The sequence below is a fragment of the Lissotriton helveticus genome, chromosome 2_1, assembly GCF_964261635.1.
Source record: "Lissotriton helveticus chromosome 2_1, aLisHel1.1, whole genome shotgun sequence".
Classification (NCBI taxonomy): Eukaryota; Metazoa; Chordata; class Amphibia; order Caudata; family Salamandridae; genus Lissotriton; species Lissotriton helveticus.
In genome coordinates, this window is record NC_136059.1 from 1,182,900,421 (window position 1) to 1,182,972,509 (window position 72,089).

Below are 72,089 nucleotides of genomic sequence, written 5' to 3' on the forward strand. Positions count from 1 at the left end.
CTGCTAGTTAAGTATTAACCAGAACAGGGCCGGGAATAGGGGAATCGATACAGAACCTATAGGAATACATCACAGCACCTGAGATTGACAAGAAAACCATCCAATCTTGAGCAAGGATTGGCTCTGTGGTGTATTGTATACAATGCCACCTGTTGCACACAGCTGGAGCTCTGTGTAGCAAGACCATAAAAAGGGGTTAAGAGAAAGTTAAGCATGCTATAGACCAATCCCTTTGTTTGACACTGATGCAAGCTGTTTAGGAAAGTACCGTTAGAGTGGCTTTAAGCCTGGAAACAAAACAATGTCATGCCAGTTGAAATACACTTTGGATTTATAGAAGGAATGGTAGGTCAATCAATCAATCCGGATTTGTATAGTGCGACTACTCACCGATGTGGGTCTCAAGGCACTGGGGGGATGGGGGCTGCTGGTCCATCTGGGAGCTGGGATTCAGTCGAAGAGCCAGGTCTTGAGATCCTTCCTTAATTGGGTCAGCAACTGGGCTTGCTTAAGGTGGAGAGGCAGGGTGTTCCAGGTCGTGGCGACAAGGTATGATAGAGACACAGATCAGCCAGAATAAAAAGTTTGCACACAGCATGGAAGGTAGAATGAGGAGCTGGGACGGGAGTAACAAGTTAGAGTTAAAGGCGCAGAACCACTTCAGTTTTCTCCCAAATACTGCACGGAGGCAGGATCTGAATCTACGGTCGAGTTTCTATTTCTCTATGAGGTTTTTAACAGGCACGTACAGGCAACAAGCTTGCCTACAGCTGTTGTTACACATTTCAGGTAGAAGCACTGGAAGAATACAGTTTTGCCTAGGCCTTCAGTAAGTATATCCTTACACCCAGGGCTTTAAGTGGGCCGGGCCGCACCGGGTCTGAGCACCGGCTGTTTTTTAAAGGGGGCCTCGAAACGGGTCTCTATTGGGCTCTGTTTTGTGCCCTGGCACAGCCGGTCCGGTTTTTCAAGCGTTATAGAGGAAGGGAAATCCTTTAAAGAGAGTCATTTTCTCTCTGGATTTCCCTTCTCTTTTTGAAACTCAGGACCAGCAACATTGTCGTGGTGTCACCAGGGCTTTAAGTGGAACCCTTTTCAATATTATATACAAGCCATAGTTGCTGCTTATTTATCTAAGCAAATAACAGCCATTGACAAAGCAAATAGTCCTGACTTGTTGTATGTATGATTTTACTTGTTGTAGCAAATATCTGGATAGAGTGACAGAAACAGCAAAATACCAGTCGGGCGGTACACTATGCTAAGCACAGATTTTAACTTGGGTGTTTTAAGCCATGCCCGTAATTACATTGGCCACGCCCCTTTGAAAAACCACCCAGTTCTTTCATCCTACTTAAAGCCCTGCTTACACCTTCTTGGTGAATGTAATCTTCTTTGCAATTGTAGATTTCTTTGGATTTTTTTGTGGGGGGAGCAAAACCGGCCCCCTCCGAAAAAAACGGCCTCCACACCATGCGGCCTACAAGAGGATTGCCTGGTGCCCGGAATCACCAGTCTGGCCCTGCCTACAAGTGTAGCTGTTCAAAATATTCCAGTGCCGCAAAACTATAATAATGACTTGGGTGGCATGAATTGGTCATTTGTAATGTAGATTGAATTAATATACAACTGCTCTCATCATCTCTAAATTAGACAAATAGTGCCACCATGTGGAAAGCTGCGATAAGTGCTAGTGTTGACAGTTAAGTGCTGGTGACTAGCACAGGTAATCACTGGCTCAAATTAAGCACAGGGGTGCTCAGCCTGATTGCAATTCATTACTGTCTGGAGATCCTGATTCCCATTACATCCTGGGGACACTAATGTACATAACTGTTGGGTGGCATTGATAGTTAGTTCTGCTATTGGTCATTGATGATAATTTTTGCATTTTACCATTGGACTCATTGTTGCTTGGGATCGTTGATGATCTTTAGTACTACAGGAAATTGGTGCTTGGAGCTAATACAGATACTCACTACTGTCTGAGCTATTAATGCTTATTAGTGACTAGAGCAATTGATTCTCATTCATGCCAAGGCCATTGATGTTCATTTCTACCTGGAGCAATTCATAATCATTACTACATGAGGCCATTGATGCTCATTTCTGCCTGGAGCAATTCATAATCATAACTACTTGAGGCCATTGATGTTCATTGTTAGTCAAGGAAATCGAACTCCATTGCTGCCTGAGATCATTGATATTCATTACTGCCTGGGGCCATTGACACTAACAACTGCCAGGATCTATTGATGCTCATTACTGTCTAGGTCTAGTGATGTTAATTACTACAATGGCTCATTAATAATTACTGCTGTCTTGTGTCATTGAGCTCTTTACTGCCTGGAACCATTGAAGCCCATTACTATATGCTGCCATTGATGTATATACCACCTGAAATCAATAATGTCCACCCCTGCCTGGGTCCATTGAGTACCTGAATGCTTAAATAGGTCCATATTTGAAAGGATATTGTTAGCACTAAAAAAATCAAATCTACTAGCTATGTCAATGCTCCTGTGCTATTTCGCCATTCTGTGAATGATTTAAAGAAACGTTTATTTCAGCTATACTGTGTTAAGGTTAGTGTTTAAGTAATTTAGTTGAAACAATATTTCAATTCAGCTATTTGTTATTTTTTATTATTGTATTATTTATTCATTTCAGTTAGATTACTCTACATCTTACCACAGTCCCTCACTATGTTACGTTATATTATGCTTTATCTGCTAAGCGCACACACATGTTGCCGTCTTGGCTCTAAAGAGACAACAACATACATGAGACAAAAAAAGGTAGAGACAAAGTTACAAAGTAATTAGCTAAATTTCAATTTACTTTCAGAAATTTCAGAAATATGGGTTCTATGTGGAAACTAAGAGTGAGGGCATCCCATGGATTTGTGGCTACCATTGAAAAAGTTCTATCAAGCATGTGGACTGCATTAGTGACAGGCACAAGAAGAAGAACCAAGGTGGGCAACCTATGCTGATGCCAGGGTTAATCCAGCTGAACTTAATCTACATGAAACTGAGAGTTTGTGAAAATACTGCATGGTGGACAATAATAAGTATCTTGAAATCCAGATGGGCAACTAATGAGGTAACACGTTGAAAGAGATCTGATCCCACTTCCTCAAAACAGTAAATGGTCTTGGAGTTGCATTTTTGTAGCATTTGAAGGCACTAAAGAATGGTTTCAGACACCTCCTGGTAAATGCTGCATAGTTAATCATTGATTATATCAAGGTGTTCACGATGGTCATGCAGAGACTACATAAAATCCAGCCCTAGAAGCAACAAATAGCAGAATGTGGGGAATAGCCCTCAACTGATTAATACAGGAATGTGCCATCACCGCCACCACAAAGGCAAGAGAGAGAACTGTTGTGTGCAGCAGGTGCAAAAAGTTCACACACTTTTTACAGATTTGGGTCAAAAGAGGCAGGCCTAAAGAGGGGTGACTAAATGGAGGAGAACATCAGTTTTGATTAATTGAGCTTTAATAAATTGACCCACACCCACCATCTGACTACTTCCTGGCTGGTTGTAAAGTGGGCGGTCTGTCTCATAGTCAAAGGAAGCTTCCTTTTGATTAATACATTTAACATCAGTTGAGTGTCATATCTCATATGTGTACATGTAACACATTCAGAAAGAGCACAGAGGACATAATAGAGGCCATTGAACAAAAAGGGAAGAAAATCCTCCTTTGAAATTCATCTTACTATGAATTTATGTGACGGAGTAGCAAAGGGGGTAAAGCAATTCTATAAGTTTGATCTGCAAGAAAAGTTTTAAGTCAATCTTGTACATCAGAGCATTACTGTCAAGGAGCCCTTCGGCCAGGACAGACTAGTTAGTTGTGCTGAAAGATGCTGATAAATTCATAAGAAACAAGGTAGTGGTAACATCTCCATCCACCTCTTGCCACTGGTCTTTCAAGGCTGAGAAGACCAATAATACAGAGACACTTTTGATCTGAATCCATTCTCAAAGGGGTTTAAAAAAACAATTTCTCAGCAAAATCCTGTTTTTTTAGCCTTACTACATTTTCCAAGATCTTGATAAAAGGCAGTAAATTGTCGAAAATTACCAAGATCTTTAGGGTTCCAATTGTTAATTTTGAAGACTAGCGATACAGTAGCTGTTTTACAGGGTGAGAGGACAATTCCTGGGGCCCAAGATGGGTTGACTAGTATAGCAAAGTGCAATGGCACATGCAATGTTCACTCTAAATGTTCTGGGTAGAGATTAATAGGAGATCCTAAGGGATGACTAGAATTAAATATGTTTCTTTATATTTTTTTGTGCCTATCAATTGGCATTGTGCCTTTAGAAAGTTTAATTTTAGTCATATTCCTAGTTACACTACTTATGAGAATGTTCAGTACTCTTCAACAGGCAGTGTCTTTTCGAACCGTGGTCATTGCCTGAATATCCAGCACTCTTGATCCTCAGTCAATGGCTTGATCTCATGGCCCAGTCAGAGCTCTGTGTGTTTTAAGCTCAGCCATCTATATCTATGTTTCTCACTCAAGTGTTGCATGGCAGCTTGCCTAGTGAATGATGGATTACTTATCTATATCAATATGTTTGCTTGAAGGGAATATTCAGAACCCGGAGTTGTCATGTTTCTCCATACTGAATATGGATCACACTCCCTCCCGACGACATTGACCTCCCAAGCAGGATTCTGTGAAAGACTAAGAGGAGAGACAGACAGCTAGGAGATGGAACTCAGTAATCTTAAGGATTTCATTGGCACCCAATAGAACCTCTGGGTTCTGGGGTAGGTAACAGGATGGGTTGTGACTATGCCCCAGCTACCAGGATCCAGCTGGAGAACTGAAAAGCATTGAGCTAATTTCATCTTCAAACCTTGCCAGTGAACATGGCTTGCTGCTGAAAGAAGTGTTTGAACCAAGTATCTGAAGCCACTGATGGTAACTGCAGGAACACAGAGCAAGAAGGTAAAACAACTAAAGTACTTCTTAATGGGACCCAATTCCTGGGCTGGGGGAGCCAGGGAAAGGAAAAACACCTTCTTATTGTAAATCATTCCACGTGTGTGGAAGATGCCTTAGACCACAAGGTAGTGACTTGTGTCTCTTATGATTGTAAGCGAACCATAGCACTAGTATTCTTGACAATAGAGAACTCTTGAACAGAAGTTGGTATAGACCCCTCTGGTAATGATTTTGGAGCAATCACGACTGAAAGAGCCAAGAAAGCCAGGTTGCAAATGGTAATTTTGACTCAAATGTGATTCTAATATTGGCCCCTTTCTGCCATCAGAATTGCAAAAGGCCATTATGCAGTACTTAAGATGGCTGAAGAGAGGAGTGCACAAGGTTTGGACAGTTCATTATGTAGTCTAAAAGTACTTTGGCAACATTATTCTCAAAACGTGGATCTTAGCTTTGAAACATGGTTTTCATTGTTGACTGGCTGGGTCCTCCATCGTCACACAAATTGATTTCTGAACTAGTGTTAATAGAGAACTCATAGGCTTTGTAGCAGTGCAGGGTTCCAACCATTTGGCTCAAACACTGCAATTACAATTACTGCACCTCAATGGCCCAAACATCTAGTATTCTTAAGACATTGCTGTCTCTAGGACATTCATCTGATGAAACCTGAGAGTTCTGTTCCAAGGAGAGACCTGTGGGGACAGTAGGTATGAACAGCTCATTGTCATAGTGGGTGTCCACTGGGATGCTCCCTTCATAAATTGGGGAGAGAGTGGGTTAGAATGGAGGGAGGTAGTCTGCTCCTTTATCAGCTGTGTCCATGGGATTCATGGTTCTCACCCATTCTCTGATATGTTTAATACTTAATCAGCCATGGATTAACCTCTTCGCTGCGGGGTGTTTCCCCCCCCGCTGTGCGGGGGGCCACGCGCGGTGCCGCTGTGCTTGTGACGAGCTCAGCTCGTCATGAGGCACAGTGCAGCTGCACTCATCCGTCACAACCACACCCATTTTTCGAACGTTCAGCACAGCGGAGTAATTGTACCCGCGTGCAAGTTCCAACGGCCGTGACGAGCTCAGCTCGTCATGAGTGAAGCTGCACTGTGCCTCATGACGAGCTGAGCTCGTCATGAGCATAGAAGAGGTTAAGCATCACTACTAGATGTTCTTATGGTAGTATATCATACTCTGTGCATATTCATTTACTAAAAGAGATCAGGGGGGCATAGCAAAGGGTGTGTGTCTGCTTTCTGCGCCCTAGGGTACTTTAGTAATAGAGAAGGGGCAGTAAATGCCTGTGCAAGGCCTTCTGTAATACAGATCGTACTGGTGCATGTATAGCACAGCTTGATCTTAAAGGGGCATTTCTTCAAATGACATGGGTTTATGGCCCCATGCAAAGGAAGGGGCATGTTTCCCCTGAAAGTGCACCATGCCATATTATAGACGTGGGCCCAGAGGCAAAGGAGCTGTTAGTAAGTGCACCCGCCAGTCGCCCTTTGAAGAGAGAAACTGCAGTTCACTTTGTATTCTTAGTGTTCTAGTACTGTTTTACTGTCAAAGATGTCAAAGTGTCATCCTGTCTATTTGTAACCCTACTTAGGAGAACATGAACCATGCGTGGAAACTAATGTCCAGGTCTGGTGGGTTAGTTGAATAATGTGTCGACTGTAGGGGCCTGTGTTTGACCTCATGATCACAGGTCCAAATCCCAGCTGGTACATTCAGCCTTTAATCCTTCTGAGGCTAATAAAATGAGCAGCATTGAGTTGGGTAACATCTATTATTCAGCACAAGATACCTACGAGTGAACATGCGCTTTACAAATGCACATGGAATGTTATGATGTGTTCTTAGAATTCGGGGATCACTAGAGGGTTATTAATTAAACCTGATGTGTTCGGTACAATAGAAAGTGTTTATTTTGTAGAGCTTCATTACAAACTGTAAGGAGGAAGTGAGATGAGCGAGTGTAGATAGAGCCAGATGCAATTTTGAGAGGAGAAATAAAAGTAATCATACTGCTGAAGGAGCTCCCAGACTTGTATTAAAAAAGAAAACACAAGCATTTGTACAAGCATTTTATTGAAACACAATGCGCGGATTCACAAATGGACTGTATACAAAAAATGCCAAAAAAATGTATATTCCACTTATATTTTTTTTATCAATAAAAAGTTTTACTAAATCAAAAAAAAAGAAACACAATGTATTTTTTCCAGTGATTCTTTGTCAAAAGTGGACATTAAGTAACATTAACGTTTTCCTAATTAGGATCTTGTAAAACGTTCAACTAGGAACACGCAGCGCAGTAAATACCCTTTACTCCAGGCATCAACCAGACTGTAATGGACATATGAATTTAGCTGCCATCCATTTTACATATTCACAGAAATCTGCCCAGAACAGTGGTCCAGCACTAATATTAGCAATAATAGGATGCTCGTGAGAGGAGATAAAATGGATGACGTCGAGAAAGTACTTTTTGATCACTGCCGAGTACCCTTCGGTACCACTGTCAGATTGTGCGCTACACAAGTTTGCAATATAAGTGCTAAATAACAATCAATGACACTTACATATTGACACATTTTGTTACATGCCGTTTGAATCAGTGCTATTCGTAGTTAAACATTAGAACTGACAAACAAAGGTTGTTCCAAATGTGAGCATGACTACTAATAGAAAAATGTTTTGTGAATTGGGATCAGAGGGCTTGTTGCATAATAACGTTGCTATGGGCACGTGTAACTCACTTTCGTAACAGCGTTTATTTCTAGAATTTAGGAGTAAGCCATAAGAATCGCAAAAATAAGTTACATTAAAAATGACCAGATTCAGAATTATGTTGCTGTAACTTACTCTTGGAGTACTGTTGGCATACTCCTGAATTCCAGGAGTAAGCCTGTAGTAAGCCATGAGTATCCTTGGAATTCAATTATAAACCAGGTGTACTACTAGAGTAATATCTACTCGTAGCACAATCTTTGTAACTCGTTCCCAAAAGGTTTGTGAATCTTGTACCAAACTATACGGTTTGGTGCGTTTTATTACTTAAATGGAAAATCTATTGCCACCATTGTGGTCGGCATTAGCTTTAGAAGTCACCCAGCATCCTATGTATGCCATTCATGCAATGCATTGTGCCGCTAACATTTGAAGAAATAGTCCGTGGGACCCCCGCTCCCCAAAGTTCATGCATTGCAACACTGATGCATTTAGTTTTAGGTCTTGCAGAATGCAAGACAAGCGATTTATATTCCAAATGTTCACTTTTTTCTTGCACATGAGTAGTACTAGTACTCCTATGAAGATGTGCAATGGTCTAACCATGATCTGGGCAAATATCGGGGTTAAATTATGTGACTGGTAAATATTAATTGTTGAGGATGTGGTATTTGCTGAGACAGCTGCTTGCACTCGATTCCAAGCATCGGAACTGCGAATAGGGCTTACTTAACACATGTGTAGCTTTTTCTGTTATATTTCCGCATAATTAAGTTACATTTTACCTAAGAAAATTATGCAGGCAAAATCTCTGGAGTGTAAAAGCAGCACCAGAGTTGTATTCTTGTAAAGGAGGCAAATTTATGTGTGTGCTCGAAATTGGATTTTTGCTCAAATTGTGATCATGGCATTAGAATTTAGTTCACTGTTGATGAACATTAAGGTACCACAGTTCAATTGAACTTCCTCCTCATCTAGAACATGCGTATTTTAAGCCCGCCTCTTCTTTTGCTTCCTCAGAGGCTTGAGGTCAGGCACGGCCATTGCCAGGTTTTGGTCACCTCTCCCCAAGCTGTTGAACCCTTGGTTCTGTGGCCTGTATGAATGTGGATGTCTCTCATCTACTGCATCTGGTGACGTTTCGGTTACTACACCAGTGGGTTCCACGAACATGACCTCGGTTGCACTGTCAGTAGAAAATTGCCTCAAGCCGGCGGGTGGTGTGAAAGTTTGCAAGAGTCCAGCAGAGCCTGGTCCTGTCAGGCTACCTTCAGTTACTCCCTTCCTGACTCCTGCAGGTACTGTGACTGCAAGAACTTCTCCCGTGTCTTGGGCTGGTGTGACACCAGGCGCGGCGCTTGACGTCTCTCCCCGTTTGTTGAGGTTGGACCCTGCTTGGCCCATTGGAACAGCTGCTTGTTCATCTAGACTGATTTCAGCCTCAGCTGCAGGACGCGCTGCCCCTTGCAACAGTGGTGGTAATACTGATAATCCTGGAAATGCAGACATTCCTGGTAATACTGGGTATGCTGGTAAAACAGACCCATAGTGTGGCATAATCACTCCAGCGAAGACCTGTGGCACAAGTGGCTGAAAGGAAATGAGAAAAGTGTTAGTAATGATCGAACACAGTGATAAATTGAAAGCAATATAATAGCTTATATAGAGGACCGCTAGGATTATGCAGCAGTACAGGACTAAATTGTGCAGCAGGTAAATAAATTATGTGGCACAAAAGAGCTAATTGTGTGGCATTATTTTGTGGCTGAATTATCTTGATGTTCTTTCATTCTAATACCAAAGGGAGCCCAAATGAAATGCAAAACAACATAAGTTTCTTAAGAGCGAAAAGGAAAATCATTCATTAGATCTTTCTATCTATATTGGTTTTTCACCCACACTTAATGAGTTAATTTTGTATGGAAAACGAATATACTGTCACTAATATATTGACACTGCCCTTGTAATTCCAAGAGTCAAATATAGTGAGTTACAGGAAGTGTGCAAGTGAAGTCTTGCTTTCTGCTGAGCATAGCATGCTGCATTCAGCAAAATATATGTGTACATGCAGTTGCACTCAGCAGAAAATAGGCCCCACTGAGCTTTATGTGTAGCGGCCGTCCTGCCGCTGAACCAGCACCACCTCACGACAAGGGGGCAACGGAACTCGGAGGAATTTGAGCTCGCAATGTGGGGCGCAGGTAACGGATTGAGGATAATGACGCTTGGCAGAGATTACGAGAGCATCCATTTGTGGGAACATTCGGCACTGCAACATCCATAAGGCAACGCACAGCCTCATTCAGTGCGTCCAATCAATGGAGTGCGATAGACATTTAAGGAAGTTGCAGCCCTTAATGCTCTTTTGGACTGCTACGCCCCTGAGGAAGAGAAATGTCTTGAAACGCGTTGGGCTGCTGTCAACTGCTAATTATTTGTGAACTGAATTGTCCGTACCAATAAATGCATTGTTGGGGACAAGCATACCTGCGCTGGCGTGCAGTTTACTGTTGGACACTCCCCACTGAGCTTTATGTGTAGCGGCCGTCCTGCCGCTGAACCAGCACCATTTCACAACAAGGGGGCCACCGAACTCGGAGGAATTATTTGAGCTCGTAATGTGGGGCGCAGGTAACGGATTGAGGATAATGGCGCTCGGCAGAGATGACGTGCGCATCCATTTGTGGGAACATTCGGCACTGCAACATCCATAAGGCAACACACAGCCTCATTCAGAGCGTCCAACCAATGGAGTGCGATAGACATTTAAGGAAGTTGCAGCCCTTAATGCTCTTTTGGACTGCTACGCCCCTGAGGAAGAGAAATGTCTTGAAACGCGTTGGGCTGCTGTCAACTGCTAATTATTTGTGAGCTGAATTGTCCGTACAAATAAATGCATTGTTGGGGACAAGCATACCTGCGCTGGCGTGCGGTTTACTGTTGGACACTCCCCACTGAGCTTTATGTGTAGCGGCCGTCCTGCCGCTGAACCAGCACCATTTCACAACAAGGGGGCCACCGAACTCGGAGGAATTTGAGCTCGCAATGTGGGGCGCAGGTAACGGATTGAGGATAATGACGCTTGGCAGAGATGACAAGAGCAACCATTTGTGGGAACATTCGGCAATGCAACATCCATAAGGCAACGCACAGCCTCATTCAGAGCGTCCAATCAATGGAGTGCGATAGACATTTAAGGAAGTTTGCAGCCCTTAATGCTCTTTTGGACTGCTACTCCCCTGAGGAAGAGAAATGTCTTGAAACGCGTTGGGCTGCTGTCAACTGCTAATTATTTGTGAACTGAATTGTCCGTACCAATAAATGCATTGTTGGGGACAAGCATACCTGCGCTGGCGTGCGGTTTACTGTTGGACACTCCCCACTGAGCTTTATGTGTAGCGGCCGTCCTGCCACTGAACCAGCACCATTTCACAACAAGGGGGCCACCGAACTCGGAGGAATTATTTGAGCTCGCAATGTGGGGCGCAGGTAACGGATTGAGGATAATGACGCTCGGCAGAGATGTCGTGCGCATCCATTTGTGGGAACATTCGGCACTGCAACATTCATAAGGCAACGCACAGCCTCATTCAGAGCGTCCAACCAATGGAGTGCGATAGACATTTAAGGAAGTTGCAGCCCGTCATGCTCTTTTGGACTGCCACGCCCCTGAGGAAGAGAAATGTCTTGAAACGCGTTGGGCTGCTGTCAACTGCTAATTATTTGTGAGCTGAATTGTCCGTACCAATAAAGGCCTTGTTGGGGACAAGCATACCTGCGCTGGCGTGCGGTTTACTGTTGGACACTCCCCACTGAGCTATATATATAAATATATACACACACACACACATCCCTCAAGTGCTTAAATATGGTTTTATGGGAAAGTTGCTGTTTATCAAAGATAGTTACCATTTCCTCTGAGCTCAATAGCATCCCCTAAAAGAGAAACAAGAGAATAAATTAGTTGGTGGTAATCGCGTGTAAAGTGCAGGTGGTTAAAGCAGACTTCTGATTCCCTTCAGAACAACATATCCTTTTAGAATGTGCACTTTTGGCATACAAAAAAACTACACATGAATCACATTTGTTGTCACAATATGTTTAAACGTGATCTTCATAGACAATGAATGCCATGACATTGGCCATGGGTGAATATTTGGGGAACTGTGCTATAGATCCCTGGATTTGTTTTAACCAACCCCGCATCTATTCGCTGTGAAGAATGGATAATCATGTCATGTATTAGGGAGACACAAAAATATTGTCGGGTGTATCTATCACCTACGGCACATCTGTAACACCCTATAATTTGGGGGGTAAATATAAGTCAGGGGTGTAGCTACCATTGGTTCATCAGGGGCACCAGGGCCCAGAGTCCACTGAACCCTGATGATTGTTATATTTTATTATTCCAACAGAAGGTAAAATTGATATTTTCCTTGCTTGCACCAGGGCCCATGGCATTCTCACTACATTTTATATTTATTGCACGTGTGATTAGTTTTTTAACTACAACTTCTGAAGCAGGTATTGTACATGTATAGAATGCAGTGACTATCATACATAAGCAGGTATGGCATCAAAAGCGAACACGCGACAGATGAAGGTTAGAGTTCCACTGGCTGTGTTTGATTGTCTGATGAGACAGTTAAAAGTTTATGTGACATCAATTTTCAGAGGAGTGGGAGTAAGAAACTAGTGAGAAAGCAGAACATGTTCGCAAATTAACGATTTAATCAGCTGAGATTCTTGTTTTTAGGAATATACAGAGGAGTCTGCTAATAAAAACACATTTTAGCAAAGTCAATAGGTCTGAATTTTTGTTAACTAAAAGGTATGGTAATGGATGTGGGACTTAGTGTGTGTTGAACTAAAACTGTCATAAAAATCGTACAATGAAACCACATCATGGGCTACAAAACTATGGAAGCTAGTTGTAGGGCCCTCTGAACAGATTGCATTATCAGAGGTACCATGTATCTGCAAGGAACAGTATACAGAAATGGACTTGGACATTAAGGCCCAGACTTACTAAGGCTGTGTGCCAGATCTAGAATGACACAGATCGATGCAAAGTGGCACAAAATGGTAGAAGTGATTTATTTTCTTGCACTATAGGTGTTTCACACTGGTGAGATGACCTTTTCGCAGCACCAAATTCTCTTTGCGCAGCTTCGCATCAAGGGGTGTTACTGGTGGTGGATCAGCGCAAACTTCCATACGTTTTGATGCAGAGCCCCATCAACTAAAGCAGTCCACCATCTGCCGAATTACGACTTTCAAAGTTTTACCATGGTGGACTGCCGCCTGCACAAGGGAATAGTCCTTCTCAGGCAGTGGCGGAGCTGTGCCACAATGTAACATGCTCAGCGGGACTGATGCAGTAGCCCACCTAGCATATTACGAGTTCCTGCACCGCCAGCCATTTTATAGCAGTAGCCCACCATGAAAATGCTGGCGGTGCAGAAACAAATGGGTCCCCAAAGGACCCCTATACCCTCCGCCATGGGGATGCATTCAGGAGGGGCACAACATGTGCTCCCTGTATGCTTGCACCCCCAGTTCATGTCACCGCCCATGCAGTGGCGGAACATTTTTGCTGTTCCCATTGCGGTACCTGTTTTTCTTGCACCGACGTGGGAAAGGCAAAAGATTGTCCAACTTATGTGAGTTTAACTAATAAGGCAGGCGGTCCTTGTGCATCTTTGGTGTGCCAGCGCAACTGTGTCTCTTTGGAGAGCCGGTGCAGCTGTGCCAAAGACGTCATCAGCCTCTAAGATTATTTTTAACATTCCTAAGAATATTGGCAAATGTAATATCCTGAGGCAATGCCATTTACAAAAACTTTAACGTTTTGCCTACTCATTTCAGGTTCAGATGTTTTTATTTTTCTGAGGATTGTTGGAAAAAATAATATGCCTAGTCTATATAATGGCTCCTATTATGTCGAAGGGGAATAAGGACAATGTCAAGATGGCTGCCATCATAACAACAGAAACCTTTCTTCTGGTTTCATATTTGAAATGTCCAATCAGCTCAAACCACGTTCATTCAACATAAACCCCTCACATTACCTTTGAATTTCCTTAACGCCTGTACTCATAAGGACCAATATCTTATTTTCATAATGGCATCGGTTTGAACGCAAACCTGTTTTTTTACTTTTTGAATGCTTACAGTCAAATCACTCTCTGCATTACTCAAGGAACCAACAGCCAGATTCATCAAGCGAAATGCGCTCGCAAAAGGGCCAGATTCTGAGAATCTGTCCCTTTGCGAGTGCAATTTTTGCATTTGGAATTCATCATCCAAAATGCAAAAATCGCTAATAAAGAATTCGCAAATATGCGAGGATTAGCATTTAAGGAATCTCTATTAGAGATTCCTTAAATGCTATTTATGAAACATTTAAAAATAGCGAATTCCCAATTTAGGACCGCTATTTACCACGAAGTCAAACCTCGTGGTAAATAGCGAAAACTTAGAAAAATGCATTTTAATGCATTTTTCTAAGTTGCATGTTACACACACACATGTCCTTTGGACATGTGTGTGCACAACATCAGTGTAAATTCACATTTCAGGGGTGCTACAGGGTGTCCTTTGGACACCCCTGCACCCTTGAAATCGCATCCTTATTTGCCTTTAGGCCCATAGGAATGAATGGGGAGTTATTCCTTATTTGCGATTAGCAATTTGCTAATCGCAAATAAGGAATGTGTAGGAATCGCAATTTATTTAGCAATTCCTACATGAATCCCGTTTTGCAAGTCCTTAATAGCGATTCCTTATGAATCGCTATTAACGACTCGCAAAACGGCCCTTTCATGAATCTGGCCGCAAGACTCTTTACATCTCCTATCATAGTTTCGAGGATGGAAAATTCCAATAGGCTGGCTCATCACGTGCATTGACGCCCCACATTAAATTTTCTATCAAATATCTTACCTGTTGTCCCATTTGTGTTATTATCAGTGGGAAAAGCTGTAAAATAAATTATATATTAATGCATCATTGGGGTTGCACATTTGGAAGATATGAAAATGTAGCTATCGGTTATATATGAAATACAATTATACTTTTCATAAGCCAATGGTATATTTAAATCCTACAGTTATGAAACCATTTTGATAATTTTCATGTACCCATTGTGTCATTGCAAAGTGTAGGAAAATGCCTGTGTTTGCATGGTCACCTCCATTATGTTGCTACATTTTGTTCCTTTTTTGACTCTGTTCACAGGGGCACTGCTGTCCTATGCACAATGCATATGACCTGACTAGAAAAAAGATCATGTTGACTTTGATATACTCAAAATTGGCACATTTAATTTACTTACAAGGTCTCTAGTATATGGCACCAAGTGTACCCAGAGCCTGTGAGTTAAATGCCACTAGTGGACTGCAGCACTCATTGTGTCACCACTAAAGTGACAATGCAAATACTTGACTGTAAACCTGCTACCAGTAACTTGGTTGTGCAGTTTAAACTGCAAATTCAACCAGACAAAATAACGTCTTTTGACAGGCTTAGTCAATTTAAATATTAATAAATCACCCTAATGAGGCCATAAATGTCCATAATGCAGGATGCATAATATGTAAAAATTAAACACATACAAGTTTAATGCTAAATATTTCCTTACAGTGACAATGCCATAAAAGTTAATTTCACTGTACCCTGATTAGGTGTTCCATAGGGAAAGCATTGGGATACTTTATTAAAACTAATAAAGTTAGCTCTCCCTCAGAAGCAGATAAAGAGTTAATTCTTGGACTTTTTAAAATGTTTATTACAAATGCAATTCATTGGTAAAGTCGGATTTGTAACAAACATTCTACAAAAGATACTTTTGATAAATTACCCTTAGCATGCCTAAAACCTCTAGAAGTCTATTTGCCTGTGCTACTAACTGTCATCCAGGAGCTAATTAGCTCACACTGGAGCCCATCTCCCTTTCATCTAACTAGTCAGCCAGGCACTGATAGCACTGGGAGAGGAGCTGCCCCCAGAAGCAGTTTTGAGGTATCCCAGGTTGGGGGCTGGACGCTCATATTCTTGGCCAGACCTCTAGTATTGGCACAGGAGTTCTGAACAAGGGAAGAAAGGTTATGCCATGTTGGATTCAGGTAGAGATGGGCAATGTGGGATTGTTTGCAATAGGGCACTTGGGAACTGCTGCATAAGTGGGCAGGGTTACGTCTAGGAACTTTTTCCTTATTGGCAAGAAGGGGCTAGTAGTCACTCCCACCCACAGGTAAGTGCCAGGAATAAATGTGGCACCCCTGGACAGCCAACACTGAAAATACTGCACCTTTGAAAGGCAGAAGGCGGCTTGCATTTAATATTGTGACCAGTGCGAAGAAACCCAAGGGTTGGACCTGCTCCAACCTGTACTGCGGACTAAGAGGAAGACTCCAAGTATCATTTGGCTGAACTCCTGTTAAACGGCAGGAACACAAAAACTGCAAGAAGCCCACTTTCCAGGATGAGCCAGCTGAGCAGTTTCAACTGGACCTGCCCCATACCCTTTTTGTGGCTTCTGATGGAGTGAGTCCTGACCCCCAAGTTCTGTTCCCGAGGTCCTTGATAGCTTGGCTGGGGTTAGAGTGTATGCCCCTGCCCATACTGCAAAATCTGGGACTTAAATACATTTTGCCAACTTTACACTGAAGAAACTATAGAGATTGGCTTCACCGTTGCCTCCACAGCTCCCAAAGTTGAATTACCAGCCGGCCTCATTTTTCTGGTTTGTCCCACTGAAGGAAATAGGGACTTCAGTAAATGTTTTTAAGTCTGAATGTAGAGGACCTTGAGGGACCAATGTCACGGAGCCTCTGACATTGAGGCCTTCTTGGGAATGGACTTCAGACTTTGCCAGATAGAAGTTCTCCCACCTTTGTCAATGACTAGGACCTTGTGCTTCAGCAACCCGCCATTGTTGAGGTCTGCTTCAGATTCAGCTTGCCCCGCCGAGACTCGTCGACAACTAATTTTTCTTCATGAAAGTTTCTAAGTCAGAATGTAAATTTCCTACAGAGATGAACACTATCCCTGTATCTGACCAGCGATCCATCGTGTTCAGCCTTAACTTTTTATTTGACCTGGTCTGGCATGACCAGATGACCCCAGCTGTGCTTTATGGTGCTCTTTTTTTATTTAAAACTTTGAATATTCATCTCTCCGATACTCTTTATTTTTGTGTCATTTTGTTCATCAAGTTATTCTCTACTTTTATAAATTTCAGTGGGTTTTTATTATGTTGTGCTATCAACTTTATAACTGTTTTGCTACTTCCAAGAGGTTTACATATTTTTTAAAGTTAAGCCTGTTTGATGTGTGCCATACCTACGACGAGTTAAACTCAGGTGTGAATTACTGAAAACTTCAATAGACTGAACATAAATAGTGACATATTGCTTGTGGTGGACCAGCAACCATTCCAACTAAAAATCCAGCCTCTCACTCAGTTGTTTTGGACACAGAGGAATATTGTAAATACTTCTGAACACAACAAAAGCATATGCACTACTTAAATTAAAATTGTGCAGGATTACCAGGTACTCAATACGCACCCTCATTCTTCATTGCACACCTTGGAATGGGGAATAACATACTAATAGCATATGTTACTCCCTAATCCTAGATGTGGAAGCAGCACTTGATCTGACCGAAGTTTTAGGTTATGCAATTTTTGCTCAGGCTGTAAAGTCGAGTTTGGACACTTCGGTATTAAAGCACCAATGTGAATCTTGTACAAAGTGGCAAATAAGTGGTCTGTTTATGACTGACATAAATTACAAAAAGAAAAGAGGGACTTGCTTACATGATGGGGGTGGGGAAACATTGGATGGTGGACTGTCATTTCTCCCACATTCATCGGAAGGGCTTGTGGGTATGGCATGACTCCTGGTTGTTGGTTACCCTGTGAAAGAAGAAAACATCTTAGAGACATATTTGTCAACCTAACTTAACCTTACAGGAAATGTATGTTGTCATTCATTCATGTAGTTACTTTGCTTTGCTTGTAAGTATATTTATCTTTTTATGTTTCCAATGTTTTATATAGCATTACGCATGTTGCTTTGAGGCCACTTAACCTGAATGTTGTTTTTAAGATACATCTGGATGAGATTGATAAGGAGTCCGGAGATGTATTCAAGAAACCTGAGTTGCAAAATGTGATACTTCAGTGTTATATTCTGGATTAAATTGAGTTATCCCATCAATGGCCTTCAGTGTTGGTTTGTTATGTGTAATGGTTGTGAAGGAATAGTAAGAAAATAGCTAAAGATTGGTCATCACAAAGAGTTGTGAATCCCGTTTTTTGGAGTGGTATGACCCTCTTCCGGTTTGACTCGGCTACCCTAGCTCTACATCACAGTTCTCAGTAAACTGCTTATTCATAGAGTTCCATTGAAAATGTTCAATTCTTAGGGGTATGATTGATCCCCTCAGAAAGCCCTGAAGGGCTTTCTATATGATAAGGGACCTGAACAACAGAGAACAACCTGTAGCTGCCCCTTTCCTTTTCAGAAGTGTGCTCAACATGCAAAACCAGTAAGGAATACTTTGGGAAAAGGTATACAAACTCTTTGGAAAGAAACCTTCCTTTTCTGGCTATAATAGTTTATTTCCTGAAAAGCATCAAATGTAGATCTTCTGAAGGATGTCACCTTAATTAACCACAATTACTACAAGCAGGTTTTCCTTAAATAAAATTCCTTAGCTTAGTGAGCATTTCCAATTTTGCACAAGGGTCAACTAAAGCTAAAGGTAAGCCACTGGGTGTGTGTGTATATGTTTGTGTGTGTTACTTTCACATGTGTTTCTCCATAGTATGTCTTCTTAGGAATGGTTTGTGAAAATAACTGTTCAAAATATCAACCTATAAGAATATCGACTGTAGAACACTTAACCATTCATCAATGTCTAGAATGGGAGAGAAAAACCCACATATATAGGCAGCAATAGATAAACTGTTTCAGAGCAGAAATTAAAAGCAGTCCTAGCCCTTTGAACACCTTTACTAGACATGGATTGTATGATGAGCTAGAGTATTTGCTTTAGTAGAGCAGAAGCACAAAAATGTGATTAGGAGAAGAGGACAAATGGGAGTCCACTAAATCATTATATAATACATGGGATTCTGCAATCAGTTGTCTCTAATCGCTTTTTAATGGGTGACTTGTGATGCACCCAGTCGCGGCTTATAAAGTAAAGACATCAAAACTCGACTGTAATAACTTCTCGTAGGCAAGTTCCGATGTCACACTGCCTACTGCCAAAGCCAGAACTCAGGTGAAAGGCAGGTCACGGAGCAGCTGTTTAAAGTAACAAAAATCAAATTTTGCTTTTCTTTATTCTGCTCTATTTCTCTAGCTTAAAGTGCCCAACAGAAAGAACATGATTATTTTTTGCATTCCCTAAATAATTATAGAACATTACAATTTTTCGGCATGTTTCTACACTTTGTGAACTACTGGTTCTTTTTTTTTTTTTTTTTAAGTGACCTGAATAAAACAGCTTCTAATAGTTTTTTGCAACAAGTATTTAACAGGTACTTGAAGTGCTTAATTTAGCATTAGAGGTTCTATTTGTATTCTTCTTGTTTGCAAATACGCTTTCTTTTTCATAAGAAAGATCTACACACCAAGGTTGTAAGTGATTTGTGGGAAAGTTGATGGTGTGACCATGTATTGTATGGGATAAAGTACCCCCTGCAATACATGATAAGGGTATTGCAAGTCACCTCAAAGTTCCATAATCTTATAAAGCCACTCGGCCTTTGGCCATGTTCCTCTATATAGTTATAGGACTCCTTGTGGCTTGCAATATCCTTCAATATGGCAGGGGGTACTTTACTCTTATATTATTAGGGATATCAAGCAAACCACTGAGCTGCTCTATTGCTAGTTCTTTTTTAAAAATGTTCACATTAAATACACAACAGTTTTGTTTTATTTAAAATAAAAACTGTGGTCATGCCCTGCCACATGCCTGAAGGAAGACATCCTGCAATGTGTGTTCTTGTTCCCATACATTCCTTACTTGGACTTATTAAAATTACGAGTTGAGTAGGAGCTTTCCAGACCCTCGTAGTTTTCCTCACAAACAACTCTGATTATCACGCCACTTTTAATTCCTGTCCCAGCAGAAAACTTGTATTTCTATATAGATCAAACCTGACAAATTTTACCAGATGAAAAGGCGTGATGAATACCAAGACGTGCATTATGGTGGGTGTTAGACCTGGCATCTTTGGCGTGGTTTCCCCCTATCTTTTTGCCTCTACCTCCTGTATTTTTGATGCTGTGCTGGATTTAGTTTTGCTGGTTTAGATGCTTTGGACACTCCACCACTGCTGATCAGTGTCAGAGTGTAAGTGCTCCCTGTGTAAATTGCTATTCTGATTGGATATACATGTTTGGCATGTTTGTATCACCATGAAGTCCCTAGTAAAGTGCACTGGGTGTGTCAGGGCTGGTGATGACAAATGCTACTAGTGGGCCTGCAGCACTGATTGTGCCACCCACAGGAGTAGCTCTAAAATGGTGTCTCAGGTCTGCCACTGCAGTGCCTATGGGCAGTTTAGAACTGCCATGTCCTCCTGGCCAGTGTCCCCACTGACCAGGCCTAACCCTTCCCTTTTTGTGCACATCAGCCACCCCTATGGAAGGCCCAAGGTACCCCCCTGGGCAGGGTGCAGTGTATGTGAAAGGTAGAGCATGTACTGGTGCAGGTAACATGTTCTGGTAGTGAATTACAGCCATTTTCGTTTTTCACTATTGTAAGGCTATCTTGCTCCATAGATTAACATGGGGGATGCTGGCTACAGTGGTTAACAGCATTTCTTCCCATAGGAACAAGATAGGACATAAGTATCTAGTATCCCTGAACTCAGAATTTAATAACACATCTTTTAGGAAAGGTTGTTTTTAAATCCTGGGTTTGAGAACAGCACTTTTAGAGAGTTGCTGTTCTCATGTCTAACCCTTCTGTGTGCCTGGGCCTGTTTGTGTGTTGACTGTCTGGTTTGTGAGTGACAGGGGCTGGGGAATTCCCCAGCAGGATGGATGAGTCAGCACTAGGCTGAATGACTGCAGTTGCAACTGGAGTGCTGGTAGGAGTTAGCACCTGGGCTGAATAGGGCTGTGCCTGCCTACCACAATGCTGGCTCCACCCCCCTGCTGGGCGGCTGAGGACCCTGCCCCTCACTCAGAAAGGAAAGATGCAGCCAGCAAAACAAAGTGCTCAGGATCCACCCAGAACTGGTTCAGACCGGGCTCAGGGCCCACATGCACCAAAAGAACAAAGACTTTAGGGGTATAAGTACAGGACCCCTGACAACAGAAAATTAGATCATCCTGAAAATCAAGAAGGAACCTCTGCCAAGGAGAAAGCTGAAACTGAAGAAGGAAGATTGTCCTGCTGTTGCTCTGCTGGACTGACCTGTTGCTTTTCTGCCAAGGAGAGGGGAAGGACTTTGCTGTTGAGCTGTGTCCCCTGTCTTGAAGGAATCTCCAAGGGCCTGAGAAGAGCTGGCTCCCTGTTTTGAAGTCCCAGGAACAAAAGGACTTCACCCCCAGCTTCCCTGAACTCTGCTGAGAGAGTTCTGTCCTTCCTAAAGTGCTTGATCCAGTTGTGGGGCCTCTGGAAGTTGTACCTGAGCTGGGAAGCTTGAAACTAAGCTTGAGTGACTTTTGAAACTGAAAAGTGTCGCATCGCTCACTTGCGGAGCGCATCCCCGACAGTGCGAGAAGTTTCCCGCCGCTACGGAGGTCGAGATCGTCGCAGCGCCTGACGCCGCTGCCAGAGACGTCGCATCCTTCGTTTGCGGGAGAATCGAACATCGCTGCGAGTCTCGTCGCAGAGCCTGTCGTCGCTGGGTGAGAACGCCGCACCGCTTGCTTGCGGACCGCATCACGTCGCTGCGAGCATCGTCGCAGAACCATCACATCGAGGAGCTGCGAGAGAGAGGATCACCGCTGGACCGCGCATCGTCACCCCGGAGATCGTCGCAGCCCCTTCGAGATCGTCGCATCGTGCCTTTGCCAGAACAGACTTCCTACGGAACCTACGCACCGGAATCCATACAAGTGGCCTTCCTCCCTATACAGACCGGATTCATCGCAACACGCCCGCTGCTGCAGCGGGGCTGTCGCATCGCCTCCCCAGGGTCTCAGGAGCAATGCATCGCTTGTTTTCCACCGCACCAGCTTCTGCTTTTGGAACTTTGTTGCAACTAAAATGTACTGTGAGTAAACGTGACGCAACTGTGAACTTTTCACGCATCAGTAGAGAATTCTATCGCAACGTAGAGAATTCTATCGCAACCTAAAGAATTTTAACGCAACCTTAAGAACTCTTTTTGAAACCATATTCTTGAACTGTGTATGTTGGATTTTTGTCGTTTTGGTCTTGTGTAGTTTAGATTAAAAATACCTTTATTTTTCTAAACTGTTGTGGAGTCAGGTTGTGGTGTTTTCACTGTGTTACTGTGAGTGTTGGTACAAATACTTTACGCATTGCCTCTGGTTAGCCTAGACTGCTTGTGCCAAGCTACCTAGAGGGTGAGCAGGGGTTATCTCAGAGGGTCATCTCCTTGCCCTGACTAGAAGCAAGGGTCCCTATTTGGACGGTGGTACCTACCTCTGCCAACTAGAGACCCCCAGATCTAACATTGGTGGTCAGGCGGTGGGATTTGAACTTGTATTTGTACTTGACCCACAGTAATTGGTGTACATCACTAGTGAGTGCAGATCACTACGCCACCGCATACTACTGGTTTTTGATTTTTCTATTTTTGAGTAACTCTTCCAAGCATCATGTCTTTGAATGGGAAAGCACCCAGTAAGGAGGCGGAAGTAGAATTGGAGTTTGCCATTGGAGATTTGTATTCATACAAAGTTGAGCAACTTAGGAAATTCTGCCTTGAGTTTGAGTGCCCCATAAAGAGCGCCTACAGAAAGGAGGAGCTGCAGAGAATCTTGAAGGCCCATTGGGAGGCACAAGAGGGAGATGATGATGTAAATGGGGGGAATGGTTTTCAAGTCAAAGATCTGCCAGTGGGCAGAGTAGGCTCAGGAGCTGGCAGCAACCACTCCGGTAGGGGCCTCACCCCAGAAGAGTTACAAGAAAATCAGAGAATGAGAGAATATGACTTGGAAGTCATGAAAATGAAACTGAGGCAATTGGAATTGGAGAAAGAAAGGGCAGCGGAAGACAAGAGAGAGGCTCGTGCCCTAGAGGAAAAGAAATTGCTTTTGGCTCATGAGTTGAGCATGAAAGAACTGGATCTTAAAGCCAAGGAGGTGGATGCCAGTTCAAATAGTGGCAGCGCGCAGCCAGTGCATGGGGGTAAAGTATATATTCCCAAGGACCTGGTACAGAATTACCATAGGGGTGAGGATATTTATGCCTGGTTCACTTCGTATGAAATTGCATTGAAGATGAATGGTGTGCCTGATCAGCATTGGGGGGCGGGCCTGTAGAAACATTTTGAGGTTTCTGGGAGGAGTGCTCTAGAGCCCTTAGAATTAGCAGGTGCCATGACCTACCCCAATATGAAGGAGGCCTTATGTCTCAGGTATGGCCTTACCCCAGAGCAGTACAGACTGCAGTTTAGGAACTCCAAGAAGAGAGAGTCTGAGACTTGGATGGAGTGTGTGAATTTGTACTCGCGTGCACTGGAAGGTTGGATGAAGGGCAGTAAAGTAACTGATTTTAAGGGGTTGTTGCATTTAATCAGTTGGGAGCACTTGAGTAGTCTATGTGTTCCAGAGCTGCGCCAGCATCTTTTAGACAGCAAGCTGACAGACCCCATTGAGCTTGCTAAGGAGGCGGACCGCTGGACCAGTACCAGGGTCCACAGAGGAATTGTGGGTACCACAGCCAAAGGTGGGCAGGGTCCCCAGCAGAAGAGTGGGGGGGACAAGGGTAATCAAAAGGAGTTCTCAGAAGGGCCCCACAATAGTTCCCAGGGAAAGTAATCCCAACCCCCCAAACCTAAACAGCCATGGCCCTCTAAGGGCAGGCGGGACAATAAAGACAACAGGGGCCCACCTACCTGCTATCACTGCAATGAGGTGGGCCACATAGCTCCAAAATGTCCCAAGAAGAAGCAAGCACCCACTGGTGCCCCCGCCCCAGCGTTAGCTAGTGTAGCTTTGGGAGGGGATTTGGTTTCTAGTGATTGGGGGGAGCTAGCAGTTATGACCCTTGTCTCTCTAGGAGACCAAGAGGTGGTCCAGGAAACCTTACTGCCCTCTAACACTAAGAAATATGGGCAGAAGGTGACCATCAATGGGAGGGAGATTGAGGCTCTGAGAGACACAGGAGCCAGCGTGACATCCGTGAGGTGTCAGTGGGTGTCTGAAGAGCAAATCATCCCGGGTGTACTCCGCCCTGTAGTGGCAGCTGACAGTTCAGTGCGCTTCAGCAAGCTGGCACGTGTTCCCTTTGAATGGGGGGGAGTCTCTGGTCTTTTGGAGGTAGTTGTCAGTGATGCCTTGCCTGTAGACTGTCTGTTAGGTAACGACCTGGAGAGTTCTCCATGGAAGGATGTAGAACACAGAACTCACTTGGAGATGTTGGGTTTGCCTGCGTGGATCTGTGTGTCCACACGTGCTATGACAGCCAGTAGGGGGGAGTCAGCAGAACTGGAGCCTGAAACAGTGGCCCAGAGACCTGCCAGGAGAGGAAGAGGCAGGGGGCGCGGGAAACCAGCCCCAGCCGTTCCCACGGTCCAGGAGGAAGCAGAACCTGAGGGGGATGCCCTGGAACCTACAGGGGAACAGGTAGCCGAACTGGGAGACTTGCCTGAGCTGACCCATTGGCAGCAGGATGGTGGTCCCTCCAGGGAGGAATTCTGCAAGGCGCAGAAGGAGTGCCCTTCCCTCATTGGTCTGCGGCAACAGGCTGTAGATCAGGCAGCAGGTGGAGCAGCCAGAGATCACTTCATCTACTGGGAAGATGACTTGTTATATAGCGAGCCTAAGTTTGCTGAGCCCGGTGCAGCCCGTGTGCTGGTGGTACCCGAGCGCTTCAGAAACTTCCTAATGGGTCTGGCTCATGACGTGCCTCTTGCAGGACATCTGGGGCAAGACAAGACCCTAAACCGGCTTGTCACCCACTTCCACTGGCCCCAGATGAGAAAGCACGTTGGTTCCTTTTGAAGATCTTGCCAAACCTGTCAAGCCAGTGGCAAGACTGGAACAAAGTTGAAGGCACCCCTTCAACCCTTCCCAGTAGTGAGCACCCCTTTCGAGCGGGTGGGCATAGACATTGTAGGGCCCCTGGACCCCAAGACAGCCTTAGGCAACAGGTTCATCCTGGTCTTGGTGGACCATGCCACCCGGTACCCGGAAGCAGTCCCTCTCAGGACAGTCACAGCACCCGTGGTGGGCCGTGCATTGATGGGGATCTTTTCCCGTGTGGGGTTCCCCAGAGAGGTGGTCTCCGACCGAGGTACCAACTTCATCTCTAAGTACATGAAGTCTCTGTTGGAGGAGTGTGGGGTAACTTATAAGTTCACCACTCCTTACCACCCTCAAGGAAATGGGTTGGTTGAAAGGTTCAACCGGACCCTGAAAGGTATGATTATGGGCCTAGCGGAGCCCATGAGACGCAAGTGGGACGTCTTGTTACCATGCCTGTTGTTTTCCTACAGGGAGGTGCCTCAGAAGTCCTTAGGGTTCAGTCCCTTTGAACTCCTGTATGGCCACCCTGTTAGAGGACCTCTCTCACTGGTGAAGGAGGGTTGGGAAAAGTCCCGTGGGAAAACCCCCCAGGATGTGTTCAGCTATGTGCTGGCCATCCGCAACCAGACACAACGCTTCAGGAAGCTCGCTCAGGCGAACCTGGAAGCAAGCCAGGAAGAAAAGAAAAGATGGTACGACCAGAATACCACTCTGGTCGAATTTCAACCTGGGCAGGAAGTGTGGGTGATGGCGCCAGTGGAGCCTTGTGCGCTCCAAGACAAGTGGACTGGGCCATATGAGGTGGTGGAAAGGAAGAGTGAGGTAACCTACCTGGTTAACCTGAAGACTCCCAGGCAGCCCCTGAGAGTCTTGCATGTGAACCGCCTCAAACCACACTTTAAGAGGTCTGAAGTAACCATGCTCCTGGCTACAGATGCAGGAATGGAAGAGGATAGTGATCCTCTCCCTGACCTCCTGGCAGTTAAGGAGCAAGATGGGTCAGTGGATGGTGTGGTCCTCTCGCCCACCCTGACCCCAGAGCAGCAGAGTGACTGTCGCCAAGTGTTGGGTCAGTTCTCCTCCCTGTTCTCCCTGACCCCAGGAGTCACCAACTGGTGCGTCCATGATGTGGACACTGGAGACAGTCTGCCTGTGAAATTTTACAGGGTAGCTGACAAGGTCAGGGCCAGCATCAAGGAAGAGGTTTCCAAGATGTTGGCGCTAGGGGTGATTGAGCCCTCCAGCAGCCCCTGGGCTAGCCCAGTGGTCTTGGTACCCAAGAAAGCTGCTACCCCCGGTGGCCCTCCAGAACTCCGGTTTTGCGTGGACTACCGTGGGCTCAATGCGGTCACGAAGACTGACGCACACCCCATCCCCAGAGCTGATGAGCTCGTGGATGGGTTAGGAGCTGCCCAGTACCTCAGTACATTTGATTTGACTTCAGAGTACTGGCAGATTGCCCTAACTGATGGGGCCAAAGAGGGGTCTGCATTTTCAACGCCAGAGGGGCACTTCCAGTTCCGTGTCATGCCCTTTGGGTTGAAGAATGCCCCTGCCACATTCCAGAGACTGGTTAACCAGGTACTGACCGGGCTGGAGGAATTCAGCGCCGCATACCTGGATGACATTGCTGTGTTCAGCTCCACGTGGGAGGAACACCTGCAACACCTCTGCGAAGTGTTGAAGGCTCTGCAAAGGGCAGGCCTCACTATCAAGGCCAGCAAGTGCCAGATAGGGCAGGGATCTGTGGTGTATTTGGGACACCAGGTGGGGAGCGGCCAGGTGGCGCCCCTGCAGGCCAAGATTGATACCATTCTGGCTTGGGAGCCCCCCAAGACCCAGACAGAGGTGAGGGCCTTTTTAGGACTCACCGGGTATTACCGACGGTTTGTCAAGGGATATGGCACCATTGTCGCCCCCTTGACAGAACTCACTTCCAAGAAGTTGCCCAAAAGAGATGACTGGACTGACGCCTGCCAAACTGCTTTTGAAACCCTGAAAACTGCTATGTGCACAGCGCCGGTGCTCAAGGCACCTGACTTTTCCAGTGAGTTCATAGTTCAGACAGACGCTTCAGAGCATGGTGTGGGAGCAGTACTCTCACAAATCACTGAGGAGGGAGGAGACCAGCCGGTAGCCTTCATTAGCAGGAGACTACTCCCCAGGGAACAGAGGTGGAGTGCGATTGAGAGAGAAGCATTTGCTGTGGTCTGGGCTCTGAAAAAGTTGAGGCCCTACCTGTTTGGGACTCACTTCCGTGTTCAGACCGACCACAGGCCCCTCAGATGGTTAATGCAGATGAGGGGTGAGAATCCAAAGCTGTTGAGGTGGTCCATCTCCCCACAGGGAATGGACTTTACGGTATAACACCGCCCTGGTACAGAACACGCCAACGCTGATGGTCTGTCCAGGTTTTTCCGCCTTAGTGAAGAGAACTCCCAAGAGGGTGGGTAGTTCTCCCCACTTTCAGCTGGAGGGGACGCGTGTTAGACCTGGCATCTTTGGCGTGGTTTCCCCCTATCTTTTTGCCTCTACCTCCTGTATTTTTGATGCTGTGCTGGATTTCGTTTTGCTGGTTTAGATGCTTTGGACACTCTGCCACTGCTGATCAGTGTCAGAGTGTAAGTGCTCCCTGTGTAAATTGCTATTCTGATTGGATATACATGTTTGGCATGTTTGTATCACCATGAAGTCCCTAGTAAAGTGCACTGGGTGTGCCAGGGCTTGTGATGACAAATGCTACTAGTGGGCCTGCAGCACTGATTGTGCCACCCACAGGAGTAGCTCTAAAATGGAGCCGCAGCGTGAGGGTGTAAGGGGGCTGTGATATCGGAGCAGCAAAAAGGACCGGACATTTGTGGGGAGAAGTCTTGGGGCTTGTAGGAGTCGTGCAAGTCCATCAAGGCGGACTCCAAGCCCCAGGATCCTCGAGCAGCACCACCTGGCCCGGGAGCAAGCCGCGCCCACATCTCTCTCCCTATAAAACCGTGGGGAGGCGCCAGGGAGAAGCCCGGGACAAGGGCGGGCCCTCTGTGGCCCTCAGCGGCCTGAGGAGACTGGACTGGGCCAGGGACTCTGGTCCAGATGAACTAGCCCCACTCATTCTATTTTAATTTCCTCAAAAGTAAGACTTTTTTATAACCTGGTGTTTTTAATTTTTATTTACATCTTCTTGTGTTTTACGTATTTTTTATTGCCATATAGATATATTTTGGCCCTTTTAGAGATACATGATGTCTAAATCCAAAAATGATAAAACTGTTACAGGGCAGAGTGTCATTGATAATTATATGGTCAAAAAGGTTTCCCTGATCAACAGTGAACGCAGGGCTTCACTAGGGAAAGGGAGCACAACACCGAGCACAACACCGAGCCTGGCTGACCAGCTGCCACTTGCTGACCAGCTGTTGACCGCGGGCGTTGTAATGGAAGCTAATAATGACAGCTTAATTAGTAGAGAGCTCCCAAATTTAATTGTGGTAAGGGCTGAGGTACATTCAGAACACATTGAGCAACATGATATATCTAATGAGGAGAGAGATGATGTTCCTCCTGCTGTAAGGCCGGTAAGGATGTGTAGGAAAATACTACCGAAAAAAGGGGGGAAGTCAAATAGAGCTGGAGGAGGGACTAACCCGAAATCTAATACCGGCCCTGGAAATAACCCCTTTGTGTTTACGGGGGACAAGGATGACAGTACTAACGTTAATATTAATCTTGAACTATTCACCACCCTCATTAGAAACCTGGAGTCCAAATTGGAGTCAAAGTTAGAGGAGGCACTTAGACCCCTGGTGGACAGAATCAACACCTTGGTCAAAGAAGTGGACAGGCTCGGCGGCCTGTTCTCTACCCAACAAAGGGTAAGGGTTGGACGGAGTGACCAACCAGAGGAAGTCAGGGTGACATCTGCTACACAGGGGAAAAAGCAGCAGAATAAAAGTAATGCTGATGTAGCATCTAGCATCGTGAGCAGCAGGGCTCTAGCTCCATTAGTTATTCAACCTCAGCCAAAAAACTCAAATTTGCAGTCGCAACTAAAACCAAATATTAGCAACAAAGTTGATCCTAGATACCACAGAAAAAACCATTATCTTAATTTACCACCAGACTGCGCTCCCTTTGTGGTGGTTTTGACTAATGTCCCACCAGTTGGTACACATCCTGCTTCACCATATGGAGAGTCACACACCTCTCTTAAAAACATAACAGTGTCATGGCTACATAAAAACTGCGGTTTTCCCACTGAGTACTCAGACCAGGTAATGGCAGTCAGGAGGGTGAATTGGGTGGGACCATCAAAAAAAGTGGGTAGTGGGGATTGCATTACGGTGAACTTCAAACACCCCCAACATGTGGCTACTATCTTACTGAGAGCATCTGCTTTAATATACAATGAGGAGAGTATATGTGTACGACCACTAGGGTATTTTTATGCCCACCTGTGTAGTAAACCCCCCAACAAAGACTTATGGCACCCCTGTATGATACTCAGACACCGCCTAATAATATGCGATTTATGTATAATGTTGCCAACTCAGGTGGAGCGGGAAATGCTGTTAACATGCTTAATAGACATAATGATAGTGGTCAACCCCAGCATGGATTTCATGTCAACACACACAACAGATACAAGCCTTTATCGGGTCTGGAAATGTGTGACTGACATGAAATACCTGTGGGTTCGGGTATGACAAACCCTGAGGTTTGCATGCCCATTGCCAACTCACAGGATAGAAGTGGACCCAGGAATGTTATTTCATGGAATGTTGCAGGGCTGGCTGCAAAGATGGCAGATGAAAACTGGGTCACTTATATTAAGCAATTTAATGTGATCTGTCTCCAAGAAACATGGGATGTGGAGTGTGATTTGTTCTTAGAAGGCTATAAGGCTTTCTACGTACCTGCCATACCATCAACCAGAGGCAGGCCTAAGGGTGGCTTAGTGATTTTTGTTTCTATTTTGATTACTTCATCAACCCTTAGTATTGATGCGTATCAAGTTTGTATGCAGGGCGTAGTATTGAAGGGAAAGAATAATAGGGTTGGTCTGGTTAATTTTTACAATGCTATTATGGGATCTGCAGCATCTAATCAAGTGGCTGTATTGCATGATTTTATTATCACTTCTATGAAGGATTACAGTCATAACTTAACCCTTTAAGTGCTGCCGTCGGCCAACGGTCGTCACGGGCACTACCTCCCCAGTGCTGCGTGCGACCGTTGGACGTCCAGTTCAGCACTGGATAATGGACAGCGCAGCACTGGGGAGGTATGTGTACAAGCTCCTAAGGTGTTAATGATCATGGGAGATTTTAATGTGCATTTGTGTGGCGACCCGCTGAAGAAATGTATAGGGGATCTGCATTGTGAAAGAATTAATGGCTTACACTTAGAACACACAGTTGATGGGGAACTGTGTAACTCCCTATTAGATAACCTGGATCTTTCTATGGGTCTTACAATCAGGGACCCGCTACGAAGCTGTGAAATACCTACATTTAAGGGGCATGGAAGGGGCACTTTTATTGATCATATGCTGTTTTCGCAACCCCTGTTGCCCTTCCTAGAATCATTTGATATTGTTAACAGCGAGTTTAGTGATCATAACCCTCTTGTGATTCGACTTAGGGGTTTTGAGATCACCAAAGGTGAACATACTTGCAGGGAAGGTAGGATGTCTACTACAGATGGGAGGAGGAGACTTAAATGGTCTATGGTAACCCCTGATCTCCTGTATAAGAACATCGAGGAGAATTTCTCACAAGATATTATTAGCTGTGCTAGGATAGGAGCAGATCCACAGGAGGTGCTAATTGCCTATCAAGATTTGTCGGGGAAGGTGTCAGAGCTATTAACGATTCCAGTCAAAAATAGTGGGGAGAGACATGGCCCTAGGTGGTTTAACCACGATTGCTCCGAAGCGGCTCGTGATCTCAGGCTTGCACTGGCAGTTTCTCCGAGAGTGCAGGAGAATGTCAGAGAATGTCGGAGAAATTACAAGTTTATTCTTAAAACTCACAAGGAGCATTTGAGAAACGAGGCGTGGGATGCGATACTAGATCCTTCCACACTTAACAGTAGCTCCAGATTTTGGGCATTAGTTAAAAAGCCATTTCTGGTGGAAGAACCTGGGGATGGGCTTGAGTGCTGAATAGCAAAAGAGGACTGGGTGCAACACTTTAAAACTTTATATTGTTCAGAGGACATCTTAAGTGTGGGGTTAGCCACTGGGGATAGAGGAGGAACCATTAAGTTTGATAGCAGGGAGGTGGTTGAGGCCATAGAAGGTCTGACAGCAAACAAGGCACCAGGCCCAGATGGGATTCCCCCAGACCTGTTTAAATCAAAACCGACTTTCTGGGCTCCAATTTTAGTGGCAGTCTTTAATGCTGCTGCTTGTGCTGGTTGCCCTATGGCCTGGGGACTGTCTACCATTGTGCCGGTATTTAAAGGGAGACAGGGGTAGCCCCCATTGCTATCGGCCAATTTCCTTAATTGACGCAATGGTCAAAATCATGGGGAGAATTCTTCTACAGAGAATTACATGCTGGGTGAAAGATAACAACATCATGTCTATCTCCCAGTATGGGTTCTGTGTGGGGCGTTCAACCACAACCCAGTGTCTTAATTTGTTTCTCATCCTCAGTAAATATACGGTGGCGCAGAAGGGAACGGTCCATCTCGCCTTCATGGACCTGTCATCAGCCTTCGACTGTGTCAACAGGGGAAGGCTGTGGCAATACATGAGGGAGAGGGGAGTCGACACTGGGATTGTCGACTTCCTGGTGGATATGCACAATCACACCAGTGCTAACGTCAGATACTCTGCAAATGGTGACACCACTGATAAGTTTGATATAAAGAAGGGTGTACGCCAGGGCTGTATCCTCGCCCCTTTTCTTTTTAATTTTTATATAAATGAACTGGATGCTGCTTTACAGACGGTACAGTCAGATTGCCCCAGAGTGGGTAGGCGGGGTATTCCCGTTCTCTTATGTGCAGACGAGGCTGTTTTAATTTCTAGAACGGAGAATGGGCTTCAGCTGCTTTTAAATGCTTTTAATGCTTTTATGACCGACAGGGATCTAATGGTCAACAACTCCAAATCGTACATTATGCATGTTGGCCGTCAGTCTAAAAGGAAATTCATTTTCAAACTTGAAGATGTACCTATTCCAGTTACAGAAACATTTTCATATCTTGGCGTTTTATTTGATTCCAAACTTAGTTGGGGCCCTCACCTGGCTAAGAAAAAGGGGGAAATGTTAAGGGTTAATGCATCAATTTTTAATCTTGCAAAAAAACTGGGGAAGAAACCAGTTAATGCAATGGTCAAATTGTATAACGCCAAGTCAGTTTCCACTGCAGTATATGGCAGCGAACTTTGGGGCTATGTATCAGGAGAACTACTACAGGTTGCTGAAAATACCTTTCTCAAACGTCTTCTATGTGCCCCCTCTAGCACCCCTAACCTTGTAATTCATGAGGAATTAGGGCTCCAGTATTTACGTGACAATTTTGCCCTAAAGCCACTGATCTGTTGGGTTAACCTGTGGTTAAACGAGGAGATACCTCTTACACATCAGATTGTGAGAGATCTTGTAGTTCAGGATAACTCTATGTGCATCCCATGGTTAAAATACTTGAAAAACTGTTTTGCAAAACTGGGGCGTTTAGATTTGTTCACTTGCCCCAGTGGGATTGTAAAGGGGATGTAATAGCCATTAAAACAGCTTTCTGTAAGTACCAATTGGCTGATAGAGAGAGCGTGGAACTGTTAAAGCCAAGTGTCAGGAAATATGTTATGCTAAAGACATGTCCTAGCATAGAACCCTACTTGGCAGGTTCGTTTAGTTCGCATGAAAAATTTCTGCTGTCGAGGTTTAGATTTAACATCTTTCATCACCTTTTAATTAGACCCAAGTCGGACATTTTTAGCAAATGTGCAGCTCCCTGTGGCTGCGACGGGAAGTCTCCACAGGATATGCTGCATTTTATGTTTTTATGTAGGTTTTATGAATATCCCCGCCGTCGCTATCTGGTTGCCCTTTTAAGAAAACTTGCTTTTAATCAAATCAGACCAGCTCTTTTTTATTTACAGCTATTGTACCCGGACTGTGTTCTTTAAACAATATCGTTCTTAAAATTAGTTGTCAGAATGAGAACCTGTCTGGATCAATGACTATTGTAAACTTTTTTAACGGTATAAACCACAATAGTCTCCTGTATAATTACGCTCCTTTGCACCTCATTAAGCATTGTTTGCACTTTATAATCATCCAGTCTGTACGCATATTGATATAGGGTCAAAAGAATTTTGTAATACTTAATGACTGTATATATGGCAATAATGTGTGTAATGTTTTTAAATTGTTGTATACATGTACACTTTTATGGTTTGAAATATAACCGAAATAAAGCCTCCTATGATTTGATTTGATTTGGTGTCTCGGGTCTGCCACTGCAGTGCCTATGGGCAGTTTAGAACTGCCATGTCCTCCTGGCCAGTGTCCCCACTGACCAGGCCTAACCCTTCCCTTTTTGTGCACATCAGCCACCCCTATGGAAGGCCCAAGGTACCCCCCTGGGCAGGGTGCAGTGTATGTGAAAGGTAGAGCATGTACTGGTGCAGGTAACATGTTCTGGTAGTGAATTACAGCCATTTTCGTTTTTCACTATTGTAAGGCTATCTTGCTCCATAGATTAACATGGGGGATGCTGGCTACAGTGGTTAACAGCATTTCTTCCCATAGGAACAAGATAGGACATAAGTATCTAGTATCCCTGAACTCAGAATTTAATAACACATCTTTTAGGAAAGGTTGTTTTTAAATCCTGGGTTTGAGAACAGCACTTTTAGAGAGTTGCTGTTCTCTTGTCTAACCCTTCTGTGTGCCTGGGCCTGTTTGTGTATTGACTGTCTGGTTTGTGAGTGACAGGGGCTGGGGAATTCCCCAGCAGGATGGATGAGTCAGCACTATGCTGAATGACTGCAGTTGCAACTGGAGTGGTGGGAGGAGTTAGCACCTGGGCTGAATAGGGCTGTGCCTGCCTTCCACAATGCTGGCTCCACCCCCTGCTGGGCGGCTGAGGACCTTGCCCCTCACTCAGAAAGGAAAGATGCAGCCAGCAAAACAAAGTGCTCAGGATCCACCCAGAACTGGTTCAGACCGGGCTCAGGGCCCACATGCACCAAGAGAACAAAGACTTTAGGGGTATAAGTACAGGACCCCTGACAACAGAAAATTAGATCATCTTGGAAATCAAGAAGGAACCTCTGCCAAGGAGAAAGCTGAAACTGAAGAAGGAAGATTGTCCTGCTGTTGCTCTGCTGGACTGACCTGTTGCTTTGCTGCCAAGGAGACGGGAAGGACTTTGCTGTTGAGCTGTGTCCCCTGTCTTGAAGGAATCTCCAAGGGCCTGAGAAGAGCTGGCTCCCTGTTTTGAAGTCCCAGGAACAAAAGGACTTCACCCCCAGCTTCCCTGAACTCTGCTGAGAGAGTTCTGTCCTTCCTAGAGTGCTTGATCCAGTTGTGGGGCCTCTGGAAGTTGTACCTGAGCTGGGAAGCTTGAAACTAAGCTTGAGTGACTTTTGAAACTGAAAAGTGTTGCATCGCTCACTTGCGGAGCGCATCCCCGACAGTGCGAGAAGTTTCCCGCCGCTACGGAGGTCGAGATCGTCGCAGCGCCTGACGCCGCTGCCAGAGACGTCGCATCCTTCGTTTGCGGGAGAATCGAACATCGCTGCGAGCATCGTCGCAGAGCCTGTCGTCGCTGGGTGAGAACGCCGCACCGCTTGCTTGCGGACCGCATCACGTCGCTGCGAGCATCGTCGCAGAACCATCACATCGATGAGCTGCGAGAGAGAGGATCACCGCTGGACCGTGCATCGTCGCCCCGGAGATCGTCGCAGCCCCTTCGAGATCGTCGCATCGTGCCTTTGCGAGAACAGACTTCCTACGGAGCTACGCACCGGAATCCATACAAGTGGCCTTCCTCCCCATACAGACCGGATTCGTCGCAACACGCCCGCTGCTGCAGCGGGGCTGTCGCATCGCCTCCCCAGGGTCTCAGGAGCAACGCATCGCTTGTTTTCCACCGCACCAGCTTCTGCTTTTGGAACTTTGTTGTAACTAAAAGGTACTGTGAGTAAACGTGACGCAACTGTGAAATTTTCACGCATCAGTAGTGAATTCTATCGCAACGTTGAGAATTCTATCGCAACCTAAAGAATTTTAACGCAACCTTAAGAACTCTTTTTGAAACCATATTCTTGAACTGTGTATGTTGGATTTTTGTCGTTTTGGTCTTGTGTAGTTTAGATTCAAAAATACCTTTATTTTTCTAAACTGTTGTGGAGTCAGTTTGTGGTGTTTTCACTGTGTTACTGTGAGTGTTGGTACAAATACTTACGCATTGCCTCTGGTTAGCCTAGACTGCTTGTGCCAAGCTACCTAGAGGGTGAGCAGGGGTTATCTCAGAGGGTCATCTCCTTGCCCTGACTAGAAGCAAGGGTCCCTATTTGGACGGTGGTACCTACCTCTGCCAACTAGAGACCCCCAGATCTAACAGTGGGAAAAGAATAAAATAAGTCACGCCATGCCCCATGTTTGAGGGCTCAACTTGGAATAGGCGCTATTTATCACACACGTTAAATTCCAAACCTCAGGAATTTGGAAGCCAAGGAGTAGAAATGTTTCATGACACTGGACCCATGCGTGCAGTCATATATGAAAGTAGCACAGAGCATGCCCAGTACGGGAATAAACATGTACTTACTGGTGACTGTGGAAAGCCTGGCGGCATTGAAAGCGGTGGTAGCATTGGCAGATTCCCAAACACATTTTCAAATGGTTGAAACTGATAAAGAAAGTAGATACAGTTAAACAGGAGAGAGAAAATGTTCCTTAAAAAATGGACAAAGCATCTCTTTTATGAACGCCTATAGTTTGAGCACCTTATAAAAGGCAATATTCAAATGATGCACACACACACACACACACCCACACACACCAGTTATGCATAGTATTAGGACTTGATTATATGTGCAAGCACGTTTGTCCACCCGTACAGGAGTAAAAGAGACAGGATTTCCACATATATGTCCCTACATTAGTTTTTGATTTAGGTTAATGCTGCCAAGTTAGTCATATTAAGTTCCTTTCTATAGCGCCTAATTACCAAGGACCAATGGTTGTGTGTCGGTGGGCCAACCATTGGATGTAGGGCCTAGTCTATAAGTAGCCTTGTCGTATCTCTTTAAACAGTATGAGCCAGATTGACTAATTTTTTCACACAGCACTGCTCTGTAACCAAATGATGCTCTGCTGTGTGCAAGGGGGAAATCACAGACCAGAGCCAAATCTATTACATTTGGCCTGTTGATGAGTCTTGCAAGACACTCCACCTTATACAATGGTAAGTGAGTGCGAGTCTGCTGCCTAGCATAGGATTTGTACTGGAAGCATGTTTTTCCTGTACAAATTCCTATGTCTAGCACAAAATCAGAAGTATTCCACAAATCGATAGGGTGCTATGCACTGAAGCGCACTTGTAATGGGTGAGTCTTTTGGAGGAATAAATATAATTCCACTTGGTAAGGACTTTGTTAATTGTTGATGCAAAGCCTGGTTCTAGCTCTGTTAGTAGATTTTAAATGTGTGTCTAAACCTATGGGTATTTGTACTTCACTGCCCAGTCCGGTTCCCAAAACCTCTTGAAACAAAGCAATGGGAAGCACCTCAAAACGGTTTTTGAACTGAGAAATTGACACCTTTGGCGTGAAAGACACTTTTTGTCCTAGATAGTATATACCCTTGCAAGACTTTGCATTGCTTTGAACCGATTCGCATTGCTTTGCACAAGAGCAAAGCCTTAGTAAATCTAGGCCAGCTTCTCTGGAAAAACCAGTAAAAGCTGCTTTAGCCTTAAAGGATAGTTTGTGATAAAGGCCACTACTTTAGAAGGGGAGCTTCAATGTTGCCAAATTAGTAAATGTTGTCTTATTGTTGTGTGGCTGTCACCACCCAATCTCACTCCCCTTGACTAGGGCATAGCCTCACTTCTTTCTCGGCCTACATAGACCATGCTTATTTGAAGGCATCCAGAAATAGGACTTCCATCCATCCACTAGGGGAGATCCATCTTCTTGGCTTTCTATTGAATTTCTCTCAAGAGGACTCTGATGACCTGGATTCCGACCATACAGGTTTGCCGCCTCTACTTCTGCCTCATCACTAGTCCGTCATAGAACTCCCTGTGGGCTAACTATAACAGTAGCATGGAAGCCTGGGTGGGACAGAGCATACGCATACAACACATTAAAATGCAGTATTAAGAAATGTAGGCTTTGGGATTACAGATAGGTTAATTTAATAGATCTGATAAATCAGAAACACCCACTCTCCAGGTAAAAGGAAACTCATCCACAGGCTTGGGTGTTCTTATAAACCTATTGCCTATAAGCCATATAGTCCTACCCATGCCTCCTAATAAAGGTAGGATCCCCGGTCTAAACCTTCTATTGCTGACCTGGAACACTCCGGTTTCTTAGCTAGGCGAGGAAAGGACCCGAAAACTGTTGTAAATTTGGAGGAGTACTACTGTTATTTTTTTTAACTCTACAAAAATTGGAAATGTACTCCAAAACCTAGAGGAGTAGACATTTCACACAAACATTATGAGGCACTGTATAAGCATTTGTAAATTGTGAAAAAAGACCTGTAACGGGTTGCAATGTTTTACACGTACATTTTACATGTCGATAGTCTTATTCAGGTGTTCAAATTAGGTATTTTTCAAAATGGTCAACTTTCTCAATTTCTACAACACTTCATTATTTTTAAAAATGCCTTAGTACTATTTCACACATACAGCCCAATTTTTAAAACGATGGACATAAGGAGGTCAGTATACAGTAAGAAAAACTTTGCATGCTATCATGGTTGCTTACTTGGTTGAGCTGCTGTGTTTGTTGTGCTGTCATATCCGGTATGAGTTGTGCTGGCGGAAGTCCATGGCCGGGGTTGACCTGCTGCTATATTAAGTGGGCATATTAGCATAATGTGCAAGACGGTGAAGTTTAACATAGAACGTTGACTGGTGGTGCTTTTCTTATGTATGAACAGTTTCACATGTCGCATTCACAATGAACCTCAGAAATGTACTCAATTAGTGCTACAGTGGAGAAGTGTGGCTCAATGGTTAGAGCAGCAGACCCTGATGCAGAGGTCTAGCCCGGGACCAGCGTTCAATTCCCCGCTTCGGCGGGTCTTGGGCTCAAAATTCCACGGACCTGATAATTCTCGCCTCGGTGCCTATTCCAATCATGGAGTCCCACTCTGCAACTCTGGGCAATAGCTTGCTTAATCTCCACAACGGCCCCTCGCGGCAGGATGCCTGGCTTTCACCTTGGGGGTGCCCAGGAGGGGACACCTCACAGGGAAAGCCAGGATGGGTTCCACAGTGGTATTCGTACAAGCGCCTTGAGACCCTTGCGGGTGAGTAGTGCGCTATACAAGTATCAGTTTACATTTTACATTTACAGCATAATTAGGAGCAAACTGTGAACTTCATCGGAATTAATTAAGAATTCAAAGATCACTTTCGGAAGGCTGTGACTGTCACCGCATTCCTGAGGAAATAACTGGCATGATCATTTACGCAAACGGAAGTGTGGCAAGTGCATATTTCCGAATGGCTTAATGCTGTGCATAAAAGCATTTTCATTTTATAAAAAAAAATCACCACGTGGAAATCACTTTTCCTTGCGGAAACGCCTCTTCTAAACCCTTCACAATTTTGGGGGCGTTTCATTCCCACCTGGAAAGTGGTTTTGCTCCTGTCCTTAGGTGGAAAAAGATCTGTAAAAGGTTTGGGAATAGACGCACACTTGAGTGCTGGTGGGCAATTTTAGTAGCTGTCTCTCTTTCGGGGCATCCATAAGCCTGTCCCCGTTAACATTACTGAAATGCAATATGACACTATTATTGAGTAATTTTACATGTGAACAAAGCTATTTATGAGTGCAAATTCTCATTTTGTGAAAAACAAAGTGAATATGCAACATGCATTTGATTTTCGAGGATCACAAATATCTTTCTGAATTTGGCTAAGAGCTGTTTTGCACGTTCTCAAAACCTTTCCACTGAACTAATGCAGGCAAGTCTTGTTTGTTAAGACGGTTATATTTCATACTGTTATCACATCTTTAGGTAATTCGAATTTTTTATTTTATTTATTTTATATAGCACAAACTAGACCCGAAGAGCGCTTTACATAGCACCATTTCGTTACACAAGGACACATTCATTTTTGTTAGGCACAGGGAGATTAAGTGATTTGCTCAGAATCACAGGATGTTGAGTGTCGTTGCCGAGACTCGAACCCGGTTTCTCAGCTTCGACGTCGACAGCTCTAGCCGTAAGGCCACATCCTCTCCCCTTTCAATAATTGTAATCTTAGAATCTGCTGAAAGATGCACACCTAGTTAGAAGAAAAATGGTGAAAAGGCAAGGATAGATTAAACGGTACATCAGACTATGGGCCCTGTGGATGCCCTGGTTGGGGAAGGGCTAATTGGAATGAACAAATATTTTGACCTTGAGAAGGTCTACCTTAGTTAGGGGCATATTTACAAAGAAGTGATGGAGCATGGCGTTAGACTACTTGGCTTAGCGACGAGCTCCACCACTTCAGAAACGCAAGGCTGCACTGTATGTTTGCTGCTTGGTGCAGCACTCATAGAAGTTGCAATTCGTCATTTCTTATTAATGATTGTTTATGTGCAGGAAAGGTCACCTTCCTGCACATAATCAATGGCATTTTGCTGTAGAAACAGCAAAAACGAGGAGAAATAAAGCATTTCTCCTCGTTTTGCCATGGTAAGACCCGTTTTTTTGGGGTCTTAATTAAGGCACTGCCCCATATTAATGCCACCCTTGTAAATATGGGGCAGCATCAAAATCGATGGGTGTCACGGTGGAACGCCCACCCCAACACCTAGTTCCCTCCCCCTTTCACGCTAAGGGGCCGATTCCGATTTCGGCCAGAACCTTCCGACCGAATCGGTCAGTGACGGCCGGATTCCTTCCCGACCGAGCCATTCCGATGGGCAGGTCGGGAAGGCATTCAATTTGGATTTCTGGATTGTGGACGAGCCTGTCCGCAGTTTGGAAATCCTCCAGTACTCCCCCGGCTGCCTCTGTACGACCGAGGGAGTATGATGGCAGCGTTTCACTGCCTTTTTGTTACGGTCTGTCCGGCACGAAAAGGCAGTCGGAAGCTGTCTCTGGGGGTCCCCAGCAGGGCCCCCATGGGTGTGAGGCTGCCGGATGGCAGCCTGTGGGCACCTATGGTGACCCTCCGTTGATCCCTGCACCCGGTGGCAGGCACCTTGGGGTGCCGGCCACAGGGTGCAGGGATGAACTGCACCCCTGCTTTCTACATTGCAAGCATGCTTTCCGGTCGGAAAGCATGCTTGCATTGTAAGGTATATAAATGCAACCGAACCCTGTTTGGTTGCATCGTACTAGCAGGGCTATAACCGACGACAGCAGGTCGGTCGGTTACAGCTCCTGCCCGAGGTCGGGTCTGTCTGACATCGGAATAGGCTTCTAGGTGTTGCATGAAAGGGTGCCTTATTTACAAGGCAGCGCTAAGCCATGTTAAGTGACTTAATGCTGCTTTGTAAATAAGGAGAAGACTGTATCGCCACCACAATGTAAAACATAGTGACTTATGGTGGAGATAGGGGCTTGTAAATATTCCCCTTCGTTTCTTGGTACCATTTCAGTGATATTGCAGGTGTAAACCACAACTAGTTATTAGTAAAGCATGCAAACTAGGTGATGGGTAGCATCAACCCTACTGGTATTCCAGAAACTCAGATAACTCTGATTGTGCAATGGTGAAAAACATCTGCAAGATTGTTTTGATAAAACACAACCAGGGTCCAGAAGACTTGCAAAGGGATAAATGCCAGCATTTCAGATATTTAAGGCTATATTTCCCACATGTTGTGGAAATGTATTACTAGGGTGCACCAAAGCTCTGTACACTGCCCGGTACTCCTGCCCCAGGGCATTCCGTTAAGAATACTATTCTGAGTGAATCTCCCAGCTAAACAAAAGGTGTGTGTGTGTGTGTGTGTGTGTGTGACACTGCTTTCTCTAATTATCACCACTTTGCTAACTGCTTAAATACACCTTTTGTCAGATCATTATTACTCGTTTGTTTGAATAAATGTATTACAAATCCGTCCTGTGACATCTTCCCCCTGAGGGTGCCCTTTACTCTACCCTATCATTAACAACTGACATGGTTCTGCGTATTCAGCATAACTAATGCTGCAATCAGAAAACTTTGCCTGTCAAGGTCTCAATAACACCCTTGGATTCCCAATGACAGTGTGTCTCAAAACCTGCTGAAACTTCAGATCTTTTACATAGATGTTTCACTTCTAAAACAATGCCAGACATAAATCAATTTTTCCACCATAAGTGGACATTTATATAACTTAACATTTGGCTTTACTCAAGAGCATGGCTTTTTAAAAGCTGTTACTAACAGTGTACGGACAATATGGCTTTTTGCGCTCACCCAACAGATGTCTAGACACATGCTTGCCATCTGTGTCTGCTTCATGCCCCTGTTTCACATTGTCACGGACCATGTAGAGCAGGTAAAAAACAGGGGTTATTATTATGGCATTATAGGCCTCTGTTAAGAACTTTCCCAGTTGTTAAAGGCCATCTATAATGAGGAGAGGTCCGGTAACAAACGGTACACGTTGAGAAAGGAAGGTCATAATTCCATTGGAACATGCCACCTATTGAGGGTAGGTTGTTCTAAACTAAACAGGGAGAGACAGAGACAAACATTGGAATGTTTGAAACTGATGGACAACCCGTGGCGTAGCTAGAGCTTTTGCCGCCCGGGGCGGTCCGTGAGCATGCCACCCAGTGACGGCCGGCGTAGGTAAGGGGGGGGGGGTCGACAGAACGAGACGAGGGAAAAGAAAGTTAAAGAAAAACACTTACCTTGTGCTTCCAGAAATTGCTCATCTCTCGTCAAGGGGGCCCCAAGCTAAGCCACTGCAATCTACAGCAACTATTATTGATTTACTGCCACACCATTGTCTTCAATTGAGTTCTTATTATTGCAATGATATGACTTTAATTTACACATTATCCCCAACTATTCTACAACTTCAATGTTATGAATGTAGTGCCCAGCAGCTATACACAGAGAATAGGTGCATCAAAGAAGTTCATAGTTTCACACATACCTGGGTTTGCTCTGGAGTATTTCCTAACATATTATACATTTGCATCAGTTGCAACATCTGTGAAATGAAAAATATGGGAGGATAATTTAGATTTGAACAGTTTTCAAAACAATTCATACATGCAGGTTCAATATAATCTCAGACTTTTGCATGCAGTTAAACGCAATTATTGATTATGTAAAGCAACGTTCATAAACGGGTTAAGAAACAAGTAATTTTTTTAATTAACTTTAGAAGGACAGAGGGACAGGGAAATCAACATTACAGCAGAATACTGGTGTATTTTTCGAAATATTAGTCTGAAGGTCAAATAAAAAAAACTCCGGAACAAATTTGCAAGAGTCATCAACAAGTTAGGTTCCAGACCTGCCATGGCATCCATATAAAGAGACTTGTAGATTCTCTTGTTTTAGAATGACTCATAAGTCAATTTTTCTTGTTGTTGTGCCTCTTCAAAATGCACAATAAACCCCAAATGGTGTTTAACATCTCCAAAATGTGCTCTGAAGAAAATATTTGCGAAAGAGGACTTCTCTAAATCTCACATAAAGGCCTGATTACAAGTTGCAGCATCATTTATCACTCCTGATAAATAATTATACCAGAGGATACATTATTTATCAGGTGTGATAAATACCACCTATTACAAGTTCATGGGGAATAACATGCGGATTTTGGTGTTTAATGCACCATATTCCGAATGATATGGTAAATACTGTATGTTCGCCCTGTTTTTGCAGGTATGACCTGCCAAATTGCAATGGCGGTTTAGTTATTAATCCATCTGATCATTATGGCATGCATTAAATACCTTCAAACTCATAATTAGTCAGAATATTACGAGGAACTCGTAATCAGGCCCTAATTCACCACATTAGTAATCCACACCTATCCTCTGTTAATGGAACTCCAGTGGCCCTCCATTCTAATGCCTTTCTATTCCTTTACACAGAAGAGTAAATGCAGATGGAAATATCCCACTAACAGTGTTTGCAGCGATTCACCTGAGCTAGGGCCACTGAAACTATTCTATTCTGTAAGGCAGAGATTTTTGCAGAATTATGGATTAGCAGCACTTGCTACATACTCTTAAATTTTCTGCAGAATTAGAGGGTAAATTATTTGCTGATACAGTGCAATCATGCGTTACACTTCTTCAAAATATGCTGCCTTAAGCCACATAATTTCCTTTCCCTTGCCGCATAATTTAATCAACCCTGTTGCATAATTTGATTCTTCCCTGCAGCATAATTCTAGTGGCCCTGCCTGTAGTGCGCTCTTTCAATTTCACTCTGAAAACACTACCTGCACATATCATGGATTATTCTTTGCACATATGTATGAAGCTCAAATGGGTTCGCAAACGCCAAAATTCGCTAAATGGTATGTATGTAGCAAATTTTAATGCAAAATAAGGAATCGCAAATTTGCGATTCCTTATTTTGCGATTGCATCTAACCCCTTCGATGCTCATGACCAGCTCAGCTCGTCATGAGGTATACCTCTAGGGTGCTCATGACGAGCTGAGCTCGTCATGACCACACCCATTAACATTATGGCCCAGCACAGCAGAGGGATCTCTCAAGCAGCCAAGGTGTTAAGGATTCACAAATTTTGTGATTGCTTAAATGCAATGTATGAAGCACCCAAGTTGTGCGATTTCTCATTAAGAAATCGCAAATTACCACCAACTTGAAGTTGGTGGTAATTTGCGATTTCTTTCACAAAAGCACTTTTTTGCATTTGCGAAGGTGCCATGTGGTGCACATACATGCCCTTAGGGCATGTATGTGCGCCATATGCCCACACATGTGAATTTCAGGGGTGCATCAGGGTGTCCCTTTGACACCCTTGCACCCTTGAAATTATTCTCAATTTGTGATTCTCAAATTGCGAATCGCAAATTGAGAATAACTTCACATTTATTCCTATGGGCCTCCTGGCCCATAGAAATGAATGGGGAATTATTCCTTAATTGCGATTAGCAATTTGCTAATCGCAATTAAGGAATTTTAAGAAATCACAAAAAAAATTGATTTTCTACATACATACCAATTTGCAAATCTCAAATAGCGATTTCTAAAAAATTGCTATTTGAGATTCGCAAATCTCGATGTTGATACATCTGCCCCAAAGACCTTAGAGGGGAACAAGGCCTAATTTATAAATGGATTCTTAACTGAAACTGAGCTGATGTGCTTGATATAAACTATGATATAAACTATGACAAAGTCTGGACAGTTCTGTTGAATTGATTAGTTACCTCGCCACTGTTGCTTGCGGAGAGGATTCTTTCTGCTTCTCTTACCTGCAAGGCAAAGTGAAATTGATGACTTATGATTTGGGGAGATAATTCTACAATTGGTACTCAACAGTGAATTCTACGCATATTTAACGGATAAATGTAAAGGTCATTTGGCTATCACGGACAGTGGATGTTCAGATACATAAATGTGGCACGGAATATATGTTTAGCCATGGTGATCTTCACACCCCACAGACGCACACACTCATTGTATCTTGGATACCTGAGTTTTAGTCGTGGTTGGTTTACTTGATCAAAAAGGTGCCTTTTCCAGTAAATCAACAATCAATTACTTGTTTTTACTCTTTACCCTCTCACCTTCATTGCATTTAGTGAAAGGAAGAATAAAATGCAAACAAAAATTGATTAATTGAAATTGATAGGGTGAGAGAAATGGTGGAAAATATCACAGGATATGGACAGCCAATGGGATGCAAGGAAGAAGAAATGCAAATAAGCATGGGCAAATGCAATAGGTTTCGCCTATTGGATTCATAATCCATTTTTGTCTTGTAAATTTAAGCTTGGTGATCAGTTGTGCAATTTAAGTTAAAGAAACCCCATAAAGGTATGTTTTGGTGCGTTAGTGATTTAAGGGGTGGGGGGTAATCTGTGCAACAGTAATTTTGCTGGGGAAATCTGCAAAGTAAGAGAGTTCAGCAGCCGACATACAATAAATGTCAGCTAACACAGGTAGATTAGGTAAAGAGCCAAGTTCTGAAATAAAAGAATATGCAGGAGACAGTGTTCACCAAACATATCCTGTCTTCAGAAAGATGTGTTAATATTTATTTTTCAATATTTTTGCAGCACAGACATAATCCACAAAGCATGAGAGTGTATGATAGTGAATATTCTGATACAACAAATGATGGGCGTGCACACCACAGGTTGCCTCACTACCACCTGCCTATGAACTCACTCACCTCAACCGGAAGTCTTTGATCACTAATATTTTGGCTACAGTCTTTTTATTTCACAATATTTTTCCTTCAAGTGTAATTTAATCCCGTACCATGATGAAATATTTGAAACGTTACACACTGTACTTTATTAAATTCATAAATAAATCATTGTAGTTAACATAACAAGTGGCCATATAGCGTAAGAAGTACATCCAGCGTGGGGTACAGCAATGCTGTACGGAGCATTGGAGATTTTGAAGATGACAGGCCCAAACAAAGAGCGCTACATCACCATAGGTGGCAACGGTCAGTCTTATTGAAAATCTGCCTCTCGCTTAGAGTATTTTCTACATTTTCCGTACAAATTTTGCTCAACTTATTTACTGTGGCAAGCTTTCAGTTTGCTTTTTATGTAACATTTCTATATTTGAAGTCTGTTTATCTGAGAGCAAATGTAGAATTACAGCCGGGGCTGTAGACTGGGAACTGGGGAAGTAGATATAAATCCGCTGTGAGCTCAGCTTCATGCGATTCTGGGCAGGAGGGGAGGAGGGGACACGGTGTGGTGCTAACAAACTTGCCCATAAGAAAGAAATTCCACCAAAGGGGATAAGTGTTGGACTTGGCCCTTTTGACAGGTTCACCCCGAAACTTTTTGCGTTCGCCTAGCCTTTTTCTGTAATCTGGTGTTGGTGATTTTAGGCCTCTGCGCACTTTAGCACTGTGGCCCACTGTAAAGTGCGTGCGCTCTCTGTGTATGTGTGGTGAGACTGGCCTGCCCTCCCATAGGAATGCATGGGCGAGGTGTGTGTCCCTGGTAGTTCCTGGTATGAGAGGTGTGCAGGGCCGAGTTTAATATGTGCGAACTCATGAGAATAAATGCTGTGCAATGGTTTGCGCAGATTTATTGTGACTAGTGGAGAAGTGCCATTTTTAGAAGTTGGCATTTCAGTGTGCAGTGTGTCTGCCTGCCTGATGTGAATTGAATGTCTGGCTTGTGATTGACAGGGGCTGGCTGGTGTGGTTGGCTCCAAGAGCCAGGATGGGTCTGCCCGGTGGTGAATAGGGAGATCTATATGTAGATGGGAGGGAGGAGTTGCACCTGGGACCTGAATAGGGATGTGCCTTCCCTCCACAATGCTGGCTTCACCTCCTGTGGTGCGTCTGATATCTCTGGCCTGTTCTGTGAATAGAAGAGGGGAGCTGAGCAACACAAAGTGCTCCTGAACCAGTTGTATCTGGTTCTCCCCTTGCCCTACAGTTGTAGACAAAGGAAAATGATGTATAAAAGCAGGGGCTGTGACCCCATGATGTTGTTCTGCTTTCTGCATCCTGTCCCTGCCAGGGTGTGCTGCTGCTGAGGCCCAGGGGGGCTACCATCAGGGCTTGCCTCCCTGGGCCCTGCATTGCCCTTTTCACCTGTAAGGACTGCTGGGACCTTTTGCTTATTATTTGACTTTGCCTGAGCACTGCACCTCTTGCTTTCCTAGCGCCTAGGGAGAGCTGTATTTTAAATTCCCCAAGGAAGGAGGAATGCGTGGGCTTGGCAGCGTGGCGCTGCCTGACGAGGAGAGGGAATACCTGGTGAGGGATTCCCCCGTGATGCTGCCGGGAGCGGGTGCCCACCCCGCATTGTGGTGCCTCCGCTGGTGGGAGCCTACCCCACTTTATTCTTATTTTTATGTTCCCTAGCGGGAGCCTTCTGCTTGTTTTGATGTTTAAAATACGGGTGCCCAACCCCGTTTATGCCGCCGAAGGAACCGCCGCGGCCCGAGCAAATGATGGCCGCCGACCCGGAAGCCAGGGGAAGTTCACCGGCTTCTGGGGGGGAGGGGGGGGGGGCGGCGGCAAGAGTTGAAGCATTGCAGGTGAAAGAGAGGACGGGAGCCTACCCCACCTCCCCCAGCATGGCGGTGAAGCCCCGGGTCCCAGGAGGGGATCCGGGTGAAGAAGGAAAAAGCTTCTGTTGGGGCAGGGCTCCCGTGTGCTGGAGGGAACCCTGCCTGCGCGTGCCCCTGAAGCCCCGGGTCCCAGGAGGGGGCCCGGGTGAAGAGGAGGCGGCCGGAGCAGGCGGCGACCCAGAAATGTGCCCTGTGGGACCCCCGTAGTGAAAAGGGAGTCCCACGCACAGCCCCAGCTCCATGCTGCCCGAGGAGAGCAGAGTTCCCCCCGTGAAAAGGAATCCCCAGCGAGCAGTCTGGTGAGTGAGAGAGGGCTGAGGGGCTCCGTGGGGAATATTGATGGTGCCTGATTAGGGCACAGGGTGATGTTCGTTTCTGAGTGGCCCTGTCCTGCAGCGGGCCGCTCCAAGGTGGCCATGGTTATTTAAAAGGGGCCTGAGAGGCCCGTAAGCATTTTGTTGGTGCCCCCAGTGTGGGGCTGGGCTTCACAACGGCGCTGCAGTTGTAGGTCGCTGCAACAAGGGGGCATAATTATTTCGGGAGCCAGTGTGCTCCAGGAGACAAGTTGATTCTTAGAGCCTAGATGGCTCCAACGCTTGGGCAATATTGCTTAAAAAGCCCCAGCAAGGCCCAGAGGGCACAGTTCTGCCAGGGCCACTTTTGTTCTCTTCCCAGCTGCGCCGCACCAGCGTGGGCAGCTGCAACGGGTGGCGCAATTCTTGAGAAAGTCCCTGAAAGGGACAGAAGTGGCACAGAGGTGCCAGGCCTTCCCCATTGTTCCCAGCTGCGCAGCAATTAGTGTCAGCTGCACCGTTTAGGCGCACAGTTCTTTTGGAGTCTTGTGAAGTCAGGAGTGAGATGCACTCCTTGTCCCCACACTTTCCCAGCTGCCCAGCAAGTAGTGGGCAGCTGCAACGTTTAGGTTTGCGCAGTGGCGCACCCTTGACTTTCGCTGCATTGGCAGCGCACCCTGACATTTTGGACACAGGGCATTTGAGCACCTTTTTGGATGGCCAGTTTGCCAGGGGGATTGTTAGATTTGTAGGGCGCCAGGCCCTAATGTGATGTGGTGCTAGGAAATGTAATGCATTTAGTATGTTTTACGCACCCTGTTTTATACCTCTAAACTGTGGTTTATGATTATGGAATTGTTTTGCATATCATGGTTTATGCTAGTGACAATATGTTTCACTGTGTGATTTACGCCCCTATTGTGAGTTATACTTAGGAGGTTAGGTCTAATGTGTTTAGACGTGAGAGATGATTGCATAATGTGTTTTTGCTGGTGAGGTTGGCGCAGAATGTAATCCGTGCCTGATGTGAGACTGTGCATAATGTAGTTTATGTTGCAGGCTGGTGCTAAGTACAGGGATTACCAGTGGTTACTGGTTGTACGTTTATGATCTGTTTTACTTTTACCTAGTTCACTTTGTGATGGTTCTGACAGTGGCCCATGTGGCCCTGTCATGTGTATATAATCCCTTGTGAATATTGCCCGTGCCATTTGGCACAGTGTGTATTATGTGTTTACTATTCTAATGTGTTATGAGAATACAAAGGCTATTTTTTATATAACCTTGTGTGGAGTTCCTTTTTGTAGTATGCCTGTGATGTTGGTGCTGTGTGCCTGCGCAACTGCTTTACACATGACCTCCGGGATAAGCCTGACTGCTCGTGCAAAGCTACAGAGGGGGTGAGCAGGGGTTATCTTTGGCGTGTAAATCCCCAGCCCTGACTAGAGTGGTGGTTTCTGCCTGGCTTTTGCGAAAGCCTTGGCCAACCAGAAATCCCATTTCTAACATTGGTGATCAGCGGTGGGATTAGGACTTGTGTTTGTGCAGTACCACATCGACAAATGGCTTCACTACAAAACTCTACATTTTAGATAGTCACATGTTGGGAATTATTGTTTATGATTTAATTTTCTCCTCAAGAGTGTCATTTTTAAATGGTGTTTTCTGCGCTTTTATATTTAGTGGCAGAAGAGAGAAAATGGCAGGGCGGGACGCCAGTAGGTGGGGAGGTTCCCATAGATAGGGAATCCCTTGCTGGGTCCAGTGCCCAAACCCTGTTCCTGTTCCCAGAGGCGTGGGTAGATAGGAGAGAGGGAGTGTGGAGGAGAAATGGCTAGCTCGGGAGGGTGGTTATCCCCTGAGTGTAGTATGCGTGTCTGGATTCACCAGTAGGGTGGTATTCAGAGGTGGCAGCGAAAGTGTGTCCAGTCTCATTCCCAGTTCCCAGAGTATGGTACCTGGTGCTCAGTAAGAGGCGTACAGGTTGTGATTCAGGGGCAGTGAGGGACTGTGTCACCAGTCTGGGGGTCGTGTGTGAATGAGTGGTGTGTTGCACTGGATGAGTGGGTGTGAGTTCTTTTGGTGATAAGGAGCTTGCACCGGAGGTGGACCTCTGGCTGTGTGCTAGATATCCTGCATAGGCATAGGGGAGTGATAAAAAAGTTTTTTTAAGTCCAATTTTAGATTTTATTTATCTGAGCACCTTTAGGTTCAGGTCCTGTTCTGGACAAGGGTCCGGGGCAGCTGGGACACCACTTGGGGGTTTGGGGCTCATCCAAGCTGGGTCAAGGTGTGGGTTCAAGATGGTGGGAGACTTTAATGTCCCTGTGGCTCTGAACAGGAGGCCAGCAAACTAGCCTTTTGAGTCACTTTAGTAGTCTTTGGTTCAGGTGAAGTTGCAGGGCTGGCTTCTGAGGGCTCAAGGTAACTTCTGTCTTGCTGGACTGGGTCAAAGTAAAAAGTTATGGTTGACTGCAATGGATTGCAGGTTGTATATGGGGACCAGGTTCATCGCTGGGGAAAGTTTATATTCTCAATTAGAAACTTTTATGGAGAAAAGGGAGCCATTGATGAGTTGGTGGAGGTGGGGGGTAAGCTGCAAGCTGGATCTGAAGCCAGGCTCAACCACAGCAGGCTGCTGAAGAGTGGGATTCCTTACGGTTGTCGACAATGGGGGGAAAGCTCTTAGTGGGCGATGTCTGAAGTCTGCGTCCAGGAATGCCTCAATGTTGGCAGGTTGCAGCTCTGCATCATACCAGAGGAAGCCCTCTACATTCCAACTTACAGATCTTTCCGGAAGTTAGATCTCCTTCTGCGGGGCACACCAGCAAGTTCAGGCTGACCAGCGGTTTGACATCATCTGCTGTGGCTTTGACAGTGATACCGGTCTTCATCGGTTTTCCCAGGCAGAAAGTTGGCAAAATGTTCTTTGCAATGTGGGCAAGAGGAGTACACTTTACCTCCAGCCAATGGTCCAGGACTTGGGGGTTAGGACTCACCCCAACAGAGGCCATCGGGAGGTCCAGGCCAGGTCCAGTTGGAACTAGTCAGCTGGGCAGTTGCAGGCAGAGAGGAATCTGCAAACGTGTTGTTTTCCTGTAGCTTAAAAGGCGGTCAGCCAACTGACCCTTGGAGCCACTTCTAGGTTCCTGGGTTCTAGTCAAGCAGGTACAGTCTTCCTTCAGATTCTTAAGAAAGCAGGGTGGACCTTCTTCCTCACAGGTCCATGAGTGTTCTAAGGAGAGGTCTGTGGGGTCCCATTGCTAGCAGGTAGGTTGTGGGCAAGCCTTTGTAAGGCTCCTAAACCAGTTCCTTTACCCCCAATATGTTTTGTGCCAGCCTGACTAGAGTATCAAAGGAAAGGCAGGCCTAGTGTGATCTACATCTGCCAGTGACAAGGTAGGCAACCTTTAAAGCCCAGGAAGGGGGTGGGTCAGCCCCCAGGCCATGCTACCAAGGGAGAAGTCACCATCCTCACTTCTACAGCACCTTGTCGACTGGGAGCAATACATATCTCACCACTGGGGAGGCATCAGGGATAAGGTTACAGCTGGACACTGGCGGGAAAGCTTTTTTGTTTTGAGCAGGAAAATTGCAACTTTGAAAAGTGTCCTTTCTAAAATAGTAATACAAAATCTGACCTGACCATTAAGTTGGATTTTAAATAACTTTCAAAAGGAGTCCCTGAACCATTTTTCTAGCTACTCCCAAACTGAATTTAGCATTTATTAGTTGTAATAGTGTAAACCAGTGTTAGCCTAAGGAAGAACCAGCCTTGCCACAGTGAAAAAAATGACTTTGAAGAGTTTTTACTGCAAGAACATGTAAAATATTACATTTAGATGTCCTACTTTTTAATTAATATGCATGCTGCTGTATGGACATTTAGGGCCCGACGTAGGCGTTATTTATAAGCATTACAAAGAAGATTTAGGCCTGGCAAAACAGTTATTTTGTCAGGTTGAAATGACGGTTTACATCTGCACACCTAGGCTGCAGTGGCAGGCCTGAGACAGGTTTTTACAGAGCTACTTTTGTGAGTGGCACAATGAGTGCTGCAGCCCACTAGTAGTATTTAATTCACCCACCTTGGGTACAGGTAATAATATATACTACGTTCTTATAAGTAAATGAAATGGGCCAATTAGGTGTATGCCAATTTTAACATGTTTGTAAGGGATGGCACAAGCATTTTACCCCTGGTTAGCTACAGCCAACAAAAACCAGTTCAGCAATAGAAAGATTATTGCACATTTTAACGCGCTCCCTGACTCCTGCACTACATGCGTGCAGAGCTGCCTTGCCGATTTAGAAGCTTTGCAGCTCTCACAAAGAGTAACGACCCCCACCCACTCAGGTGGGCACATATTAGATCCATTCTTTACCACCTTAGAGGACATAACTATGTGCCCACCGGTCCAGTTGTTATGGATGGACCATATGCTGGTGAAGGCATTGATCGCGGTGACAGACCCTATTTTTGTAGCACAGAACAAAACCTCTTTCTCTCGCCAGTGGAGTAAATTGAAATTAGAAGACTTTTACTCCTTACTAGAAAAGACACCCTTACCTACCTCTTTGGATGTCGATTGTGGGTATATCTTATTCTGTGATTGGATTGGAACGGCCTTGGATTCCTTTATACCTCTGGTTCGTTCCAAGTGTCGTACCAAGACCCATAGTCCGTGGTATGATGAGACCTTGGTGTCTCTCAAAAGAGAGTGTAGGCAAGCAGAAAGGCAATGGAGGAAAGACTATGATCCCTTGCGAAAAACTTACTACCTCACTCTATCTAAGGCCTATCATAGAGCGGTCTGTCGGACGCGTGCCGCTTACTATGCGCAGGAGTTTCAGAATAGCCCTAATCCCTCTAAATTAATCTTCAAGGTCTTAAAAGACCTGACGACTAAGAGGGCTCCTGCAGCAGAAATATGCACAGACCATCATTGTGAGAGCCTGGCCTCCTTTTTTGTTCACAAGGTACAAGCAATCTATCGTACCTTCCCTACCACCGTGCACCACTTGGACTCTGATGTCTGTCTAAGGGGAAATGCTATGACCCTGGACCAACTGGCCCCCCTTTCGGAGGAGGGCTTTGATCTTTTGAGCCAAAAAATTAAATCGGGTTCTCCTGCTGATCCCCTTTTGCCGACTCAGTTTAAAAACATGGAGGCAATCTGTCGCTCACCTTTGTTGGCCTTGATTAACGAGTCTTTGTCTTCTGGAATGATGCCCACCAAGTGGAAGCAAGCGGTAGTTACACCAATTTTTAAAAAGCCTACCCTAGACCCTAAAAAACCCGAAAACTATCGCCCCATCTCACTGCTGCCGTGGCCTGCTAAAGTTACCGAAGCCCACGTGAACAGGATCCTGGCCGATCATCTTGCCAAAGCTAACATCTTGGATCCCACACAAAACGGATTTCGTACAGGCCACAGTACAGAGACTGCCTTGTTATACATGGTAGAACATCTGTGCTCTGTGCTGGACACCGGACGAACAGCGGCACTCCTGTTGTTAGACCTGAGTGCCGCCTTCGATACGGTGTCCCATGAGACCTTGTTGCGGCGGTTAGAGGATGCTGGGGTCGGGGGCATGGCTCTAGGGTGGTTCCGCTCCTTCCTCTCCAACAGATCTTTTCAGGTCGCGATACCACCTGGTAAATCCACCTCGCACCCGCTCACCACGGGTGTTCCACAGGGATCATCTCTGAGCCCCACTCTTTTTAATTTATATGTGAGTCCGCTGGCTGCGGTAGTCAAACGCTGGGGCCTGACAATGGTGTCCTATGCGGATGACACGCAGCTGGCGGTCACACTAAGTGAGGACTCAGCTGTGGACGCCTTTAATTTTCGTGAGGGGTTGCGTGCGGTGGCCAAATGGATGAACCACAATTGCCTCCAATTGAACACAAAGAAGACCGAGGTGATGGTGGTTGGGAAGCAACCTGGATGGTGGAACGACAATTGGTGGCCCCCCGAATTAGGAATGATTCCATCTCCCGTTATGGAGATAAAAAATCTCGGGGTGTGGTTGGATACTACATTGAGTTTTACCTGCCAAACTAAGAGGGTAGCTGCCTCTTGTTTTGGTATAATCAGGGGCGTCAGGCCGGTGCTTAAATTCTTCGATGCCCCCACTAGACAGCTCGTGATTCAGGCATCTGTGCTGTCTAGGATAGACTATGCCAGTGCCCTCTTAGCAGGTACGAACAAGGCTGAACTCATGCGGCTGCAACGAGTGCAGAATGCTGCCGCAAGAGCGGTACTAGAGTTGCCTAAACGTTGTTCAGTATCCAGAGCATTGCAATCACTCCATTGGTTGCCTGTTGCTCGTCGGATCGAGTTTAAGGTACTCTGCCTAGCTTTTAAAATTTTGAAAGGTACGGCTCCACCTATTCTGATGAACTTATTGACCTCATATGTTCCCGCTCGACCTTTGAGATCGATGGGGCAGAATTTATCTGTTGTCCCTCGCTTTCTGCTGAGCAGGATGGGTGGCCGCTCCTTTCGAGTAGTGGCGGCCAAATTGTGGAACTCGCTTCCCAGTGAAATCCGAGCTATGGAGGATTTATTCCTATTCAGACGTGCCATTAAAACTTTTCTTTTTAACTAACACTTCTGGATTCAGGTGTGCTCTGTGATGTTGTGTTTACCTTTTCTTGGCGCCAGGACGCCCCTTTGCTGGGGCAGCTGCGCGCGGTACAAAAACCAATAACATAACATAACATAACAGAACACAATATCTGGGATGACCTAGCAGAAAGGGCACATTTACAACAGGTGCACTTGTGTTTTTTTTTAGCAATTTTTAGAGTACAATACATCCTTTAATCCAAAATGGACTCCGGACACATTTCGTGCTGAAAGATAGCATTGTGCCAATTTTTTATTTCGCATCTTTTCCTGCAATTTTAAGTATTTTTTTGTAAAATCTTGCGTAGAAGGCTAAGGCAAGTAGCATGAATTTCCCACATCCCAAGCAACTACTTTAACCACGACATCTATTTTCTGGAGTGTGGACCGTTTTCCAGGAGAACAATGCCAGTATTTAAACAAAACGAATCATTTTATAAACAAAGTCACAGTCTTGAAGTGCTGACTACCAAAGACTTCCAAACTGGAACCACTATAACATGTTTTACGATTGTGCAAGCCTTTGAAGGATGAAAAGATTAGGGACCCTACTGGAATTTAGAGGTGGAACAAGGAAATTAAATACTAGTCTGTTAGAACTGTATGTTGCTCTCCCCCACATACATGAGACACACATTTGGAATATGAAAGAATTTACGCATATGTACATAACTCGAAATTAGAAAGAATATAACAGGATGTTTGCACTGCAGCAAAGAAACAGGGAGGGAAATGTCCGGCATAGGTGCACCGATGCAAAAAAAAAAAGAAAAATACCGATATTGTTTTGTCGATTTTAAAGAATGGAATTCGAGAAAAATGTTTGTTCCAGTCAATTTTACAGGAATATTTTTAAATTGAGGTACAAATAAAGGCGACTGATTGTGTATATATATCTACACAAACACAGCACAGTTATTATTCATTTAAAATATGTATCGAAAACTGATTCCAGCGAAGATATGTTGGGCCAAAAATAAATTAAGACAGCTGATTTTGCACCATTTTTGTTAGGGATCTAAAACAAACACATGCTCTACTGAACTTTCCTCAAGTTAGTCTCATCTTACACATGTTAAAAGTCAAGAACATGTATTTTCTCTACTTCTTCTATGTATATACAACATAAATATAATGACACTAGTTACCTTCATGTTTCGCCTTGGTGTAAAACCTTACTTTGCAGTTATTCATGTTGCTTATGTGTACTTGAATATGCATTTTTATGTTAAAGTACAGAACCAGGAAAGGTGCGTCCACAAGAGTAGGTATGATCTTACAGCGCTACCCGCACCACCTGCAGGGGGCAGCAAAGGGCACCATGTTGCTGGTGGTGGGTGGACCGCCACAGACAAAAAATCCATCCTTCTATTTCCTATTCTGCCAATAATACTCAGACCCTTCCAATAGAGTTGTGGACGCGACAAATCATATATTTTAACACTGAAAGCAGATTGTTTCATTTCAGACGTGCATTTTTTACACGGAGACTTAAAAGTGTGCGACACAGCACAGGTGCACAAGTTTGCAAACTTCAATCAGTCCAGAGGGACCTCTTTAGCGATGTTATAGCTAAGCACAACTGTCGTTTTTGTCACACTTTGCTCTTACAGAACCAACAGAAGCCAGTAAGAAGCAGCGAGATTATAGTAATAAATGCATACTTACTGGAAAAGCAATACTCGTTCCCAGGAGGCAGAGGAGCAGAATTGCGGTTCTCATGTTTGAAATTGCTACCTGCATCGAACAACAACCAGGTGTTATCTTTGGGTGTCGGATTTTCATCCATGGAAACATAGCACTTAAAAAGTTACTTCAGTCACTGCATGGGTTAATTACCTTCAGAGGGTGATATAAATAGAAACGTCAAGCGCGTGCCACCACTCCCGAACTTTCTCTCATGGAACCCTCGGCGATTTGCGATGTCCTTCACCCAGTCTCACATTTTAAACTCGGCGTCTTCCAACAAGTGACCAATCAGAGCACAGACTTAACTCTGAAGTCATTGGGCTTCTCCAGTGCCCACCGTCCAATTAGCCTTCTAATAGGCGCAGACACGGTTATACCACAGGGCGCCCGTCTCCTTTAATAGGAGGTACTTAAAGAAACCTTTCGTAATCTGAAAACACAAGCCATGACCTACCTTAAACCGCAGCTCCAGCATACACACACACATGGGAGACACCATATTATCACACAAAACACCTGACACTCGATAAACTATTTCACACAGAAAATGATGTGAGTTGTAAGTAAAGTCACCAAACGTCTGTGATCTGGTCTAAGTAGAACAAGCAAGTAAAAGAAGCGTACCTCAAAGAGAAGAACTGCAAAAAAGGAGTGAGCCTAACGTTGCCACATGACGTTTTCGTTAGAACATATTGTTGTAAAATAAGTCAGTACAAAATAGATAATTTCGTTTAAAAAAACCTTCAAAACATCCAGTTCTTATAACGCACTTCAAAATGTCACACAATCTCCTGGTCCTCCAGAGTTTGGCAGAGCAATGGTCCCACCGTAAGCCAGCAGCTGCCCTGTTCCATCAAACTCAAGGCTGCTTCATCCATTTAGAGGTGAGGCATAGAGCTGGGTTTTTAAATGTGGAACATTTTAGGGTCTTTTTAAGAGCTTGACTGCGAGGGGGAAGGGTCCACCAGAACCACCAAACCCATGTAGGAACCGCCTACCAGATGAGGAGTTTTCCTCTGTCTGGAGTGTGATTCTTTGGCATACCCAGGGTGGTGCCTATGAAATAGGGAACATCAAAGGCAATACCTGCACTGAATGGACTGCTGCAGTCCATGCCATGCGGGTACTGGTGTGCATGCACACAGGGGACCACATGTTGTTCCCCCTGCGTGCATCCACATGGCGTGAGGTGTTTCCTCTTCACCACACTTTTCATGGTGGTAGCACCGTTTTGCAAAGTGTGGCGGTGAGGAAATTTGCATTATGCTTGGCGAGGCTGCAGAGGCCTCGCCAAGCATATTTTGGCCACTGGATCGCTGTGCAACCATCAGGGAACGGTGGTTCTCTGGCAATTGCAGTGGATGCGGTGGTCCCAGGGCAGCCCGACTGCCCTAGTCGTAATAGGGCAGTTGAGAGACCGCCACCGCAGTCCGTGGACCACCAGGCTCATAATAAGCCTTAGCCAACTCAGCTAGAAGACTGCTGGCAAAGGACAACAGGACTGTTGGGTGATAATGGCACTCACCCAGGCCTAGATAAGTGAGACATCCACCTCTTGTTTCCCCAGACCAAAATTGCCATGCGCAGCATGGTGGCATTGGACATGCATGCGCAGCATGGTGGGGCATGAAAATCACACAATAGCCTCTAAGTACACTGAGAAAACTCCCTATGCACCTGGCCATTGTTATTTTTGTTCTGCAAGGATGAAGAGAAAAGTACTTTGCAGACCCAGTGCATTAAACATGGTGCCCACTCAGCAGAGAATTGATGCAGCAGTTCCACTGAAGACCCAGAGACCCCTGCCAGGCAGGCTCTCCAAATATGGAGACCATAACCTCCTCTGATCTGGCAGGCCGACAAGTCACTTGCCAGACCTAAAATGAGACCCTACAACATATGATAATTATAAAGTTATTTCCTCCAATTTATAAAGCTATTTTTCCAATTTAATTTTATTGATTTTTGTTAAGGAATAGTGGCTTTTTTATGGACCTATACAACATTCTTCTATTCAAGCAGTGTAAGAACGAGAACATGTTAGCTTCAATTATACATCATGATTGTTTTCAGTATGTTTCTTTTACACAAATTCAGTAGCAGACCTTCTACTTACTGTGCTTGCTTTTGTACACTTGAAGATGAATTGTGTGAACAGGCCACTTTGCCACTCAGGGAAATGTACACCTGCAAGAGACATGCCTAAATACAACCTTAAGTCATGAAACATCTATTTATTCTGTTTCAAGCATTTGCAATCGTAAGGAAACAGAACCTGCAATTAAAGGAGACTGACTAACTTAAAAATTGCCAAAGGCTCCAAAAAGCTAAATAAGCAGAAACTGGGCATAGTGTTGAAAAATAGATTTGCCACAGCTTAGCGTGGCAGCGATTATTTGTGTCTTCTGATCCAGAAGTGTGTCAGAAAGTTTGAAAGAATTCCTTTTGTCTACTCTTTGAATTCCGGACTGTTTCTTATTTATGTCTTAGAACTAAAGAACGCTATATAAAATTGGAGTACGTAAAGTAAGGGGCTCATTTACTATATTTTGGAATAGGGCAGAGCAGCAAGAGACCTTGCTGCTCTGCCCTACAGCATAGTGAAAGGGCAGGAATGCACCATATTTAAGCAATACATTGCATTCCTGTCCTTTCTGCCTTCGCTGGTGCCATTTTAGCAGCCTAGCGCCAACGTAGGCACCCTTGCACTATGGTGCAAGGTTCCTCCATTGCATGCAGGACTGTTTCTGTGCAGAAAGGGGCAGGGTTGTTTTTGTGCAGGAAGAGGCATTTTCCTCTTTCTATCAGCATGCAGCACACATAGGAAGAGGAGTAAACAAGGAGAAATAAACATATTTCTCCTCGTTACACCTCACGTGGCATACGGATTGGGCACTTACCCAGGTTTACATGATTGCAAATCTGGGGCAGCGTCAAATTCCATGGGTGTTGCATGAGAAAACCCATTGCAACGCCCATGAAGCCCCTCCTGAGTATAGAGTAAGGTGAAGCAGCGATTTGCGTTACATCACCTTACTCTTGATTTATGAGGCCACTCAAAGCCACACAGCGTGGCTTTGCTTGGCTTCATAAATAGAATTGAGAGCCGTACTTCATGCATGTATTACGTTACGTGGTGAAAAAGTGACGCAGAGCTCTTATAAATAAGCCCCTACGTTTTTTACCTTGTAAATCAACAATTCCCTCTTTGGGAATAAGGTAAAAAACCAATTTGATCCAGCAAATTTCAATGCTCAATATTTAATTCATCAGACCTTAACTATATCCATTGCAAGTTAATAAAAAAATGTCTACATCATCTTATTATGACAGACAAATGTATATAATACATATTCTGCATTAGTGTAGGTTCACTATGCTTCAGTGTCTGATTTGGTGCCTTCTGATTTTGAGGATCCCAACATAGATGGGAGATTGGTTAGGGTTTATGAGCTGTAATGCAAGTGGGGTATTTATATTTTGATTATATTGTTGTTTATAGTAGATGAGTTGTAAACATTCATAGAGCAATGGGTTATGAAGTTTAATGGCTATGGCAAGAACAGCTGTTAAAGTGTTTGCACACTGTCTTGATTATATAACCTATCCATTACTGAGACTATTGGCACAGGAGTGATTTGAATGGAGTTAGTGTATTTGAGGAGCCTTGATATTCAATTAGTGGCCTATCTGGATTGTTCTGGGTGTGTGTTAAGTCTTTTGTTTAAAGTGTTCTGTCATCATTTGACATGTGAATTGTTGAGTCAAGTGTATGCTTTTGTGATCATGGTAATGTTTGAGGATGGCCCTCATTATAAGTTGGAGCAGAATTACTGTATGGAATTATGCTACGCCTGTTTCCGCCTGTATTTCCCCAATTTATTGGGCGTTAATTCTGCTGGGTAAAATCACACTAGGGTTTGGTTGCAGCCAGTGGTGGTCTGTGCAGGTAAGCACAGTGGGGGATGGGGGTGTTGGAGGGAGCTGGATGGGGGGAGTCGACAGATGACAGAATAGGGAAAAGTAATTAAATCCTATTCTGTTGTCTGTCAACACCCCCCCGGCCCACCACGCTCACCTGCATAGACCACTGCTGGCTGCAACAGGAATAAGCATCTTTCTCAGTTTACTTTCGAGGGAGCATACAATATTTCCCGTTGCCAGAAGATAACTTTCCACTTTATTCCCTGCTTCTCCCACCCCTATCTTACCCAGGGCACCCACATACATTTACCACATGCTAAGAGCAGGTGAGAAATGTATGTGCTAAACCACATGAACTCGGGAATTTCATTTTGTTTTGCGACCTTAAAAAGCAGTCCTACATGGTAGTTCTCCATTCCATGGGGCTTTACTGGATTGGACAGTACTGTAGGATTTACTGCCTACAATTTTACTATTTGTCGTTTAATCAAGGGAGGGAGGAAGATGCAGAGATTCATTTGGCTTCCGTTAGACTTAGACAAATTCAAGGGAGAATGAACCACAAAACCTGTTGTTACCAGGGTCTAGGGTTCTGATATACCGAAGACCCTCATTCATATTTGACATGTGGTGCAGTATATCTTGGTTCTCCGCTCAGTCAGCTATGTGAATAGCATCATCATTGGGTCTGTTATCAAACAAGACTACTTTGTGACCCTGACTTCCTCCCTTTCATCTCCCAAAGAGCTCTTCAGGATCGTGGACTCTCTTACATCTCTCCAGGTCCCCGATCCTGTTATTCCATCCCAGGAGCTCTGTAATGACATAGCTCTTTTCTTTCAGTCCAAAATATCGGACATTTTCACTTCTCTGGAGTCACAGAGGCTCTCAATGGTTGAGCCTCCGGCTATTGCGGCCCCGGATGTTTCCTCGGCGGAGCCTCCCTTTGCTGGCTATTTGGAATCTTTTCCTCCGCTCTCCCTACAAGATCTTGACCTGCTGCTGGAGAAAACCAAGTCAGGGTCTCCGCTAGATGCTTGCCCTCTTAAGATCATGAAGCAGTGTAGAGGATCTCTTTTACCCCCCTTACTTGAGATCTTGAATGGGGTAATGAGGGAGGGTGTCTTTCCACAGCAGTGGAAAAATGCTGTGGTAAAACCTCTTCTTAAGAAACCCTCCCTAGATCCCGGGGTATTAAAAAACTTCTGCCCCATCTCACTGCTTACGGCCCCTGCAAAGATGCTTGAGTCCCATTTAAATGGGCATCTAGCTGCCTTTGTGGAGAAGTCGGGCTGCTTGGACCCTTCCCAGCACGGTTTCAGGAGGGAACATAGTACCGAGTCCGCCCTCACCATGGTCCTTGACTCCATCCGTATGAGTGTGGACGAGGGTCGGACATCCTCCTGATCCTTCTGGACCTTACAGCTGCCTTCGATACCCTATCTCCCCGCGTCTTAACATCTCGACTGGGTGAGATTGGGGTCCGGGGGGCAGCCCTGGGTTTGCTCTCTTCCTTTCTCGATCAAAGGGAGCAGAGGGTAATGCTGGGAATTTTTTTATCTCCATCCCTGTCTGTGTATTGTGGGGTCCCTCAAGGGTCGGCGCTTAGTCCCACCCTTTTTAACATCTATGTGACCCCCCTTGCCAGACTTATTAGATCTTTTGGGATGGAGGTAGTCTCCTACGCGGATGACACCCAGATCCTCGTGTCTCTCTCCCAGTCAACTGAGCTGACGGCCTCCAGATTTAGATCTTGCATGGAGGCCGTCGGCCAGTGGATGATTTACAACTCACTGAAATTGAATGGGGAGAAGACCGAGGTGATGGTGTTCGGCGGAAGGGAAGATATTTGGTCCATGGAGTGGTGGCCTGACTCGTTCGGCCCCTGCCCTAAGCCTACCTCCTCGGCTAGAAATCTCGGGGTGATGATTGACCCTACTCTCGACATGCGCCAACAGGTCAACAGGACGGTATCTACCTGTTGGGGTATAATCCACGTTCTCAGGAAAATCAGGAATTACCTCTCCCTGCAGGCAAGAACGCAACTTGCTGTCGCCCTTTTGGGGTCTCGTCTGGACTACTGCAATGCGCTGTATTCTGGACTGAATAAAAGTCAGCTGCAGCGCTTGCAGATAGTCCAGAATGCGGCAGCCAGATTTGTCCTTGATCTTCCCCGACGCTCTTCGGCCACGCTGGCCAGGAAGCAGCTTCACTGGCTTCCGATAAAGGAGCGGATTGTCTTTAAGTCCATGTGTATGGTCTATAAGGCCTTGGCAAAAAGCAGTCCTACAGGCATTCGATCCATCTTGACCTATTACAACCCAGGCAGGAACCTCCGCTCCTCCAATCATTTTCTTCTCCACATCCCTCGCATTCGGAAAGCCAGATGGGGTGGGAGGGCTTTTTCCCTCTAGGCTCCCAAATGGTGGAACGACCTTCCATTAGAGCTCAGGTCCCTCCCCTCCCTTCAAACCTTCAGAGCTGCCCTCAAAACACGCCTCTTTGTTCAAGCGTATGAATTAAGCGCATGAGTGCCCGCTTTTTGATCTTTTTGTTAGGCGCCTTGACACCTTCGGGTTTTAGTTTGCGCGTTACAAGATGCATAATAAATAAATAATATCACTCGAACACTGGGTTCTCCAAGTGATCTCCTTTCTTCCACCCGTAGGTAGACCGTCTGTTTTTTTGGCAGTTGAGATAAAACGTGCAGAAGGGTTTTAGCAAAGTGTTAGTTAAAAATATCTACTGTCTTCAGTTTGAGTCTTTAATTTGCAGAGGATGGGGCAAGATTAAAAAGTGTATGGTGGTGCTAAGGTGGCAGTGTTACTGTTCCACTGCACCTGGTGATGGTTCGTGGAAGGTCGACATGTTTCTGCCCTTGGTAGCACTCGCAGGTCTGTGGGCCTTCTACAGGACCAGATCAAAGTTAGCTATTAACAACATTTCTTTGACAGGTAAGTAAGTTACTCACCAATCTTCATCATAGAGCTCATTCGCTCATCTTCGTTTTTGAGTGATGCTGATTTAGTCTATAACTTCTATAGGAGACGAGTTTGGCTCCTACGGGGTCGTGAAGGAATCTCGCTCTTTTCAAGCTCCTATCTGCTTTTGTGCTGACTCTGTCCTTACCGCCCTCCGGGCGACCCTGGTAACAACAGGTTTTGTGATTCATTCTCCCTTGATTTTGTCTACAATTTTAATATTACCACAGTACTGTCCAACTTGTAGGTGGCATGCATGTGGGAAATCCATGCTGCATTGTGTGCATTGTAAGGTAGTCTGCCAGTTATGCTGTGTGTTGGATGCTTTCATGTGTGTTGTTTGTTAGTGGAAAGTGATATTGTAAACATGTTGCTACCCAAACATATGCTATAACTTCTGTGTTGGCTATTTGCGCTGTGCCTGTCTATGATTTCCTCTAGGTTGCGGGCTCAAGGTAAGTGCAAGTGTGATACAATGATAGCCGTTTGAATCTAGTTTCTGTTCCATGTTAGATGTATGTGATGTGTTCTATCCAAAGTGTTGCGTTGACTGTTGGAGTATTCCATGGGCCAGTGCAAACAATCCAAGCTTTACAGTCACTGAGAAAAAGAATGCATTGCAGTAATTTTGTTTAGGATGAACCCCTAAAGAAGAGAGTGGGTGTATTACAATGCATTTTGCACAGAAGAGTCTCTACATAGTTCTTATTGTGAAGCAAACCGTTAGATCTGGATCATAAGATGTTATCTTACCTTGCTCAACAACAGTCACTGATCAACATCCATCTCAGAAGAAAGCCACAAGAGGGAGCGGCCCATTTCTGTATGTCTCAAGTTTTGCTGATACAAACTTTACTGTCCATTTTGTTCCACTTATTTGTTGTAAGTCCATAAACTGTGGTCAGATTCATGTCTAAAGAGAGAGGACCTGAAGAATACTCTTTCCTAGGGGAAATGGAGTTGGCAAATTGAACCAATACAAGAGTTACCTATCACAAGAAAGGATGCATGTCGTTACAACGCATGCTTTTTCCACGCATGCCTTTACAACGCAGGTTATACAACGCAAGTCGTTGGGGGGCGCTGGATAGTGAATAGTTTAATTTACTATTCCAACTCCAGTCCCTGTGGATAGTAGGGAAGGTTTTGGATAGTAAATTAAACTATTCCCTATCCTACAGCGCCCTCCAGCGCAAGTCGTTGTAACGACTTGCGTTGTAATTCCTGCGTTGTAAAGGTACTGCGTGGAAAAAGTTTTGTTGTAAAGGATGTTTCCCCACAAGAAAGGAAGTGGGAGGCACCAGAGGCATGAACTATGCAGTTCAGCAGCATAATCATAAAACAGTGATTCCACTACTAGACATTGTGAAAAAGGAAGGCTGGTTGTAGGCGGATGGGACAAAACAATAATTAAAGGGTATTTATAGGGGATCTCCCACATATCAAGGAGATAACAGAAGTCAACAGACAAGAGAGGCATACCTCATGTACATTCCAAACACAGCATGGCAGAATTTTTTTTTAAGATGAAGAGTCTTCATTGGAGGTTCAGTGAGATGATTTTTCTGTACTTTAAGTGAGAAGAGGCATGGATCGTGGCATGGTTGGTGATGAACCCGGATGGCCACCAAAATCAGTCTCTGATAGTGTAGAAATCAGTTGGCCTTTTTCTTAAGTGAGACTCCAGTACCACCATATTTCTTGCTAATAGGGATGGCAGGGTCACACTGCTACCTTTTGACCTGATGGTAGTCATTCTCTGAACGTGAAAGTATAATTGTGTATACACTTTTTAATTTGTGCATAATTTGTGAGTATTCCGATTGTCTACTCATAAAGAAATTCTTGATCTCAGTCTAGTACATGCTTGCCTTTCAGAGAGGGGCACAAATAGGCCAATGTTGTTGTATTCAAGAGTAGCTTAATAGAACTTACTATTTCAAAAAACATCTATAATCTCAAGTAAGAGCTTAATCATAGGAATTGGTTATGGGGAAGCTAACCAGCCCAGCTGAACCTGTGTGACACAGGCCATCGTCAGCAGCAGACTGGACTTCGGCAACGCACTCTATGCAGGAATCCCATCCAAACACCTACAACGACTACAACGCATCCAAAACGCCTCCGCCCGACTGATCGTCAACGTCCCCTGCCGCAGCCACATCAGCCCCCCACATGAGAGACCTACACTGGCTCCCCGTCGACAAGAGGATCACGTTCAAGCTCCTCACCCACGCACACAAAGCACTCCACAACGCCGGACCAGCCTACCTGAAGAGCAGACTCAGCTTCCACACTTCTACCTGCCAGCTACCCTCCGCCATCCTCGCCCTCGCTGCTGTCCCCCGCATCCAATAAATGACCTCTGAGGGCAGATCCTTCTCCTACCTTGCCACCAAGACCTGGAACACCCTCCCTTCCCACATACGGCAGACCCAAGACCTACTCAACTTCAGAAGACTCCTCAAGACCTGGCTCTTCGAGCTGTAGCAGCACCCCCCTCCCCTCAGCGCCTTGGGACCCTCACGGGTAAGTAGCGTGCTCTACAAGTACTCTGATTGATTGATTGCTCGTCCTTACCATTATTGCCTTGCTAAAAGGTCATTGTTTCAACTCTCAGAGAGATATTAGTTTGATCTATAGGCTATCAAGTGTAGGCACACCCACTTAAAGGTATGGCCAATCTGTTACATTCCCTTTGTGGGAAATTAAGTTACTGGTTGAGGAGGGTGAAACCCTTCTAAACAGCAACCACAACTCTTTTTGGGGTAAAACACAAGCAAAACCCTGTGCTTAACCCTCTGGTAACATTGCACAAAAGCAGTCAGGTTTTACTTAGAGGCAAGGTATAACATATTTATTTAGCACTTCAAACAGTGCTAAAGTAAAAACACAACACAAGAAAAATCCTACACCAATTTAGAAAAAAGGAGTAAAAAATAATAAATGATTTAACACCAAAACAACAAAAATGCAATCAGTAGAACCAGAGAGAAATATGCAATTTTAAACATTTAGGTAAACATAGTGCTAAACAGCCAAAGCTCCCACTGTGGTTATGGCGTCACACCAGACCGGGACAAGGTCATAAGTTCAGGCTGACAGCAATGGAGAACAGGCTGGATACAGGGACCAAGGTAGGCCTACTGAATAAAGTATCTTAAATCCTGGTTGCGGCACGTTGCCAGGTCCTGTGTCAAGGATGTGGCGGGCAGTGGTGAGTTGGGGCTGCAATGCGAGGTCCTGTGTCTAGGATGCGTCATTCAGCGGTTTAGGGGAGCTGTGGGACTGCAATGCTATGTCCTACGTCAAGGATGTTTTGCAGTGACAGCTCTGTGGAGGATGAGTCGAACACTGGCTATTCGAGGAGCTTCGAGGACCTTCCCCAGGGTTGCATAGGGCAGCGGAAGTTCGATGTAAGGCTGCGAGGTGATGCATCACGCTGCACCGGTTATGCTTGGACCCCAGCTGGGCTGGCAGAGCACCATCAGGCCCAATTCCAAGGGTCCAGGACTGGGTGGCACAACCTGTGGATAAGACTCACAGCAGACAGAGTCCAGGTGCTGGGTTCAAGGTGGTTTGATCCTTTTCTGTCCCTGAGGTTTTTATCAGGAGGCCATCCAACTAGCCCTTGGAGTCACTCTGGTGGTCTTAGGTTCAAGATGCAGGTCCAGTCCTTTTCACTCAGTCAGCAGGGTAGCAGAGTAGGAGTCCTTCTTGCAGCAGAGCAGTCCTTATGATTCTTCAACGGGTCCAGAAGTGTACTGGAATACTGGCAGGTATTGGAATGGTTTAATAGCTACCTATACAATCGGACCACCACTGTACAAGTAGGCAAGACCTTGGCTAGTACTCGACCTGTCAAAAGGGGTGTGCCGCAGGGCTCTATTCTGAGCCCTGCGCTCTTTAATGTTTATATGGCTCCCTTGGCCAAAGTGACTAGAGCGTTCGGCTTTGATGTGCTATCCTATGCCGACGACACGCAAATCCTGGTCACCCTTGGCCCTGACATAAATGAGACCAAAGGTCGTTTTAAGAACTGTTTGATTGAGGTGAAAAACTGGATGGGCCAAAATCACCTGCAGTTGAACGGCAATAAGTCAGAAGTCATGCTGTTTGGCAAAGCAGACGGACATTGGACCCAGGACTGGTGGCCTACACAGTTGGGCGAGTGTCCATCCCCCAAGGAATCGGTCCGCAATCTGGGTTTCCACATGGATAATAAGCTCTCCATGAAAGCCCAAGTAAACCATATTGTCGGTACCTGCTTTGGAATCATACGCAGTTTGCGTAGGGTCTTCAAGTGGATACCAGCCAAAGCATGTAAACCCCTGGTACAGGGCCTCATTATAAATAGGCTAGACTATGGAAACTCGCTACTACTGGCAACTAATGAATGCCATCTGAAAAAGCTGCAGGTTTTGCAGAATACGGCAGCATGCCTTGTTCTAGACCTACCACAAAAGATCGCCCTCTGCTGCGTGCCTTAAGGACCTACACTGGCTTCCTGTAAAAGAGCGCATCACGTTCAAAACATTGTGTTTGGCGCACAAACATATGAATGGAAGAGGCCCAAAATATTGGGCCAAGAAACTCACGAGGTATGTGCCAAGGAGGCAGCTGAGATCAAGCATTGAGTCACTGCTTACTCCGCTGAGAATTCAAACTGCCAGGAATGGGGGTCATTCCTTTTCCTTTATGGCACCAACCCTCTGGAATAAAATGCCCCTGAGCCTGCGCATGACCTCGGAACATACAATCTTCCGAAAGAAACTTAAGACCTGGCTTTTTTGTTAACTTCAGCTGCTTGCCCATTGTCAGAGCCGTCTGCATGCGCCATGAGACTCTTTGGACGTGATATGTGCGCACTACAAATGTCCTGACTTGACTTGACTTACTGAAGGGTGGGGTCTGAGGGTCCAATATTTATACCTGAAACCATCTTTGAAGCAGGAAAACTTTCTAGAGGGTTCCTCCACAAGAGGTGTTTGAAATTTCCTTCCTTTCTTCCATGGCCCCAACTTTTCCAGGGACACAAAAGACTATTATGAAATCCGTTGTGAGTGCTCTGAGGAAGAGAGTTTGTAATATGTAAGTGTGGTAGGTGACACCTCCACCCCCCATATCAAGTCAGAGATGGCACATCCTGCCAACACTTTTAGCCCTTTGCCACACTGTCTGGGAGGAATACACAAAGACTAACTGACAGCTTCACCTAGTCATATGAAGTAGGATACAGGCTGCAGGTACCAAATGGTTAGGACCACAAATGCTAACTTTCTGAATGTGGCATTTCAGAATTGTGACCTAAAATCCAACTATACCATAAAAGAGGGTTTTACATTACAATTCTTTAGAAACCAAACTCAACATTCCTATCTTCTACCATTGAAAGTTATCTCTTGTTGAATGCAATAATGCTTTCCTATGAGAGAGGTACTCCTCATAGTAGTGAGAAACAAAGTTAGGAGTTTTTCTCCACCAAGACATGTAACATTTTTAAAATACACTTCACCCTGCCCTATGGATCGTTTAGGACCTACCCTAGAGTCCCCTGTTCTCCACATCTCCCCTCAAGATTTTCTATTAGTTCATTTATTGAAATGTTTTAAAAAATGTTTTATTAATATCTTGTTTCATCCAATGAAATGACAACTTTGATTTAATGGTATTACCATTCTACCACATAGTTTATTGTGGTTTATGACAGTCATTACATTGTTATTAGCCTTTGTGGGGGGCGACTGTGATGTGATGTGATGTGGAGTTTGTAGGACATGTATGATTTTTATGGATGTGCGAATGAATGAGTATGAACTGGTTTGAGAGAATGAGTGGTTTTTAGTGTGTTTTTAGTGTGAGTGGTGTGCCTGGGTTCTTCTTATACTCTATTGTACATTATTGAATATTTACCATTGTATGTATCATGGGTTCTTTTGAGATTTGTTACAATAGATTTGATAGGACTATTTTTCAAAAACATATTTGAAGTCTGATAGTATTTTGACATTTTTGTGACCATTCTGGCCTTTAGCACACTGTTTTGCTACCTTGGGGGTAATGTGACATTGCTGTTTTTTGAATCAGTAACGGTTAGCACTTTTTCTTAATACTTTTCAGGCAGTGGGGTTTTTGCTAATTGATTACGTAGGACCTACCCTAGGCTTGACTTATTTATATTAAAAAGGGAAGTTTCAGCCTGACAAAAGGTTGAAATGGCAGTTTAAAACTGCACACACAGGCAGCAATGGCAGGCCAGAGACATGCTTAAAAAGCTATTTACGTGGGTGGCACAATGAGTGCTACAGGCCCACTAGTAGCATTTAATTTGAAGACATTGGGTACATGCAGTATGTTAGAAATTGGGTCTCTAGTTGGCAGGGGTATGTGCCTTGTCCAAGTAGGGACCATAATCCTACACCAGTTTAGAAAAATAGATTATGATTTTATAAATTAAACAAGACCAAATGACAAAAATCCAATGAGTGGAAGCTGAGCTTTGAATTTTAAAAGAATAACAGTGTCAATTGTGCTTAGAAGCAATAAGTGCTTCTGGGGGTTATCTGGTGGTGCTGGATTGAGGCAAAGTCAAAAGTTCAGGCTGACCATGAGGGAGAGCGGGCCTGATACAGGAGCCATGCAGGCCAGCTGAAAACAGTACTTTGTTCCTACAGAGTAATGCTCCCTGTTGACTCTGTGGAACTTAACTGACCTGAGCAGACAAACTTCACTTATTAGGAAGTGCATAACCTGTTGACCGGGATGCATTGTTCTTCCCACACTGCATTGGTGGAGAAGGAGCAGTTCCGATGCATTGGATCTTTAAGGCGATGTGCTCAATCCAAGTGCAATAGGCCGATTATGCCCCAGCAACAGAAACAATGTGTCAGTTTTGCTTCCCGCAGACAAGAGATGCATCAGTTCGACTGTAGTAACCATCTGAGTCCACCTCCAATTGGTCAGGCACAGGAGCAAGTGGTGAGACATTGATATCCCTGACTATCAAAAACAGGATGCAAGCCAACAAGCCCTTGGACATCACTATGAGTTCAAGCAGAGTCTAGTTTTCCCTCAGCAGGGTCAGAGGGCAGCAGGGCAGAACAGCAAAAAAGTAGTTATTCCAGAGTAGCAGTCCAGCAGAGTGACAGTCCTTGTAGCAGTACAACAGTCCTTACTCCGGACAGAGTTTCTTTACAGGTCTAAGAAGTGTCTAATTTGGTGGGGTCAGAGACCCAGTACTTATACCCAGTTATGCCGTGCAAGTGGGGGTGACTTCAAAGTAGGATCTTTGAATTGCACAGAGGTCCTTTCTTCCTAGTTCTAGCTCCAGACTCAGTACAGGGGGGTAATCAATCCTTTTTGTGGGGACAGGACACTGCCTTTTCTGGTGTAAGTATCAGCTCCTCCTTCCCACCCTGCCCAGGAAGAGTCATCAGGCTGCAGATGGGCACTCAGACATACCTAGCCATTCTTTGTATCTGGCTGTCTAGAGGGGAGGCACAAAGTCAAGCTCTGTCTCACCCCAGACATGTATTGGAGGAGGCTGCAGGCACTCAGAGGTTTAAGAGCTGAGAAATAACAACTGTCTCAAAGAGGTATTTCTAAAATAGCAAGGTTAAATGCAACTTTACCAGAAAAGGGGATTTATCATTACTATTTAAATGATGTAAAACATGACAGAGCTACTCCTTCTCAATCATGAACATACAGCTTAAAAGTGTAATATGAAATAAATTCCCAATGTTAACCTCTGAGAGGAGTAGGACTCACAGTGAAAAACAAATGAAGGTGTTTTTCGCTACCAGGACATGCAAAACTTAAAAGCACATGTCTTACCTTTCACTTACACAGCACCCTACCCTGTGGGCTCCCTAGGGCCTACGGTAGGGGTGACATGTGTAATAAAATGGGAAGTTTAGGAGTTGGTGAGGAGTTTTAAATGCCAAGATGACATAGTAGTAAAACTGCCCATAAAGGTTTAGCAGTGGCAGGCTAGAAACATGTTTCAAGGGCTACTTGTGTGGGTGGCACAATCAACGTTGCAGGCCCACTAGCCATATTTAATTTGAAGACCCTGGGCACAGGTAATGCACTCTACTAGGGACTTACAGATACATTAAATAGCCCAATTGTGGATAAACAAATGTTACCATGTTTAGGGGAGAAGCACATGCAATTTAGCACTGGTCTGCAGTGGTAAAGTGCTTAGTGGCCTAAGGCCAACAAAATGAATCAGCAAAAAGAAGAGGTAGGCAGGCAAAATATTGGGGCAAGACCACTCTAAAACTGACAGGTCTAACACAGTACCACTTTACTAGAGACTTAAAAGTAAATTATTTGTGCCAGTAGAGTATATACCAAATGTACCATGTTTAATGGAGAGAGCACACGCACTTTCGAAATGATTAGCAGTGGTAAAGTGCACAGAATCCTAAAGAAGTAAGGCAAAATGTTTGGTGGAAGACCACCCTTTGGGTGATAGGTCTAACACCCTTCCATCCTAACTCGGAGTTAGCAATAAGATTGTTTTGATTCAAAAAGCTCCATGTTATCCTTTCTCTGCCTGTTCCTTTGCTAGACCAAATAATGAGGGTAAGATTTCAACCTACATTATTAGCTAAATAGATCCTTGATCATGTGAAGGTGAGAATTTGTAACTTTTAGGACACCTTTTTTCAGAAATCATGGTTTTTGTTTTGCAACAAGATGAAAACATGTGAATATTAGGATAAAGTTGGGTCTTTTAGTGTTGCCCACAGATGTTTTAGAATCTTGTGCTACAAAACTATAAAATAAGATGGACCCCTTTGCTTAACAGATCACAGTGTACTGTATCTTCAGAAAAGAGTGATATAAAAATGATGTTTGTGTTGTTAGTGGTGGAATTAAAAAGCATACGAAGACCCTGATCCCCTCCTGCCACTTCGGGGCAAAGTGGGAAAGTTACCTAGCTGAACTCAACGAAGAAGAATGGATGGAGGGAGGGGGCAAATATCCTCTAAGTTGAAGTTGGTGCAATTGAAAATACCCCACAGGATTTATGTCACTCGACCAACATTGGTTAGGAGGAGATTTGGAGATGAGACTAGTTGTCGACGGCGATGTGGCCAGGAAGGCAGCTTTTTTCGTATAATATGGGAATGCCCGCATATTACTAGATATTGGAGTGCGGTTCATTCATGAATGAGGGATGTTATGGAACAGACGATAGCTTTGGAAGCTAAACGCTGCCTCCTAAATATATGGGAACCAATGGACCTGGA

The 72,089-nt window shown here is 44.8% G+C and overlaps 1 protein-coding gene across 2 annotated transcripts; it reads right to left on the reverse strand.

Annotated features, from left to right (window-relative positions):
* Positions 1 to 7,055: 7,055 nt before the first annotated feature.
* On the reverse strand, positions 7,056 to 56,139 carry AMTN (amelotin). Of its 2 annotated transcripts, none has more exons than XM_078677469.1 (10): positions 56,072 to 56,139; positions 55,901 to 55,969; positions 44,457 to 44,501; positions 42,194 to 42,250; positions 37,859 to 37,939; positions 35,686 to 35,766; positions 17,529 to 17,627; positions 14,651 to 14,686; positions 11,612 to 11,638; positions 7,056 to 9,292 (listed from the first exon to the last, which is right to left on the reverse strand). In XM_078677469.1, the coding sequence occupies exons 2-10, from the start codon at positions 55,952 to 55,954 to the stop codon at positions 8,693 to 8,695; spliced, it is 1,080 nt and encodes a 359-aa protein (XP_078533595.1). In that variant the 5' UTR covers positions 55,955 to 55,969; positions 56,072 to 56,139; the 3' UTR covers positions 7,056 to 8,692. The 2 variants fall into 2 exon arrangements, with proteins under 2 accessions (XP_078533595.1, XP_078533594.1); XM_078677468.1 differs by having other exon boundaries at positions 37,859 to 37,942.
* Positions 56,140 to 72,089: the final 15,950 nt, after the last annotated feature.

Excerpts from the sequence above, each read along its gene's own strand:
- AMTN (XM_078677468.1), bottom strand. The coding sequence starts at position 55,954 with ATGAGAACCGCAATTCTGCTCCTCTGCCTCCTGGGAACGAGTATTGCT. Across the intron at positions 17,628-35,685 it reads CAGGCTTTCCACAGTCACCA|GGTAACCAACAACCAGGAGT; the intron begins GTAAGTACATGT and ends CTTCTTTCACAG. Across the intron at positions 11,639-14,650 it reads TAACACAAATGGGACAACAG|GGGATGCTATTGAGCTCAGA; the intron begins GTAAGATATTTG and ends TTTCTCTTTTAG.